This window comes from Cupressus sempervirens, chromosome 4 (genome assembly GCF_028749045.1).
Source record: "Cupressus sempervirens isolate cs-2001-9-10 chromosome 4, ASM2874904v1, whole genome shotgun sequence".
In the NCBI taxonomy this organism is placed as follows: domain Eukaryota; kingdom Viridiplantae; phylum Streptophyta; class Pinopsida; order Cupressales; family Cupressaceae; genus Cupressus; species Cupressus sempervirens.
This window is the reverse complement of record NC_143121.1, coordinates 669,915,452-669,987,540: the sequence shown is the minus strand read 5'-3', so window position 1 is coordinate 669,987,540 and position 72,089 is coordinate 669,915,452.

Here is a 72,089-nt window from a genome sequence, read left to right as displayed (position 1 = left end):
CCTTCTACTCCTGCAAACATTAGTAGTATGCCCCTTTTTATTAAAATAATGACAAGTGGTTTTAGGATCCTTACCTTTGTCACTCCTTTTCTCAATACTCTTCAATGATTTACCAACTTCAGTGCTGGTGTATCCAAGTCTTGATGTATCATGGGCTGATCTTGGGGATTTTAGCAACTGTTCAAAGTACTTGATAGCTTCACTTGACTTGTTGAGATTCTTTGTTGTTTCTTTTTCTTTCTTCAATTCATTATGGAGTTGTACATTCTGCATCCTTAAAGTAGAGATATCAATATCTTTCATATTGAGTCCATGATGAAGATTCATTAGTTGGACAACTGTATACATCTACATGTTTGAGATCCTTGTTAATTCAGTACATTTTTCTTCAAGTCTATTTGCAAGATCTCTTTTTTCATCATCCGTCATGACTCTATCCTCAACTAATCTTTTCTTTTGCTTAGTGATTTCACATAGTGTCATGGCCTGTGATTCATGCTTCATCTTAAGATTTCTTATCTCTTCTGCTTGAAGTCTATTTTTCTCCATCCGTTTTGCTATTGCTGCATCAAATTCTTTGGAATCTCCTTTGGCAAATACTTGTGTGGTGTCAATCTCCTTGTAGTGAATATAATTTTTGGCTATAGCTATTTCCTTCCTTCTTTTTAAGAATTTTCTTAATTCCTCTCTAGCTTCCTCTACCTTGTGTAGAGCAAGATGCACCTCTATCACCTAGTTCTCAATGATCTTCCTAAGTTTGAAGACTTCCATCTTTTGATCTTTTCCTCTGAGCTGTTAAGATTCTTCTTAAGAAAATTTGGCTCTGATACCAATTGTTGGAATGTCTTAATGGGAAGAGTGCTTCTGAGAGGGGGGGTGAATTAGAAGTACTGGCCTTAATTGTTTTAAATCCTTAATAAAATATAACTGAAATTAACATGCATGAATATAAACATTAAACAATCATGAGAAGAAAACATCCATCACCACATAACACTTGAGATTTTGGTGACCTAGAAACCCTCTAGGAATAAGAAGGTAAAATTGGGGTGGGGATGATACCCAAAAAATTACTATTGCAATTGATTTCAACCACTTTTGATGGTTTGCCCTATTAAAGGCTTGCCCTGTTAAAGCCTACAACACACTATAAAAAATGACCCTGTTAAAAGATTTCTACACCCTATTAGGAGTGTGCCCTATTAGAAGACTTAAGAACATTCAACCTAGAACGCCACCATGTTAAAGGATTTACATAGAGCTGTTAAACCCACCTAACTCAATAGGATTTCCAAATTCCTAATACAATTGTGAGAGAGTATTAGAATAATACACCTAATCTAATGCAATCTTTGATCTACTGATCTCAAGTACTTGATCTGCTCTCCTATCACTGATCTCTCCTAGATCTAATCTGGTAATTGTGTTCCTTGTTCTATTCTAATCAACTAGATGTGTAAATTTTGTCCTTTCCACTAAATCTTTGACACCAATGTTCTACAATGACCTTAATAATATGCTCTACTTTTCCTTCTTCTTTCCTCCACTTCTCTCTCTTGTTCAATGGTGTCAAGACTCCCTTATAAAGATTAGTGTTTCATTATGCATCCTTGATTTAAGTGTTCTCGCTTAAATCCTTGAAATTCACCCATTGGCTGCATGTAGTCTCTAATTTTTTGATTGGCTGCATGAGGATCGCATAGGTGGTTGGGAGGATTTGATCTTATCCTTTACCCTTTCATGAGTCATGCATAACAATTTTACATCTTGGCTTGTGATTACACAAAATCTTATGCTAATCCTGTGTTGCTTAGCACATGAAGTAATACTGATGCTTGACACCGTCTATTCTGGATTTCTCGGCATCCACTATGTTTCCTAGTTACTTGGCTCCTATAGAATTGTTGTGTTACTTGGTACCTATAGAATTATCGTGTCACTCGACACCTGTTGGATCTTGAGTTACTCGACACCTGTTAGTTTTTTGCATTGCTCAGCTTCTACTGATTCTTGAATCACTTAGCACTATCTGTGACTTGGCATGTGTTAGAGTTCTTGCTCGGCTTCCATTGTATACTCGACATGTATAGTGAAGATGGTTAAGTGTGTTGACACTCATTTGTCAATCTTACTTATTTGATCAACATTTTTAAAAGTGATATGTCCACTCCAAATCACTAAAATCTAAATACAAATCTGGAAAGTATAGTTAAAATCATGCACTTTGAAAAAAATTGTACATGAAATTGTTAACAGATGTGACCAAACAAATCCCTGGAAGTTGCAAAATTTGGGATTTGCATTTTTTTGAAAAATTTGGAGATAGAGATTTGAAATTGCCTACACCACTGTGTAGATTGTGAAATTCTAACCCAAAACAAAAAAAATTGCTCAAAAAAAGGAGTTTGTGTGAGGGAGATATTTCTATTCAAAAGTCATCTCTAAATTATTATTTTTTAAATCGCCACCACTACACCTTTAAAAATCAAATGGCTCTAGATTTTGCCTCAGACTTCCAATTTGGATGAAACAAAATTTGATTTAGGGGTTTTTGGACATCCTCTATATGATGCCAAACTCATATTTTCACCAACAAGCTCTAATTTTCACTCATAATAGAAGGTCACAAAACATGAATCCTAAAATCTCATCCAAATTATGATGTCCAAATTGCCAAATACTACACCAACAATGAGTCAAGCCAAGATTACACTTCTTGAGAAGAGGTCTTCACACCACAAGAGCTCTAATACCATGTTAGAGTTTTAGGTGACTCTACAACACCCCTAAGATTAAATGAAAGACCAAGATAACTTCCACAAGAGATTGGTAAGACAATTCCATGAAGATACAAGAATGATATTACTGATAATGGACTTGATTAACATCTAATGGATTTACTTAAAATGTACATAATAAGCCTCCTTATATACGAGAGGTGATAAGAAACAATGCTAAGGAGAAGATAACCTATCACCCCACAAGGTGGAATCACATATCCACCAATCTTAGATCATCCTCCATTATGCAATGATGAGGATGACAATGTGATAAGTGCACTAAAGGTGGAATGAGAAAACAACTATGACCACCTAGAGTGGAATTCTCCTACACCATTCTTTAATTGAGGTGCAAACTCCTAAGTGTCTCAATCGAAAACTACTATGCAATGCATTATCCTAAGTAATCTTAAGTAAGTGTAATTAGTGAATATTAAATTACACCAGCAAGAAGATTACCTCCAAAAATTAAAATTTTTCCTTTCTAGCCTAAAAGGTTCTTTTGGAACTTTCCAATCACACTATTCCAATACAGATGACCAGGTTTCTTAGAAGAGAAAGGGAGGCTAGAATACATGTCTAAGATACATTAGATGTGGAATTCTAGATTAGTATAAATATAAAGTTAATGTCATGTGTAGTATTCAAAAAGAAAAGTTTTCTTTTTGCAAAGTTGATATATCATGTAGATAACTTAGCATAGTTAGGTTAAAGAGATTTCCAAGTCTTAGCCTTAGATAAAATAGCTTCACCAAAAGGCATGGTATGGTCCATAAATTTCTAGTGGGTAGAAAAGGGGATGTCAGAGGTAGCTTTGATACCCTGAATAAAATTAGAGAGATTAAGTTTGTTTAGGTTCCTACTTAGAACTTCAACCATAATTATAAAAATCTAAGTAGAAAGAGGGTCTCCTTTGATGAGCCCAATTCCCATGTTAAAATAACCTTAAGGGGATCCATTAACCAAAACTTCATAACTCATGGTAGTGAAGCAATTCATAATCATCTTGTAGAACTTTCTAGGGAAACCAAATTTGTTTAGCACATTATCAAGGAAAGACCACTCCACCCTATCATAGACTTTGGAAATGTCAAGCTTAAAGACCATTACTAATTTATCATTGGAATTCATAGAATTTAATATCTCATAAGTAGTGATGACCACATCTATAATGTTCCTCCCTCCAAAAAGATATTTTTTTTTATTTTTAGAAATCAATTTATCCAGTGCCAATTTCATTTGATCCACTAAAACCTTTTATATATTTTTGAAATACTATTATAGAGGCTTATAGGATGGAAGTGTTCCATATAAAGGGGAGAAAAATCATTAGGAATAAGAAAATAATAGGTTTTATTAGTCTTATTTTCCACTATTTCCATTATGAAGAAGTGGCACACAAATTTAAACACATCTTCACCCACAATATCCTAATACTTATGAAAGAATACCGAGGGACATGAATCCTTGGAAGGAGAAGGAAACACATTTAGCTTCTTCCTTGTCAACCTTTCTAGACATAGAAGAATTTTCCTTAAGAGAAACAAGGATAGGAATGGAACCTAACAAATCAAAAGGATTATCCACTCCACTATTAACAAATCCTCTTAGTTAAAAACAATTTATCACTTCAATGTTGATGTCATTTTCCTCAATAACCACTACCTCATCAGAACATTTAAGAGATCTAATTCTATTTTTGCTCTTATGTTTCAATGTAGTTTGATGGAAAAATCTAGTATTTCTATCAACTTCATTGAGCTATTTAGCCCTCAATTTTTGCTTCCAAAAAGTCTCTTCCTAAGCATAGATGGAGAGTCATTTCTCTCTATAGGTAGTCTTCATAACTTGAGAAGCCTTCTCGTTCAAATTAGCTTCCAAGTTTTCTAGGAAGTAATAAGTTTATCTTCCAGCTCCTTCTTCCTATAATTTTTTTCTACAAAAAGACACTTTGTTGCATTATTAACCCTGTCTTTGACAAGTCCAAATTTAAAGTTTAAATTAATTATAGGAGATTACTTAGCAAGGGTTATCCACCATTTGTTTTTTCCATTTCCCTCTAGAATTTAAAGCAAAGATATTCACCACATTCTAGTACCATCCAATAATAATATCACAACAAGCTAAAATGATAGAGATCTTATTAGAATTTAAAAGGGTACCTATTATTTTATTGGCATTCCACACAATAGCCAACCCTCCAAAAGCTGCATGGGACTCCTACAAAAACCAAGAGGAACTTGACCAAATGTAGGTCATAGCCTTTTCCAAATTTTCTTTACCTATTTTGGTTTCTTGAATGAGTACCATGTTAACTTTAGATTCCAGTAAAGAAAAAAATTAGCATATTTTATTTGAGGAGACTATTAAGGCATGTAACATTCCAATAAATAATTCCAACCATAATTTAAGGAATGGAAACTCCTCTAGTTTTAGTTAGCAACATTGCTCTTAACTAGGATAACTTGACTACTCCACTAGTGATTCAATTGGTTGGCACATTTTAGAATCTTCTCAAGGACCCCTTTCCTTCCAAATCCTATTTTATTCTTCTTATTTTTCTTATCTGCCACCATCCGTTCAACCTCTTTTAACAATTCACAATTAGAATCCCACGCCAGTCTTAAAAAAAGATGAGGGGAAGTTGACCTACTAGTAGATAGTTTCAAGCGAGTAGGTCCCTTAGTGGGCCCATTAAGAGAAGAAGGTGGCCTATGAATAAACAAAGAAATATATGAATTTTCTCCAAGTACCTAATCTAGGAATGAAGGGATAATAACCCCTACACATCTAGAATAGGAAGCATAGGAAGCACCAACAGACTTATCAAGAATCATTTGTGGAGAAGGGGTCAACAAAGATCCACTACCCCCACCTTGGCAAAACTCCAAACATATTAGAAAACCTCTAATTTTGAGTAACCTTGGGGTATGTGCAGGATCATGGTGTACCAAACAATGGCCTTAAGTGGCAGTGAAAAATCAGCAAATCAGGGTTATGTCAACTTGACACATAATTTTAAAGTGGTTCTGGACTTTATATCAAAAAGTTGTAAGAAAATAATTTGTAGGAAATTGAATCTATTTTCTAAACTACAAGGTGTTATCTAGAGAAAAAAATATTTGATTGGTCAAAAGTTTGAATTTTAATGCAGTACTACAAAAATTTCAGGGCGAAAATAAGAACTAGGTGTATGTCTGACCACCTTAATCATAATCAAATGATAATATTTTTAAATATAATTTTAGATATAAAAGGTAGACTCATGCTTGGATGTGATGCATATTTTTGGGAATTTTTATTCCAAATAAATAATTAATTATGAATTTTCTACTATGTTGTTTTCAGAATTAAAAACCTCCCGTGTCTGACCACATTAACTAGTTCAAAAAAAATCAAAATTAAGTTTTTTTTTTTTTTTCTTATACTAGTTGAAGCATAGAATGTGATACATCTTTTTGATTTCACAAATCTTATACGGTTTGAAAGTTATAGCTATTTTTCAACCAGTATGTCAATCAACACTTTGTAGCTAACTCCATTAGAAAATAAGTAATAATTACTTACTGAACTCATTATTTGACAAACCTTACATTTAAGAAAATCTAAGAACATTCTTAAGAAACCCTTTTCATTACATCAAATTTTGGTTTTAAAAAAGTCGTCATCTACATGCTTGAAGTAAAAAACACATAAGGACATGCCAAAAACACATTTTCGGGATGTTTTAAAGATGACCATATAAGGTTGGTATCAAAAGATATAGTAGGAATTATAAAGGTATTAATTTTTTTCATTTAGTATCAGGATGGGTAGAAAAAAAGTTGGAATAGATTTTGAAATTCTTTGAGGCATTTTAGAACTAGATATTTTTCAGATCGCCACTTTTTGGCACACCATGATCCTGCACATACCCCTTGGACATGATACTTGAATCACCAGATGACTTTATGGGTGGAAGGAAAATCACTTGACCTTTGGAATTTGGATCCTAAAAATTTTCAATCCTATCCCCACCAAAGGACCATCACAAGGGTTTTTTCTTTCTTTGAAGAAATTAGATATTAATTCCCTTCCACAGTCCCTATAGTTTAAGGGAGACACTTTCGTAACTGAAAGGATAGGACAAGGCAACTCCACATGCTTAAACTTTTTGCATCTCCTCTAGAATAAGTTTTCTTTTTCATAGTACCTAGGTTGAACATAGGACCCCCAGTTTGGAATCAATAGTAAACTTTATCAAGAGAATTTTATTCACTATCACACTGACACAAATCCTAGCAAACAAGAGGTGGGATTTTATTTGGATGAACTTATCAATAGATAGTAGAAAGAGAAAAGATTCACCAATACCCATTAATAACTCATTATTCCACAACTCCAAAGGCAACCTAGGCAACCTAATTGACATAGTAGCTTGAGAACCCAAGTCAACTATTAGATCTAACTTAGGTTTCAACTTATGAATGTTAAGGATATTTCTTAAATTTGGTCTAAGTGTCTAAGGCCCATTAGTAAGAACATTAGATAAATCCTCATGGTAGAAAAAGGAGAAAAAAACAAGCCCTTAACTAGGGCATTAATTATAATGTTGCCTTTTAAAGATAAGGTAGTTTCTTCCTAAATCCCTATCTTTTCAACAAAAGGTTAGAACAGGGGGAATATTCCCACAAGCATGAGCCCTAGATCATTAACCATTTCACCAATAATCTCATAGTTGAATGTGGGAATATTCCCATTTATTTGATCTTGAAGTTGAATGTATTGTTCTTTAGTCAAAGTGATGTCTTTGGCTTTCGATAACATTAAATCTGATCTTGTCCCTCAAAGGACTGCCAATTATCACAATGATCTATGGAACAATGATGTCCTCTAGTCTCTATGCAACACATCATATCATCATGTGAGATCATTGATTTAGTCCTCTTTATAATTCAAAGTATCCAAGTCTTGCTAGACTGATCTTTTTCTATTTGTGTCTGTGTTGCAGGCTTCATATAAAATAATGTTTAGTGCTATCAAAGATGGAGAAATTAGTCCCTCAGCTTATGACACTACCTAAGTTGCATTTGTTCCCACACAGAATGGAGATATTTTAGTTGTACTAGTTATTTTTATAGTAGTTATTAAACTGCTATATGACTACCTTATTTATGTAATGAGTTTTGATTATTTTAGATCAAATCAAATTTCTAGGCCTAACAGTGGTATCAGAGCAAGGAATATTGATATAATAGAGAGAGGGGACAAAATATGATTAAAAATGGCTCTCTGACTGTACAACCAAAATCATCCAAGTAAAGGATCTGAGGATGGTATTTTGGTTTGGTTTTATTTATGTATTTGAAAATTAGAAAAGTAAGAAATGAAGATTTGTTTCCATGCTGTTGTGCTTGTGGCCCTAAGTTTTTGTTATTGAATGAAGATATCTGTTACACTTTGGTTTGGATGTCAGTGAGTTGAATTTAATCATATATGGTATCAAAGCACAGGGATTTGGAAGCCAATCATATTTCCAATTTAACATTAACTTCATGGGTTTTGATTCCTGAGGAACTGACATTGGTTGCTACTCATCAAACTAATGAGTAATGTAGCAGTCTAAGATTGAAGACATGAAATGTGTGTGTGTGTGTGTGAGACAGAGAGATATCTTCTCCCTTCTCTGTTGAGTTCAATCATGTGTAATTGCATTTCAATTTTTGTATGGATTAAAGAGTTGATCTTGCTATGTGATGTGCTGAAGATGGGCCTTATGTGCAATGGTTGAGATTGTTGACAATGGTAGGATTCAAGGCATTGGCATTTTGCAATAAGATTTTTCAGTTGACGCAGCTACTACATGAACTAATTTCCCAGAGAGGAGGTTTCATAGGATTCGATAAAGATTTTTTGTACACAATTTGATAAACCCATGTAAATGGAAAACCAAACTAATGCATCATATGCCAACTAATAGGTGTCCTTCTCTAATATTTAAGTTTTCAAACTTGCTGAGATTCAATGAGCAGTGGGGTATGTGCAAGATCATGGTGTACCAAACTATGGCCTTAAGTGGCAGTGAAAACTCAGCAAATCAGGTTTATGTCAACTTGACACATAATTTTGAAGTGGTTATGGACTTTATATCAAAAAGTTGTAAGAAAATAATTTGTAGAAAATTGAATGTAGTTTCTAAACTACTAGGCCTTATCAGGAGAAAAAAATAATTGATTTGTCAAAAGTTTGAATTTTAATGCAGTACTAAGAAAATTTCAGGGCGAAAATAAAAAGTAGGTGTATATCTGACCACCTTAATCAAAATCAAATCATAATTTTTTTTAATATAATTATAGATATGAAAACTAGACTCATGCCTGGATGTGACGCATATTTTTTGATATTTTTATTCCAAATAAATAATTAAATATGAATTTTCTACAAAAACTTTTTCGGATTAAAAAAAGTCCCGTGTCTGACCACCCTAACTAATAGAAAATTTGATCAAATTTTTCTTTTTTTGTTTTTTTCTTATACTAGGCAAAGTATAGAATGTGACGCAACTTTTAGGTTTAAAAATTGTTATACCGTTTGAAAGTTATAGCTATTTTTTATTCAGTTTGTCAATCAGCACTTTCCAATAATCTTCATTGATAATTAACTAATAAATACTTATCGAACTCAGAATTTGACAGAAAATATATTGATGGAATCTAGAGAGCGATATTAAAAAACCCATTTCGTTTCATTCAATTTTGATCAAAATAACATTGTCAGACGGCTACCTGAAGTCTGAGTATCACTAAAACTCTCTATAAACACGTCTTTGGGGTTGACCGAGCAGGCTTGGTAAATACCAAGCCTGATCGGATATCCGATTTGACATCAGATATCCGATATGGCTCGGTAGTCAAATTCCAAAAATCTTCAAATTTTGGAGAGAAATTCAATTTAAACGTTCTAGTTTTTTATTTTTTATTTTTTTCACTTATATTAATATGTAAAGGCATATTTTAATATTATATATATATATATATAATAACGTAATGTAAACATACAAGATATAATCTAGTAATATATAATAATATCTTATGTTAATCTTATTACAATCTATAAATATAATATATATTATTATTATTTTTACTAAATATAATAACGTAATTTATATATATATAAAATAAGTATTATATATTATTATATTAATATGTATGTTATTAATATATTTATATAATAACGTAATATTTTCATTAAATATAATAATGTAATATGTATATGTATATATATATATATATATTATTATTATATTGATATGTATATTATTAATATATAGAAGAGTCAAAGGGGGTCATAGGGTGACCTATAACCCTCTTTGACCCATTAAACGATGATATATGTCCCTAGCAGTCCTAGGACCCCTAAGGACATATGTCGTCCTTTAATGGGTCAATGGGGGTCCCTTTGACCCATTAAATGACAAAATATGCCCCTAGGACCCCCAGAGACATAGCCGAATCGTTCATATCGGTCAAAGGGGGTCATAGGGTGACCTATGACCCCCTTTGACCCATTAAACGACGACATATGTCTCTAGGGGTCCTATGACCCCTAGGGACATATTCGAATGGGTATTATGGGTCAAAGGGGGTCATAGGGTGACCTATGAACCCCTTTGACCCATTAAATGATGCCATATGTCCCTAGGGGTCCTAGGACCCCCAGGGACATAGTCGAATCATTCATATGGGTCAAAGGGGGTCATAGGGTTAAACGACGACATATGTCCCTAGGGGTCCTAGGACCTCTAGGGAAATATTCAAATGGGTAATATGGGTCAAAGGTCTTTGACCCATTAAACGACGACATATGTCCCTAGGGGTCCTAAGACCCCTAGGGACATATTCCAATCGTTCATATGGGTCAAAGGGGATCATAGGGTGACCTATGACCCTCTTTGACCCATTAAACGACGATATATGTCTCTAGGGATCCTAGGGCCCCTAGGGACATATTCGAATGGGTAATATGGGTCAAAGGGGGTCATAAGGTGACCTATGACCCTCTCTTTGACCCATTAAACGATGACATATGTCCCTAGGGGTCCTAGGACCCCTAGGGACATATTCGAACGGGTAATATGGGTCAAATGGGGTCATAGGGTAACCTATGACCCTCTTTGACCCATTAAACGATGACATATGTCCCTAGGGGTCCTCAGACCCCTAGGGACATATTCAAATCGTTCATCAAGGTCAAAGAGTGTCATAGGATGACCTATGACCCTCTTTGACCCATTAAATGATGACATATGTCCTTATGGGTCCTCGGATCCCAGGGACATATTCGAATCGTTCATATGGGTCAAAGGGGGTCATAGGGTGACCTATGACCCTCTTTGACCCATTAAATGATGACATATGTCCCTAGGGGTCCTAGGACCGCTAGGGACATATTTGAATTGTACATATGGGTCAAAGGGCGTCATAGGGCGACCTATGACCCTCTTCACCCATTAAACGACGATATATGTCTCTAGGGGTCCTAGGACCCTTAGGGACATATTCGAATGGGTAATATGGGTCAAAGGAGGTCATAGGGTGACTTATGACCCTCTTTGACCCATTAAACAATGACATATGTCCATAGGGGTGCTTGCACCCCAAGAGACATATTCGAATGGGTAATATGGGACAAAGGGGGTCATAGGGTGACCTATGACCCTCTTTGACCCATTAAACGACGACATATGTCCCTAAGGGTCCTAGGACCCTAGGGACATAGTTGAATTGTTCATATGGGTCAAAGGGGGTCATAGGGTGACCTATGACCCCCTTTGACCGATTAAACCATGACATATGTCCCTAAGGGTCCTAAGACCCCTAAGGACATATTCGAATGGGTAATATGAGTCAAATGGGGTCATAGGATAACCTATGACCCTCTTTGACCCATTCAACGATGACATATGTCTCTAGAGGTCCTAGGACCCCTAGGGACATATTCGAATCGTTCATATGGGTCAAAGGGGGTCATAGGGTGACTTATGACCCTCTTGACACATTAAACGATGATATATGTCTCTAGGGGTCCTAGGACCCCTAGGGACATATTCGAATGGGTAATATAGAGCAAAGGGGGTCATAGGTCTCTTTGAGCCATTACACGACAACATATGTCTCTAGGGGTCCTCAGACCCCAAGGAACATATTCGAATCAGTAATATGGATGAAAGGGGGTCATAGGGTGACCTATGACCCTCTTTGACCCATTAAATGATGACATATGTCCCTAGGGGTCCTAGGACCCTACGGACATATTCGAATCGTTCATATGGGTCAAAGGGGGTCATAGGGTGAGCTACGACGCCCTTTGACTCACTAAACAATGACATATGTCCCTAGGGGTCCTAGGACCCCTAGGAACATATTTGAATCGTTCATATGAGTCAAAGGTTGTCGTAGGGTGACCTATGACCCCCTTTGACCCATGAAACGATGGCATATGTCCCTAGGACCCCTAGGGACATATTCGAATGGGTAATATGGGTCAAATGGGGTCATACGGTAACCCATGACCCTGTTTGACCCATTAAATGACGACATATGTCTCTAGGGGTCCTAAGATCCCTAAGGACATATTTGAATCGTTCATATGGGTCAAAGGGGTTCATAGGGTGACCTATGACCCTCTTGACCCTTTAAATGACGAAATAAGTCTCTAGGGGTCCTAGGACCCCTAGGGACATATTCGAATGGGTAATATGGGTCAAAGGGGGTCATAAGGTGACCTATGACCCTCTTTGACCCATTCAAAGATGACATATGTCCCTAGCGGTCCTAGTACCCATAGGGACATATTCGAACAGGTAATATGGGTCAAAGGGGGTCATAATGTGACCTATGACCCTCTTTGAACCATTAAACGAAGACATATGTCCCTATGGGTCCTAGGACCTTAAGGACATATTCGAATGGTTCATATGGGTCAAAGGGGATCATAGGGTGACCTATGACCCATTTTGACCCATTAAATGACGACACATGTCCCTAGGGGTCCTAAGACCCCTAGGGACATATTTGAATCATTCATATGAGTCAAAGGGGGTCATAGGGTGACCTATGACCCCCTTTGACCCATTAAACGACAACATATGTCCCCAGGGGTCCTAGGACTCTTAGGGACATATTCGAATGGATAAAATGGGTAAAATGGGGTCATAGGGTAACCTATGACCCTCTTTGACCCATTAAATGATGATATATGTCTACAGGGGTCGTAGGACCCCTAGGCACATATTCAAATCGTTCATATGGGTCAAAGGGGATCATAGGGTGACCTATGACCCTCTTGACCCATTAAACGATGATATATGTCTCTAGGGGTCCTCGGACCCCTAAGGACATATTCGAATGGGTAATATGGGTCAAATGGAGTCATATGATGACCTATGACCCTCTTTGACCCATTAAACAATGACATATGTCCCTAAGGGTCCCAGGACCCCTAGGGACATATTTGAATGGGTAATATTGGTCAAATGAGGTCATAGGGTAACCTATGACCCTCTTTGACCCATTAAACGATGACATATGTCTCTAGGGGTCCTAGGACCCCCAGGGACATATTTGAATCGTTCATATGAGTCAAAGGAGGTCATAGGGTGACCTATGACTCCATTTAACCCATTAAACGACAACATGTCCCTAGGGGTCCTAGGACCCCTAGCGACATATTCGAATGGGTAATATGGGTCAAATGGGGTTATAGGGTAACCTATGACCCTCTTTGACCCATTAAATGATGACATATGTCTCTTGGGGTCCTAGGACCCCTAGGGACATATTTGAATCGTTCATATGGATCAAAGGGCGTCATAGGGTGACCTATGACCCTTTTGACCCATTAATCGATGATATATGTCTCTAAGGGTCCTCGGACTGCTAGGGACATATTCGAATGGGTAATATGGGTCAAAGGGGGTCATAGGGTGACCTATGACCCTCTTTGACCCATTAAATGACGACATATGTCCGTAAGGGTCCTAGGACCCCTAGGGAGATATTCGAATGGGTAATATAGGTCAAATGGGGTCCTAGGACCCTTAAGGAGATATTCAAATGGGTAATAGGGGTCAAAGGGGGTCATAGGCTGACTTATGACCCTCTTTGACCCATTAAATGACAACATATGTCCCTAAGGGTCCCCGGACCGCAAGGGACATATTCGAATATGTAATATGGGTCAAAGGGGGTCATAGGGTAACCTATGACCCTCTTTGACCCATTAAATGACGACATATGTCTCTAGGGGTCCTAGGACCCCTAGGGACATATTCGAATCATTCATTTGAGTCAAAGGGGGTCATAGGGTCACCTATGACCCTCTTGACCCATTAAACGACGATATATGTCTCAATGGGTCCTATGACCCCTAGGGACATATTCGAATGGGTAATATGGGTCAAAGGAGGTCATAGGGTGACCTATGACCCTCTCTGACCCATTAAATGACGAGATATGTCGCTAGGGATCCTAGGACCCCTAGGGACATATTCGAATGGGTAATATGGGTCAAAGGGGGTCATAGGGTGACCTATGACCCTCTTTGACCCATTAAATGACGACATATGTCTCTAGGGGTCCTAGGACCCTTACGGACATATTCGAATGGGTATTATGGGTCAAACGGGGTCATAGGGTGACCTATGACCCTCTTTGACCCATTAAACGATGACATATGTCCCTAGGGGTCCTCGGACCCCAAGGGACATATTCGAATGGGTAATATGGGTCAAATGGGGTCATAGGATGACCTCTGACCCTCTTTGACCCATTAAACGATGACATATGTCCTTAGGGGTCCTAGGACCCTAGGGACATATTCCAATCGTTCATATGGGTCAAAGGGGGTCATAGGGTGACCTATGACCCCCTTTGACCCATTAAACGACAACATATGTCCTTAGGGGTCCTAGGATCCCTAGGGACATATTTGAATCGTTCATATGAGTAAAAGGGGGTCATAGGTCATAGGGTTACCTATAACCCCCTTTGATGCATTAAACGATGACATATGTTCCTAGGGGTCCTAGGACCCCTAGGGACATATTCGAATGGGTAATATGGGTCAAATGGGGTCATAGGGTAACCTATGACCCTCTTTAACCCTTTGAATGACGACATATGTCTCTAGGGGTCCTAGGACCCCTGGGGACATATTCAAATTGTACATATGGGACAAAGGGGGTCATAGGGTGACCTATGACCATCTTGACCCATTAACCGACGATATATGTCTCTAGGGGTCCTAGGACCACTAAGGACATATTCGAACGAGTAATATGGGTCAAAGGGGGTCAAAGGGGGTCATAGGGTAACCTATGACCCTCTTTGACTCATTAAATGACGACATATATCTCTAGGGGTCCCAGGACCGCTTGGAACATATTCGAATCGTTTATATGGGTCAAAAGGGTTCATAAGTCACCCTATGACCCTCTTGACCCATTAAACGATGATATATGTCTCTAGAGGTCCTAGGCCACCTAGGGACATATTCGAATGGGTAATATGGGTCAAAGGGGGTCATAGGGTGACCTATGACCCCCTTTGACCCATTAAACGAAGACATATGTCCCTAAGGGTCCTAGGACCCTAGGGACATATTCGAATGGTTCATATGGGTCAAAGAGGGTCATATGGTGACCTATAACCCCCTTTGACCCATTAAACGACGACATATGTCCCTAGGGGTCCTAGGACCCCTAGGGACATATTTGAATCGTTCATATGAGTCAAAGGGGGTCATAGGGTGACCTATGAGCCCCTTTGACCCATTAAACGACAACATATGTCCCTAAGGGTCCTAGGACCCCTAGGTACATATTCGAATGGGTAATATGGGTCAAATGGGGTCATAGGGTAACCTATGACCTTTTTTGACCCATTAAACGATGACATATGTCTCTAGGGGTCCTAGGACCCCTAGGGACATATTCGAATCGTTCATATGGGTCAAAGTGGGTCATAGGGTGACCTATGACCCTGTTGACCCATTAAACAATGATATATGTCTCTAGGGGTCCTATGACCCATAGGGACATATTCAAATGGGCAATGTGGGTCAAAGGTTGTCATAAGCTGATCTATGACCCTCTTTGACCCATTAAACGACGACATATGTCCCTAGGGGTCCTCGAACCCCAAGGGACATATTCGAATGTGTAATATGAGTCAAAGGGGGTCATAGGGTAACCTATGACCCTCTTTGACCCATTAAATGACGACATATGTCTCTAGGGGTCCTAGGACCCCTAGGGACATATTCGAATCATTCATATGAGTGAAAGGGGGTCATAGGATCACCTATGACCCTCTTGACCCATTAAACGACGATATAAGTCTCTAAGGGTGCTAGAACCCCTAGGGACATATTCGAATGGGTAATATGGGTCAAAGGGGGTCATAGGGTGACCTATGACCCTTTTTGACACATTAAACAAAGATATATGTCCCTAGGGGTCCTAGGACCCTAGGGACATATTCGAATGGTTCATATGGGTCAAAGGGGTCATAGGGTGACCTATGACCCCCTTTGACCCATTAAATGACGACATATGTCCCTAGGGGTCCTAGGACCCCTAGAGACATATTTGAATCATTCATATGAGTCAAAGGGGGTCATAGGGTGACCTATGACCCCTTTGACTTATTAAACGACAACATATGTCCTTAGGGGTCGTAGGATCCCTAGGGACATATTCGAATGGGTAATATGGGTCAAATGCGATCATAGGTTAACCTATGACCCTCTTTGACCCATTAAATGACGACATATGTCTCTAGGTGTCCTAAGACCCCTAGGGACATAATTGAATCGTACATATGGGTATAAAGGGGTCATAGGGTGACCTATGACCTTGTTTGACCCATTAAACGATGATATATGTCTCTAGGGGTCCGAGGACCCCAAGGGACATATTCGAATGGGTAATATGGGTCAAATGGGGTTATAGGGTGACCTCTGACCCTATTTGACCCATTAAATGATGACATATGTCCCTAGGTGTCCTAAGACCCTAGGAACATATTCCAATCGTTCATATGGGTCAAAGGGGGTCATAGGGTGACCTATGACCCCCTTTGACCCATTAAACGACAACATATGTCCCTAGGGGTCCTAGGACCCCTAGGGTCATATTTGAATCGTTCATATTAGTCAAAGGTGGTCATAGGTCATAGGGTTACCTATGACCCCCTTTGATGCATTAAACGACGACATATGTTCCTAGGGGACCTAAGACCCCTAGGGACATATTCGAATGGGTAATATGTGTCAAATGTGGTCATAGGGTAACCTATGACCCTCTTTGACCCTTTAAATCACGACATATGTCTCTAGGGGTCCTAGGACCCCTTGGGACATATTCGAATCGTACATATGGGTCAAAGGGGGTCATAGGGTGACCTATGACCGTCTTGAGCCATTAATCAACGATATATGTCTCTAGGGGTCCTAAGACCCCTAAGGACATATTCGAATGAGTAATATGGGTGAAAGGGGGTCTTAGGGTAACCTATGACCCTCTTTGACCCATTAAATGATGACATATGTCTCTAGGGGTCCGAGGACCCCTAGGGACATATTCGAATTGTTCATATGGGTCAAAGGGGGTCATAGGTCACCCTATGACCCTCTTGACCCATTAAACGATGATATATGTCTCTAGGGGTCCTTGGACCCCTAGGAACATATTTGAATGGGTAATATGAGTCAAAGGGGGTCATAGGGTGACCTATGACCCTCTTTAACCCATCAAACGAAGACATATGTCCCTAAGGGTCCTAGGACCCTAGGGACATATTCAAATGGTTCATATGGGTCAAAGGGGGTCATAGGGTGACCTATGACCCGCTTTGACCCATTAAACGACGACATATGTCCCTAGGGGTCCTAGGAACCCTAGGGACATATTTGAATCGTTCATATGAGTCAAAGGGGGTCATAGGGTGACCTATGACCCCCTTTGATCAATTAAACGACAACATATGTCCCTAAGGGTCCTAAGACCCTTAGGGACATATTTAAATGGGTAATATGGGTCAAATGGGGTCATAGGGTAACCTATGACACTCTTTGACCCATTAAATGATGACATATGTCTCTAGGGGTCCTAGGGCCCCTAGAGACATATATCATCGTTTAATGGGTCAAGAGGGTCATAGGTCACCCCCTTTGACCCATATGAACGATTCGAATATGTCCCTAGGGGTCCTAGGACCCCTAGGGACATATTCGAATGGGTAATATCGGTCAAAGAGGTTTATAGGGTGACCTATGACCCTCTTTGACCCATCAAACGAAGACATATGTCCCTAGGGGTCCTAGGACCCTAGGGACATATTCGAATGCTTCATATGGGTCAAAGGGGGTCATAGGGTGACCTATGACCCCCTTTGACCCATTAAATGATGACATATGTCCCTAGGGGTCCTAGGACCCCTAGGGACATATTTGAATCGTTCATATGAATCAAAAGCTGGTCATAGGGTGACCTATGACCCCCTTTGACCCATTAAATGACAACATATGTCCCTAAGGGTCCTAAGACCCCTAGGGACATATTCGAATGGGTAATATGGGTCAAATGGGGTCATAGGGTAACGTATGACCCTCTTTGACCCATTAAACAATGACATATGTCTCTAGGGGTCTTAGGACCCCTAGGGACATATTTGAATCGTTCATATAGGTCAAAGCGGGTCATCGGATGACCTATGACCCTCTTGACCCATTAAACGATGATATATGTCTCTAGGGGTGCTAGGACCCCTAGGGACATATTCGAATGGGTAATATGGGTCAAAGGGGGTCGTAGGGTGACCTATGACCCTCTTTGACCCATTAAACGATGACATATGTCCCTAGGGGTCCTCGGACCCCAAGGGACATATTCGAATGGGTAATATGGGTCATAGGGTCACCTATGACCCTTTTTGACCTATTAAACGACGACATATGTCCCTAGGGGTCCTAGGACCCTAGGGACATATTCCAATCATTCATATGGGTCAAAGGGGGTCATGGGGTGACCTATGACCCCCTTTGACCCATTAAATTACAACATATGTCCCTAAGGGTCCTAAGACCACTAGGGACATATTTGAATCATTCATATGAGTCAAAGGGGGTCATAGGGTGACCTATGACCCCCTTTGATGCATTAAACGACGACATATGTCCTTAGGGGTCTTAGGACCCGTAGGGACATATTCGAATGGGTAATATGGGTCAAATGGGGTCATAGGGTAACCTATGACCCTCTTTGACCCTTTAAATGATGACATATGTCACTAGGGGTCATAGGACCCATAGGGACATATTCGAATCCTACATATGGGTCAAAGGGAGTCATAGGGTGACTTACGACCCTCTTTGACCCATTAAATGATGATATATGTCTCTAGGGGTCCTAGGACCTCTAGAGACATATTCGAATGGGTAATATGGGTCAAAGGGGGTCATAGGGTGACCTATGACCCTCTCTGACCAATTAAACGACGAGATATGTCGCTAGGGGTCCTAGGACCCCTAGGGACATATTCGAATGGGTAATATGGGTCAAAGGGGTTCACAGGGTGACCTATGACCCCCTTTGACCCGTTAAATGACGACATATGTCTCTAGGAGTCCTAGGACCCCTAGGGACATATTCGAAAGGGTATTATGGGTCAAAGGGGGTCATAGGGTGACCTATGACCGTCTTTGACCCATTAAACAATGACATATGTCCCTAGGAGTCCTAGGACCCTATGGACATATTCCAATCATTCATATGGGTCAAAGGGGGTCATAGGGTGACCTATGACCCCCTTTGACCCATTAAACGACAACATATGTCCCTAGGGGTCCTAGGACCCCTAGGGACATATTTGAATCGTTCATATGTGTCAAAGGGGGTCATAGGGTGACCTATGACCCCCTTTGATGCATTAAGCGACGACATATGTTTCTAGGGGTCCTAGGACCCCTAGGGACATCTTCGAATGTGTAATATGGGTCAAATGGGGTCATAGGGTAGCCTATGACCCTCTTTGACCCTTTAAATGACGACATATGTCTCTAGGGGTCCTAGGACCCCTAGGGACATATTCGAATCATACATATGGGTCAAACGGGGTCATAGGGTGACCTATGACCCTCTTGGCCCATTAAACGATGATATATGTCTCTAGGGGTCCTAGGACCCCTAGGGACATATTCGAATGGGTAATATGGGTCAAAGGGGGTCATAGGGTGACCTATGTCCCTCTTTGACCCATTAAACGACGATATATGTCTCTAGGGGTCCTAGGACCCCTAAGGACATATTTGAATGGGTAATATGGGTCAAAGGGGGTCATAGGGTAGTGATTTTGTGTTTAATCCATGCACAGGTATCGGATATCTGATATTATATCGGATATCCGATATTATAATATATATAATATAACATATATATTACGTTTTATATATTTTTATATTATATTTTATATTTATTATATTAATTTACTATATATTATAATATAAAATATTATTATTATACTATATTATTATAATTTATAATATATTATTCTTTTTTATTATATATTATATTATAAGATATTTCTTTTTTTTTAGTATATTATATTATATATATATATTATATTACATTACTATATATTATAATATATGAAATATTATTTTATATTATTATAATATAATATGTTATTATAATATTATTATTATAGTATAATATTATACGATTATAATATAATAATAATATTATTATTATATTATAGTATAATAATAATTATAATAATATTATTATATTATAGTATAATAATTATTATAATAATAATATTAAATAATATATCATACTATTATATGATTTTAATTATTAGTCGAATATTGGATTTAATATCAGATATCTGATATCAAATCGGATATCCGATAAGGCTCGGCTTTGTTAGATTGTGGTGACTGATCGGGAAAGTACTATACATACTTCATAAATAGTGAGGAAATTTTTTTTTGGGAAGTGGCCGACATATGGCCGACATGTTATAACCCTAAAGCGGTTTAATACTTGTATAAAAGGGCTTAGGGTTGGGTATTTTTCATAATGTTGTGATATGAAATTGGTTCTTACGGTGGTATTGAGCTGTAAGGTATTACGGATTGTAATCAGGTTGTAATCACTGGATTGTAATAAGATCAGACTTACTATTTGGTGGACGTAGCCCAGGGATTGGGTGAACCACGTTAAATCTTGGTGCCTTGTGTTCATTTCTGTGTGTTCTATTATTTTCTGTTATTGGTTATATTTGCATGTAGATTTTATTTCTGTCCATGGTTTATCCTAACAAGTGGTATTAGAGCCAGGTTGTCTTTCAGTTATCCTCTACAGGAAAGTCTCACGGTTAAGTGGGAGTCTCACAGTTGAGTGGGAGCGATGGCAGATGAGGGTAAGTTGAGGGTTGATAGGTTTAATGGGCAGAACTTCTAGTTATGGAAGATGCAAATGGAAGACTATTTATATCAGAAGGATTTATGAAAGCCGTTGGAAGGAAAAGCCAAGAACCAGGGAACTATGTCAGAGGCTGAATGGGATCTTTTGGATAGAAAGGCACTCGGAAGTATTCAGTTATGCTTGGCACCATCGGTGGCATTTAGTATTACAAAAGCAAAGACGACAGAAGATTTGATGAAAACCCTAGCGACACTGTATGAAAAGCCCTCCGCTTCAAATAAGGTATTTCTCATGAAGTGTTTATTTAATATGAAAATGGTAGAAGGTGGATCTATTGCAGATCATTTAAATGAGTTTAATACTATTACTAGTCAATTATCTTCTGTGGGTATCAATTTTGATGAAGAAATTAGGGCTCTCTTGATTTTGTGTTCTTTGCCTGAAAGCTGGAATGACTTGGTAATGGCTGTGAGTAATTTTTTTCCTAGATCTAGTACCCTAAAATATGATGATGTGATCGGTGTTATTTTAAGTGAGGAAACTCGTAGAAAATTCTCAAGTGGATCTACATCAGGAAGTGCTTTAAATGCACAAAGCAGGGGCAGAACGAATGAAAGAGGAAGTAACTCTGGAAATCGTGGGAAATCAAGAGGAAAGTCAAAGGGGAGGAGGTCTCAATCGAGAGGACCAAATGATTGCTTGTACTATGGGAAACCAGGGCACAAAAAGAAAGATTGCTGGAATCGAAAGAAAAATGAAGGAGATAAATCAAATGGAGACAAGGAGGCAAATGTGGTAAGTAACAAATCCGAAGAGGATGCTTTGCTTCTGTCTTTAGAGAGTGTTGATGATTCGTGGGTTTTAGATTCTTGTGCTTCATTTCATGCTACACCTCATAGAGGTTATTTCATTGATTATGTCCAAGGAGATTTTGGGCTTGTTTATTTGGGGGATAATGAACCCTGTCAGATTGTTGAAAAGGAAAAAATTAAGATTAAGTTGCAGAATGGGAATCATTGGCTACTACATGAGGTAAGACATGTTCCAAAACTAAGTAGAAATTTAATTTCAGTAGGGCAACTCGGTGATGAGGGTTGTGTAGTTACTTTTAATGATAAAAATTGGAAGGTTTCAAAAGGTTCCCTTGTAGTAGCAAAAGGTGTGAAAGTAGGCACCTTATATCTTTGTACAGGTCATATTGTTCCTTCTACTTTGATTGTTTCAGAGAAAAATGAATGTTCAGGAACAATTACTGCAGTTGAGCGGGGAGAACAAATAGTTTCTGTAGATTCTGATACAGTGCTGTGGCACAATAGACTTGGGCACATGAGTGAGAAAGGTATGAAAGTACTTCATTCAAGGAAAGTTTTACCAGGTCTAAAATGTGTGAATATGGATTTCTGTGAAAGTTGTGTGTATGGAAAACAAAAGAGAGTGACTTTTGTAAAGACAGGGAAGGAAAAAAAAAAGGAGAAATTAGAGCTTGTGCATACAGATGTATGGGGATCAGCCCAGGTATCTTCCCTTGGTGGCTCTCATTATTATATTACATTTATTGATGACGCAACTAGAAAAGTATGGGTTTATTTCCTTAGAAAGAAATCTGATGTATTTCAAACTTTTAAGAAATGGAAATGGTTGGTTGAAAATGAGACTGGTAAGAAATTAAAATGTCTCAGATCTGATAATGGTGGTGAGTATTGCAGTCATGAATTTGAAGATTATTGCTCCACTAATGGTATTCGTAGACAAAAAACTATTCCAAGGACTCCATAGGAAAATGGAGTGGCTGAACGCATGAACAGGACTATAATGGAGTGCGCAAGGAGCATGAGGTTGCATGCTGGGTTGCCCTTACACATGTGGGCGGAGGCTGTCAATACTGCAGTATATTTGGTTAATAGAGGTCCCTCTACTCCTTTGGGCTGTGGTATTCCAGAGGAAGCATGGACTGGTAAGAAGGTGAGTTATTCTTTTCTCAAGACCTTCAGTTGTGAAGCTTTTGCTCATATAGACTCTGAAAATAGAACCAAGCTAGAAGCTAAATCAAAGAAATGTGTCTTTGTTGGATATGGCATTAATGAATTTGGTTATAGGCTTTGGGATTTCGAAAATCTTAAAATTATTAGAAGTTTGAATGTCATATTCAATGAAAAAGTGTTGTACAAAGATCTGTTGCAGCAACATGAGAAGAAAGAAGATGATTATGTAGTGCTAGATGATACTCCAAAAGCTGATGTTCCAGCCATTCCTCATGATGTGCAACAACCGCAACAAAAAATACCACACACATCAGTGAATGTTAGACGGTCAACAAGGAAAATTAGACCTCCACAAAGGTTTTCTCCCTCTTTGTATTCTATTTTACTTACTGATGCTGGTGAACCTGAAAGTTATGATGAAGCTGTGCAGGTGGATACTAAGATTTAGTGGGAGTTTGCAATGAAAGATGAAATTGACTCTTTACTGAAAAATAAGACATGGGATTTGTGCAAGTTGCCTGCAGGTAAAAAGGCTTTATAGAATAAATGGGTTTACAGGTTGAAAGAAGAGGAAGGAGGTAAGAAAATATTTAAGGCCAGGTTAGTTGTAAAAGGATTTGCACAGAAAAAGGGAATTGATTTTGATGAGATATTTTCTCTTGTTGTTAAAATGACTTCTATTCGTACTGTTTTAAGTCTTGTGGCTACTGAAGATTTGCATTTAGAGCAGATGGATGTTAAAATAACCTTTTTTCATGGTGATTTGGATGAAGAAATATATATGGCTCAGCCACAGGGTTTTGAGGTCAAAGGTAAAGAGAACTTCATGTGCAAATTAAAGAAAAGTTTATATGGCTTCAAGCAAGCACCTTGGCAATGGTATCTAAAATTTGACAGTTTTATGCATAAGCATGGATATAATAGGTGTCATTTAGATTACTGTGTTTATTTTAAGAGGTTGGATGATGATAGCTACATTATTTTATGTTTATATGTTGATGATATGCTTGTAGCTGGGTCTAACATGGATCATATTAAGGGGCTGAAATGCCAATTAGCACATGCATTTGCTATGAAGGATTTGGGGGCAGAAAAACAAATCCTTGGTATGAAGATTTGCAGAGATAGGAAGAACACAACATTGACGCTATCTCAAGCTGATTATGTTGAAAAGGTGTTGCAACGTTTCTCTATGGAGAATGCTAATGCTGTCAGCACACCTTTACCTGGTCATTTGAAATTGACTAAGGAGATGTGTCCCAAGACACAGGAAGAGGAGGATAAGATGTCCAAGGTACCCTATGCTTCAGCTATAGGAAGTTTGATGTATGCTATGGTATGCACTAGGCTAGATATTGCACATGCAGTGGGAGTCGTTAGCAGGTATATGAGTCATCCAGGATTTGAGCATTGGAATGCTGTTAAGTGGATTCTCAGATATTTGAGAGGAACATCCAATAAGTGTTTACACCTTGGGGGATCTACTACTAATTTATAGGGCTATGTTGACTCAGATTTGGCTGGGGATATTGATACCAGGCGGAGTACTATAGGTTATGTCTTTACTGTTGGTGGGGCAGCCGTGAGCTGGGTTTCTAGGTTATAGAAGATTAATGCTCTCTTCACTACAGAGGCAGAGTATGTTGCTGCTACAGAGGCAGCCAAAGAGATGATATGGCTTCAGTTCTTCTTGGAAGAATTGGGACATCCTCAGAAGGATAATTATTTGTTCACAGATAGTTAGAGTGCCATTCATCTTGCTAAGAATTCAGCTCTGCATTCTAAGACCAAACACATACAGTTGCGGTACCATTTCATTCGGTCAGTTTTGGAGGATGGATAGTTAAAGCTGGAGAAGATACATACCAATGAAAATCCAACAGATATGTTGACAAAGGTTGTAACAAGGGAGAAGCTGAACCCCTCTTCAGCTTCGATTGGTCTTTTAGACTGAACATGAATAAAAGAACAGTAGAGTCCAGGATGGTTTGATCTAGTGGGAGCCCCATGTGGTAGTGGTATTGCTACAGGATCAGTCTCCAAGTGGGAGATTGTTGTTTAGATTGTTGTTTAGTGTGGAGCCTGATCAGTCCCCAAGTGGGAGATTGTTAGATTATGGTGACTGATCAAGAAAGTACTGTACATACTTCATAAATAGTGGGGAAATTTTTTTTTGGGAAGTGGCCGACATATGGCCAACATGTTACAAACCTAAAGCAGTTTAATACTTGTATAAAAGGGCTTAGGGTTGGGTATTTTTCATAATGTTGTGATATGAAATTGGTTCTTGCGGCGATATTGAGTTGTAAGGGATTACAGATTGTAATCAGGTTGTAATCATTGGATTGTAATAAGATCGAACTTGCTGTTTGGTGGACGTAGCCCAAGGATTGGGTGAACCACGTTAAATCTTGGTGCCTTGTGTTCATTTCTGTGTGTTCTATTATTTTCTGTTATTGGTTATATTTGCATGTAGTTTTAATTTCTGTTCGTGGTTTATCCTAACAGGCTTAACCTTCCAGGTTTGGTTCCTGGATAGGTAAAAAAAAGTCAGAGTGGATTTTGAAGCGCTTTTAGGCGTCTTCAAACTCTTTTTTTTTCACATCGCCACTTTTTGGCACACCATGATCCTGCACATACCTAGTGGTGATCTAAGATGCCTAAAAGTGACTGATATATGGAGACAAAATAAAAGAGCATGTATATGGGGATTTTTTTTTTTGTGAAGATTTTATTGATCTATGCAATGTCTTTAAAGCCATCTGCTTTACAAATTCAAGTGGAGTTGTATTTGTAGATAGTTAAAGGTTTGTTATTCAATGGTGAATTTAGTAGATAATTATTCAAGTTTTAATTTTCATACATGGAGAGTTAAAATGAAAATGCAATTGATGAATAAAACCTTATGGGGAATAGTGAGAAAGACACTTACAGATGCAAATAAATTATTGGAGTGGAAAACTAGAGATGATAAAGGCAAAGCCAAGGCTATTAATGGTCTTGCTATTGTAGATTTTGAACAAGTCACTTGGGGAATGTTGGCATATTATTATTACATTGCTTAGAATGACCTTCCTGAAAACTATCATTCAATGTAACTACCTTCAAGGTATAAATTTCCATGATCTCTTATTAGTATTTAAAAAAAATATATATATATATTCAAACAAAATTTTAGAATAAGGTGAATGTTGATGACAATAATCAAGGTCATATAGTTTCATGGATGAAAATAATTTCGCCAAGGGGATGATAGTTTTCCAAGGGAAAGATATTATGTATATGTCAGATTTAAGTTCAAGTGAATGCAATTTCTTATGACATGAATTTATTTACTCTCATCTATCAAGGGAAGGATATTCTTATATGTTAGATTCAAGTTCAAGTGACTGACAATCTTAGAAGTATGTCAGATTCAATCTTAAGTGAGTGACAATCTCATATCAAGTTCAAGTAAGTGGCAATTTCAATTAATTTTGGATTCTAACTCAATGTAATCATTTTCAAACAAATGGATAAACCAAGTTTATTGCATAGGTAATGTGTGCTATTATCAAAATTTCCTATGGACAAAAAAATTCATAATAGACAATATGTGTTATTCCAAAGCACCCAATGTGTGATGTTATCGAATTGTAATATAGACAAACAAGTATGTAACAACCAATGTGTGTTATTCTATTGCACCCAATGAGTGTAACAATGCAAGTTCATTACACCCAATGTGTGCTATTTTCAATAATTATGCACCCAAAGTGTGCTAATTCAAAAGGGACAATATATGTCTCAAACTGAGACCTATCAAACCAATAGGCTCATTATATAAATTTAAAGTTCATCAATGGACAACATGCTGAAATATAAAAGTTTGAACCCTGCAGTTTAGATCATATCACAGGTACAAGCTTTCAAAAGATGATTCCGATCAACCAACAAATGTTTCTAGTTGAGTTCAAAGTTTGAAGATTTTAGAATACTCCTAATTCTATGTAACCCTTTCTAATTAATGGGGGGATGTTAACATATTAATCATTAGGATTTAAAAGTTAGGTTAGATATTTTAGTTGTAAGAGTTATTTTATAGCAATTATTAAACTGCTATATGAATACCTTATTTATGTAATGAATCTTGATGAGAAAAATACAATAAAGTTTTGACTATTTTAGATCATATCATATTTGTAGACCTAACATCTTCTTATAATTAACTAGTCATTCTTAAATATGAAAAAGCAATGTTCATAAAAGTAGGAAAACTTCAATTGCAGTATTTCAATGGAGGAATGTTTTCCACAGAACATGCTAAATGCACTAGAGGGCCTTGAGGAAATAATTGATTGGAAAAAGATATTGACACTCCAGAACAAAGATCTTGCATAGCTCTTGACTATGTTTACATGTAGGTATTTGCTCTCTCATGTATGTTTACACTCATTAATTAATATGAACAAGGTGATTATTTTATGTGGTAGATATTGGAGTGAAAAGGGAATTGGATGGGGTAGGGAGGGCCTCTTTGTAGATCTCAATACTACAACACTGGGATTTCGAACCCTTAGGATCCATCGATACAATGTCTCCCTAGGTAGAACATTTCTTTCTATATCAGATATTGGTGGAGATTATTACTCTTTAAATAAGCTAGTTTTATAATGCTGACATGTTAAATACCTAAGAGGTGCTGAATAATTTTAAATATAAAAATGGACACTTCTTCTCTTGTGTTGACCAAAGACACATAGAGCATAGAAGCATAGTCAATCTATTAAGAGCTTCTATTCTTGCATTCCCTAGAGAAATGATAATGGAAGAAGCAAGGTTGTTTGCTTCTATATATTTTATTGTGACCAAGAGTCACCATCACCCATGCTTGGTACCCTCCTATTTTCAAACTAAGTCTCCATCCATAGATTCCCTTGTTTGGCAGAGTGCAAGTCAACCATCCACAAGGAAAGTCCAAAATGCCTAACTATTTTAAAACTGCACTTTCCACACTTCATGGAGGGGGATTTTACAATGGTGGGGGAATATTGTGTAAAGGATAGAATCCTTCGTTTAGCAGAAACCCCGCTCCTTGCAAATTACTGAGTGCACATTTGGCTTGTTTGTGGAATTTCTATCGTAGGTAATTAATCCATGACCACATTAAAATTGAGATGCACACATTTCATTCAGTGCACTTTTCACATAATGGAGGATTTTTATTTATTTTAACATGGATAAAATCCATTAGTTTCAAAAATCTTGCTCTTTGCTTGGTTGGAAGAAAGTTTTTGATTTTTACAACGTGGAATCCTTAATGAACTCAAATCCCAAAAGGAGAGAAAACTATCGAAGAAATCATTAAAATTTGGAAAACTTGAAATAATTTTAAAATTTATAAAATAATTTAAAGAATCACCCAAGTTTTCAAAAATTTGGAAAATTGAAAAATGTGAAAAGATCATGTGAAAACCCAAGATGTCCCAAAAAATTCCAAAGGAAAGGGAAAAGGAAGTTTGGAATCCAAAATCTCATGAAATTTCAAAATTCTTGAGGATGAAAATCCAAAATCTTGTGAAAAATTCCAAAAGCATAAAAAATCATGAAAATGTGAAATATTGGAAAATTTGAGAAAAATCTTGAATTTGAAGATGAAATCAATAAAAAAAAATAGAAAAAGAATGGAAAATTCTTCATGAATGGAAAAGCTGGATTTAGGAAAAAAATTTTAAAAATGATTTTCTTTCAAGGAGACTTTTTTGGATTTACATGGAAAATTAAATATTAGTTTTATTGATAATAATCCAAAAAATAAATATTGGAGAAAAGTTGGAAAAACAAATTATTTTTTCATTAAAACATGGAAATTAATTAAATATTGATTTTAATAGATAATAAATTAATAATTCAAAAAAAAAAAAATCAAATTGGGATAAAGGAATACTTAGTTTCATCTGGAAGCTAAAAGCATCAATAATGGAAACTCTTCGAAACAAACAGTAAAAAGTGACAAGTGGCACAAAAAATGGAAACCTTGATGGCTAAGTAAAGAAAGTACCTAATTTTAGCCTATAGCTTTAAAGAAATATTTTTTGATGGATGATTTATATAAGAAACCCTCTCATTCAGTCCTTCTCACACAGGAATTTGAAGAGCAAATTGAGAATAGGAATGAAATTCAAAGAGTTTGAAAAGAAGATTTTTGGTGAAATTTTTGAAATCATCGAGGAGTTTTCTAGAAATTTGCAACAAAAGATTTTGAAGCTTATAAAAAAGGAACCCTTTTTCAGTGAGTTGTGGAAATTGCATGTTTCTCATAGAAATATTGAAAAGTGAATCTCGAGAGGAGTATGGAAATTTTGGTAAAAGTCCAAAATATTTGTCTTATGGACAAGTGGTATCTAATTTTTTTATACTTTATTTGCATAGTCTTATGTATGGATATTTTCTATTTTGTAGGAAAAGAGAATGGTAGAACCTAGGGGAATAGGAGAAACATGCGGACAATTAAAAAAAAATGAAAGGAGAAGATTCTATCTTGAATCAAAAATTGTGTCAAAGTAGGCACAAAATGGAGATACAAGCGTCAGTGGCATCGATTTGAGAGATTTTAACTAGAGAATGCTTGGATACAATGATCATAACCCACCACACCTAGACACAAGAATTGTGAGAAGTGGAATTGTTGTTGTATCTAGTTTCCCTCCTTTTCAACATACAGAGTTAATTGTGGAATGTACCACACACTACAGTCTAAGGGACAGAACCATCAAGGTTTTTGAATGAAATATTCTGGCAGATTTTTCTGCAGCATTCATTTCTAAAATGTTTGGAATTCCTTCTCACCCAAGGATGGTCACAAAAACATAGGAGTAAGCATTGAGAATATACACCTCCAGAGTCCATTTCTTTGATGAAATAATCAACAAAAGATGGTTGAAAAAGAATAGATGAAATCATTTTATCATTCCTAATGAAACAATATGGTTCAACTTGCAGAGAGAATATAGTGACATGATCATGATGTTGAGTTGCATATTTGGCATGCCTTATTCTTATAGATTTTAATCTTGGATGTGGTATTTTTTTGAGCAGGTGATGGAGGAAGGCGACAAAATAGATTGGGCTGGGCTTATTATTTATAATTTGAATGAATAGTTAATGAATCTAGAGAATACAAGGAAATTTTACACGAGCTCTTATGTCATCTACATGCTAGCACAAAGAATGAATTATGATGGACTATGATGCAAATAATTGATAGGAAATGGAACCCAACACCTCAAAGTTCATGAAGGCTACCCACAGTTGCATTTATATTAAAAGAATGATTACATGAGGGTTAATGATATATTTTCCTTGTGAGTAGTAAGAACACTACAAAAGAGGGTACATATGAGATTGTCAGTGGGTGTGATGAAGTTGGTCAAAGAATATGGTGCTTGGTTCATTCAGTTTCCCACGTTTTCATACATTCAAGTTTAGGGATTCTCCATGGAGCCATACAAACTTCCCAGGATCCCAATGGACAAGATGGTCTTGTTAGAGCTTACTCAACAACTTACAGCCTATGACAAGATTCAAAAAGGGAAGAAGAAGTTGGGATTATAGTTCCCAATTTCCATAGGAGAATGAAAAATTCAAGTATGCCCATGTCTAAAGGCTATAGAGAGATCATTAGATGAGCTCCACTTCTTCCATCTTTCACTTTACCCAAAAAGGAATGATTTTGATCCTTACAACAAGATCTCCTTAGTGGGAGGATCAAAGTACCAACACAAGGTTCACCTTGAAGAATTTTGGGAAAATGCGGCAAATGAGAATGAAATTAGAAAGAAAATGCATTCAAGATTACCATTGAACATTATTAGAACATGCAACATATCTAGGGTTCCTGATCAAATGGAGGAGGACCCAAATGTGATGTGGAATGAATTCAATATGGAAATGACAGCTCAACCATATGATTGGAAGAGGAAAGAAGTTACAGATCTAGAAGCTCTTTGAAAGCTAGTCTTAGATTTTACAAAGTGGTGGATTAAGCATAAGCTTGAAAAATTAGTTGCACCAGCTAATGGATTCACATATAAGTTGCTTGGTGATAGACCACTTGGGGATGAAAGATCAAGATAACTATCTAAGAGGACTATTGAGGAAAGAGGAACTCCATCTGAGGATGCACGAAGCAAGAAAGGGAAGGAGGTATCTCTAGAAAAGATCCTAGGATTGGGGAAGTCATCCAAGAACCTCAAAAAAAGAAGCAGAAACATGGGAATGCTCCAACTTCTCTGAGTCACACTCCAAGTGTTGAATAGCTAGAAAGATTTGAAAGGTAGGATAAAGGGACAAGTATAAGGAGATTTGAGAAGGAAGAAAATCTGGGTAAGCCAATTCATGATAGACTAAGTATAAATGCTTATGAAAAGTCCATGCAAGAAAGAGGGAGACATCAAGATATCACTGCAGATGAAAGTCTTGCTACAATCTTAGAGCGGGAAATGATTAATAATGAAGATGGTGCACTAGAGGAAGAAATTCTAGAAGAAGTAATACATCCTCCAAATGTTGAAGCCATAGTTCTTGAGGTTACAGTGGATAGTCCAGGAGGAGAAGAGGAGATTGACATTCGAGTAGTCCAAAGGAAAGAGCAATTGATGATTCTAGGAGACCAAAGTATAGCCATTTTGGATTGATTGAGGAAACAAATTCAATTGCATCAACAAAAGGAGATTGATCTAGCAATTGAATTATAGAAAATTTTGGACTGATCAAACTGATCAAAAGAGCAAGTAAGAATATATACTAAATTCATTAGAGGAGAATCGAGATCTAGAATCTTGCAGATTGTGACTCCCACCGTTGACAAAGGAAAAAATTATATTTCTTGAGATGAATATCATGTTATGGAAATAAATCTTGGTCAGGCCTCCTAAGAGAAAATATTAGAAAAATTTGATGACTCTACATAGGCTTCAAAGGATAGGCTAAAGAAAGTAGATGAAGGGTATGAAAAATAGAAAAGAGAAATTAGGGATTTATGTCAATACATCAATAACTTGCCTCATCCAGTAAGAGAGGAAGGTCCATCATTTTTCCCTCCAATAGGTGTTTCCATTGGAGTGGTAAGTGATATTGATAGAATCAAGTGGACTACTCAAGGTGCAAAAGTTTGGGTTGAAGGAATTTAGGAGGTAGCCTTCAAACATGTAGAAGAATTAGTGCAAGTGCACAATAGGGCATTAGCCATACTCTCTAGGATCCAGTGCATGGAGGAATCATGGGTGGATGAACATATTTACCAAGAATAGGTGATTTTTGACATTCAAAATCTAATAGGGACCCCAAAGCAAGAATTAGTCGATGGTTGAGTTATCAACAAGTGGGATGTCTATGAATTTATTCAATGGTATAGTGTAGTGATCATAGCTAAGGAAATATTTGAGAGCTTTACCAAGGCATCCACCCGATGGAAGAAGATTTTTTATAACATCAAGCAAGGAATATCAAACATAGTTGCGTTGTTGTTATCACAGAGATTGGTAGAAGAAGAAATGACAACTGATAATCTGAAAGTCAAGTTCGAGGAATTCTTTCAACTAAATGTCTATGAAAGAGATGATTTTGAGAACTTCTCCATCTTCTCAAATACAATGCACACTACTAAGGACCTACTACCAGATTAGGATGAAAGCTTGGGAAAAGTAGAAAGAGTAATTACAGTTATAGAATTCAAGCAAGAATCTACACCAAGCATCAATAAAGAGGAATTGGAAATAGTGTTAGATTGATTTCGCTCCTTTGGGCAGGGGAATCAAGGATAGATGTATTTAATGCATAGAGGGTGTTCTTAGGGCTCATCTATTATGCCCCACTCCTTCCTAAATGAGCATGCATAGTGGGCATTTATTACCCACTATAGTAGTGGATTGGTTGTTGCGTGAATGTAGATTCCTTTCCTTTGCCCTAACCCTAATTAGGGTTGACGTGGCATGATCTTGGCCATTAGTTATTGTGATCATCCAGACCACCTATTGTAATCGAGGAGCTATATAAAGGCCTCATTTCTTATTTGTAGAGAGAGATTTTATTAGATTATTGATATGAGCTACTAAGATAATAAAGTTTTCATTGGAGCTTGGTGAATACTTGATGTTTCTTAGTGCTTGCTTCTTCTCTTAAATTTCTTCAATTAGGTTAAGTTTAGCCTAGTTAGTCTGTGGTGATTAAAAAGAAGAATATGATGGTGTATTTCTGTATTTCTAAGTTCATACTTTTGATATTTTAGTGATTCTAACTCATCATGCAAAGTTAGCCTAAACCCCTTTCATGCATATTCTTAACTTCTATCATTTGTATACATTGTTCTTTATTATGGCATATGTGGTGATATGAAAATATTTGGCATAACTCTTGAAGATTGCACCAATTCATGTGTAGTTGTTGTATAACTTGGTGAAGTGAAATTCAGTAAATTGAGGAATTTGTCTACTAGAGTACTATTTGTTGTTATCACTACCCTTAGGATTAGAATAGAATTCCTAAACCCTATCTTATTGAATTTCTACATATTTTGTGAAAATTCTAAAAAAGTACTTCATTGAAAAACCTTAAGATAGCTCCCACATCCAATATTGCTTGAAATGAATCTGAATAAACATGTAATGCCCCTTGTGATCATTAGAAAATCACATCAACCACCGATCTTATCCATAGTTAAGACCTAACATTAAAGGAACCTTGAAGTCATTGTATGATCTTCTAGCAATCTTAGCATACACGAGACTTTATTCAAGAGAGAATAAGATATTTTTGTATTTTGTTCTACTATTTGGTGGGTCATAAAACACACATAAATAGAAACTGGGGCTAGAAGGAGAGCCTTAACTAAAATATTTTATAGTAGTTTCACATACTAGAGAACATTAATTCATCCTCACCCAAGGTACACCGAAGATCCTTGAGATTCACCTCGGGAGTGCATGAACTACAAGAGTTGGATTTTGATCCAAACCCTAGGTGAGGAAATAAAGAAGCATCTACAAGTCAAAATTCACCAAGTGTAGCTGATCTTGCAAGGATATTCCAAGCTCCACCACCTCAACATCAAGCACAACAATCAAGCCAAGGAGGAGTTCCACCAGGAGCTACACAAATTCAATAGTTATGTGTGCAAATACCTATACAAGTTGTTTCACTTGTAACTATCCAACAACAAGTTCTAGTAAGGCCCAACAATGGTGTCCACAAAATGCATCACGCCTTGCAATGTTTTCTACATACAATAATATGCCAAAGAATCCTGAAAACTTTTGTTCTAAATTCTTTGTGAATGATCTAAACCACACTAGTGATGAGCACATTAAGATTTTTTAGGATACCCTCTAGAATAGGAATGTACAAGATGAGGATGTTGCATGCATACTATTCCCTTATTCATTAGGTGAGGAATCATTTTACTGGTATATCAACCTACCTTCAAATTCAATATAGACTTGGCAAAAATTGAAGGATGCAGCTTGGGAAGTATAGATTTCCTATAACCACTGCAGAATTGTATAAGTAGTTTATCGAGATAAGGAGACAAGAATGTGAACCAGTTGGTGCTTTCAATAACTAATTTCAAAAGACTTATTTAAGATTATGTGATCCATATCGCATAGAAGATGATGTAGCACAACTTGTCTACTATGTAGCCCTAGACTGTTTCACTTCTATGTTTGTTTAAAAAACTCATTTGTCTCCTACAAGTTTGATTCAAGCATATGCTGAGGTGGAGAAAGTTAGTTTACAATCACTTGCAACTACAAATGGAGCACCCAACTATTTTGGAAATGAAAATACATTAAACAAAGGAGCTTTGAATTATGCTCTAACTATCAATCCAGTTCCAGCCCCTCTGAACCAGTTGGTGTTGCATCTTGGAGCACCTATGTCATAGTGTAGGCATACTTTTAGTACCCCTATTTCAAAACTTCGATTATTTGGTTGTCCTGGTCAATTTTCTCATAAGTTGCCTAAACTTTCTTTAAACATGATGTTGTAAAAGATGAAGATCATAATCTTGAGATGCAGATGTAAAATTTTTATGCCTCAGATTCAAAAGGTCAAATGTCCGAGTTCAAATCCAGATCTATATCTATAGATTCAAGCATGCAAAAACAAGATTTGGGATTGCAAAATTAGAATTGAAACCCAGAACTGTGGAAAATTAGAAATCTGGTATCATTTCTCCCTCTGAAATTTGAAGTTGTTAATGATAAAGCCTGTTATTGGTATGATGTTATTTCACTTCCAAAAGCTTTTCAATTTTTTGATTATGTTCATTCTGATTTGAAAGATGATATCCTTGCTGAGAGTGGTAATGGAGTAAATGGATGTGAGTGTTTTCAAGAAGTGCTTTTAGAATCACTTGAATATTCTACCAGTCTAGATTTGAAAATTGATATCCTTGTTATAAGTGACAAGGTTGAGGAGAATATATGCAAGTATGATTCAGTGATGTTTGCAGAGTCCAGTGAGTTTCCTTCTTCACCAAACAGGATAGAGAATGTGAAAGACAGTATGCAGATAAATACGGAGCAATCAAAAGTATATGATGAGGCATGGCTATTTGGCAAAGTTCTATGGGTTACTATGTTACAAATAGCTTTTGGACTCAAATTCAGTAGTCAAGGATTGGCTAGAAGATATCAATGTTGTTGCAAGCTAGTGAAGCATTCTCCTCTATGCTGAAAGGGTTCATACTTCTCTCTTCTTGTAAATGGTCATGTATGAATCTTTCTTTGCTTTTGGTCTTGTTGGTGAGGTCTCCTCACCTTTTGTAAATAAGTTTTCTTCCCATTTTTGGTGTGTCTAGTGTAGTCCTTCCTTGCTTTTTTGTTTTGGTTGTTTTTCTCTTGCTTTGTTTCAGTCTGCCCTGCTCCCCTCTGCCCTTCCTATATGCACTTTCTCATTGATCTTTGGTCTAGACTCAATAAACAATTTCTTAAGGCACTTGCTTAACCAGAGATGCTGGATTCTCTATGCACCTTTCAGTACATATTCCCCAGTCGGAGCCAGCTATAGGCATACTTTTAGTACACCTATTTCAAAACTTCAATTATTTGGTTGTCTTGGTTGATTTTCTCATAAGTTGCCTAAAATTTCTTTCAACATGATGTTGTAAAAGATGAAGATCATAATCTTGAGATGTAGATGTAAAATTTTTATGCCTCAGATTCAAAAGGTCAAATGTCAAAGTTCAAATCCAGATCTATATCTATAGATTCAAGCATGCAAAAACAAGATTTGGGATTGCAAAATTAGAATTGAAACCCAGAACTGTGGAAAATTAGAAATCTAGTATGCATTTCTCCCTCTAAAGGCAAAACTCTGCCATGGAAAGATAAGAGGTAAAAATGTTTGCTAATTGCTTCTCCAGTCTCATTTGAAGTATGGAAAAAGATCATTTGTCTTGAGGGGAGAAAATCATTGAAAATCTGACAAAGTTTTACAGAAATGAAAAACTCATGATCCACTACACATTTCGAACACCCTATGAAACTTTTCGCTATGGATAAGCTATTTTCATATTTTTTGCCAAAGAGAAGGATATAGTTAAAACTTCACTAATGGATTCATTTTAGATGTAGTGAAGAAAGTTATAGCTGCCATGACTATTGGTTAGGAATCAGGAAGGAGTCAGATGCTTTCATGGCTACCCGTGAATATCTTGTTATTGCCATCCAAATGTTGGAATCTATAGATGTGGTCAATGATGTTCTTGATGGTATTGACTGCATTATGCTTAGTGGTGAGAGTGCAACTAAGTTTTGTGTGCCTGCACTTCCTATCATCATGGTAGCAATTATTGGCATACTCTATATTGGTTGTGGAGTGATTGTTGCAACTTTCATTGTTTGCTATGCCCTTACATCATTTATCTTAGATCATGTAAGTGGAAACCTTTAATTGCAGAATGATGGGAAGCACTGTGTGAAATCAATGGTCCTTACTGTATCTTTTTTTTTTTTTTTTTCTTGTGCTTTGGAATTGGTTTTGCATTGAACATTGTAGCTATATTTAAAGGGTCATTCGTTACTATGCCTTTTGGTACCATGGAGGTGATTTTTGTAATATGGGCTAAGATGAGAGGACTATATTCACATACTTTTGGATTTCTTAGAGGAATACACTATGTTATTCTAGTCGCGCATGTTTGCCAGATGTTTCAACAAAGCTCTGTCATCAGATATTGATCGACATCATTAAAAATTATTGTACCAGTGCACCCCTATGCCTATTGCAGTTACAATGTAACAAGAAGCATATTTTCCAAGCTCAAGTAAAAATTTTTGTGTGGCTGCATATCATAAAAAGTTGGCAGTCTATAGTGGAGAACATGAAACAGTGAAATGCTCGTGTAAATAGAGGATAATGTTCATTCAAAGTCAATGATGAAGGCTCGATATGTAAACTATAAAGTTCAAAAGAAACCATTTACACTAAGATAGCTCAAACATTATAGGAAAAGTCAAACTTTAGAAAAATTGAGGCCTCAAAAGATTGAGAAATAGAGAATTAGACAATTGGGCCTAGTATATTTGTTTGTGTCTTGCCAATAGATACTGAATCACTCCCTGAAATAGAAGAAGTTTCTGAAGCTTCATATCTGGCCAATGAAATCACATCCAGAGCTATGAGACAGTGATGCATATTTTTTGTAGGTAAAATGAGAAATCGTCCAAAGAGTAAGACTTTGACTTGCTGGTGCATAAAGTTTTACAAGCAGATATCAATACAAAAATTATGTTCAATTGTCAAATGGGATGCGGGTAGACAACTACTAGGATTGTTATTGGCACATTGGCTTACCTCCACCATAGTGGAGAATCAAGAATTCCAAGGATGTATTCAATGGGAAGAGGTGTTGATAGACACATGGATAGGCATTTTGATTGGATGTGATAGTTTGTCAAGTGCTAAATCTTCTTTCTATGGCTTCTTCACTCGCTCCATTCATTGCACCACTATTGGTGATGGAACCACCTGAAATAACCTCATTTCCCACCTAGGTCAGAAACCTCTTGTATGAGTTGATAAAAAAAAAAAATCTTGAAGAAGGCCTTGCTACTTCTATCATGAGGGAGGAATATGTAAATGTCAAAGATATGGTAGATGTAACTAGTGAATACAATGTTGTAATATGCCATCATTGTCACCATTATCATTCTCCACCATTGTTTGGTCGATGTTATATTGTAGTTCAAGATTGATATCATGGAAATAGTTACAACAATGATCATTGAACTCGGGTAGTAGATATGAGCAGAGGAAATGATGCGACTCCAGAAGCCCAATGGATTCAGCTCAAATGTTGGTTAGAAATGAATAGTTTCAGAATTGAGAAGTCATTATTCTTGTATTCCTTCATCTGTGGTGACTGTTTGAGTTCTCAGATTTGAAAAGTCTTTTTCTTTTTATTTTGTCTCTTTGTATTCAAAGAAGAGGAAAGGTCATTGGCTCTTATGAGCTTGTTATTGTAAAGATCTATAAATTCTGTAAAGTTTTCAGTAAAAAGGGTCGGCCTCTTCTAGATATAGTTAGAGAGCTGGAGTAGGAAAAGGGGGGGCATTTTTAGTTTAGATATTTCATTTCATTGCATGTAGAGGGTTCAGCCTTTTCTACATACAGTCATAGCGCTGGAGTAGAGGGGGTAAATTGTTGATCTAACAAGACTTGATATTGTAGAGTCAATAAAGGGTGTTTTATGTCAATAATTTATGTTCCAGTTAGTCAATTAGATGGTTCCTTCTCTTAATCTGAGTTACAATAGGAAGGAAAGGATTTCATTCTTTTGTTGCAAAGATGTGAATGAACCTCAGTAAGATGTGCTATGGGATTTTCAAAGAGGAACTAGTTAGAAGCTCTTTATGTTTCATTTACATTTCTGTAGGAAGTTGTTGAGTATATGGATTCATAAGAAGTGTGAGTTCTATTGCTTGGTTTATAGATTAGAAAGTTTTTCTTGGCTAGATTAAGTCCTGTTTAGGCTTAATTTAGTTTGCCTCTTCTTCTATCGGGTTAAGATCATACCCCGCATTAGTTTTAGGATCAAAACATAATTCATTGAATATTCTTCACATAGGGAGCTGTACCTTAATTCAGAGGGAAACTAGTTATTCTCAAAAATAGCTTCCCAACTATTGTGTAAAGTTGTTCTTTATTACAAATTGGGCAAATTGAAAAGAGAGTCAGAAGAAGAACAATTTGTTTACCAACACATAGGAAATGCCGACTTAGCCAATTTATCTCTAGAACAAATTCTACAAGGACCCAAGGGGAAAAACATGAGATGAGAGATTTTATTGAATAAGTGAAAAATTTGTCCACTGAGGTCACTTAGCTTAGAAATTAGAATAATCACTTGCAAAATGCACAAAGGAATTATTAGTCATATAAAGGTAGCAACTGTGGTTATCAAGGGAATCCCCCTCCACATCACGATAGTAATTAAAGACACAATCAAGGATTCAATGAAGGTAATCAAGGATATCGTAATAATAACCAAGGTCATCAAAGAAGATCATGGAATTCTAATCAAAATAATGGGGGGATACATCGACCATTGGACAACCCTCCATCTGAGAGTTGCCCAGCTGATACTATTTTCTTAGTAGAAGCTACACTATTTGGTTGGTGTAGATTACATGAGACTAGTCAACATTCCAAACAATGTCACAAATTTCAAAGAGCAGTAGATATTTTTAAGGGAGAAGTGAGGAACACTGCCACATCTAGGAATCCTCCTCCTGCAGGATATGAGATAGTGCCTGCACCAAGATATGACCAAACATTGGTTTTTGATGATTTTAAGTTTCTTCCTCCTAATGCTCAAGATTACATGCCAATACAAGCTAATAAGAAATTCCCACTAGCTTTAGCAAATGGTCTCATAGAGATGCCACATTATCAAGTTCTACCAGAAAGTCAACCTCCACCAGTATCCCCAAATGAATTACTACATAATGATGGATTTTTGTTCCCTCATCTATATAATAGTGTCTCAGTGGAAAGGACAAGTAAAGTGCAAGCTTCTCAAAAAACATCTGGGAATACTCTAATAGAGACATATTAAAGGAATTATAGTAACCATGATCCATTAATATTGTTAGTTCCTCTAAATAACTTTTCAACTCCTCTACATCCCAATGTGAACAATAATCCTAAGCCTCTCAGAGACTCACCTGAATAGTGACAACTCAAGAGCTCTCAAGGAGATAGAGGCCTATCTTTCATGATGAATTCTTCACAAAGTGATAAGGGAAAGAATAATCTTCAATCCTCTACTCAACAAGGAGAACATAGGCGATATGAAAATCTAGGACAAAAATAGACAAGAAGTCCTCCTGGAGAGGAATTGAAGAGATTGAGTTCTTATGTATTAGAGGAATTCAAGAAAATTAAAGTTAGTCTTCCATTATATGAATTGATGAAAATTTTACAAATTAGAGATACATTGTTGGGAAGTTTCAATGACACCCCCACGCAAATTGTTTCTCAAAATGTATCACATCTTCCAAGAGGGGTATCCAATGTCCAACAATACAATTTTGAACAAAAAACCAATGTTGCAAATGATGTATAACCATATGCATCTAAGCTTTCTCAAAATCCTTCAAGTTTCATTTGAATGGTACAAAGCTTTCAGGATGATCAAAAGGTTACATTGAAAAGAAAAATATATCGAAAAAATTGACAACCAGAAATGATGAGAGATAATTCTCCTATAGTGGAAAGTTCTTTGACAACACAAAATGGGAGAAATTTTGTGCATAACAATTAGACATTTGATTCAAAAGGGTAGAAGCTAGTGGTTTTTTACCAAGGAAAGGATGAACCCGCACCTTTCCTTGTATCTATTAGAATTTTTGGGAAAATGTTACACAATTGTATAATTGACTTTGGTGTAGCAAGCAATGTAATGCCTTTGGAAATATGTAGAGAGTTGGGATTGATTCAACTTCAGACTAACAAGAAGGTTACACAATTGGATGAAACAAAAGTCCCAGTCATGGGAGAGTTGAATAATATTTGCATGCAATTAGCCTCTAATCCACATGTTCAAAGTTGTATTGACATATCTGTTGTGGATATTCTTGAGGGATATGGCATATTTCTGAGTAGAGATTAGGCAAGGAAATTGAATGGTTATATTGCAATAGACTTTTCATGCATGTGGCTTCCATAGAAGGGAATTCCAAATCAGATAAGTATAGAGAGCACTTCAAGGCTCCGATTGTTGATCACTGAGTATGGAATACATAATGAGATCTTATTCATGGAAACCACTTTGGGATCATCTGTTCCCAAAACTAAAGAAGTTCTAATGTTGCAATGTTACAATCAAGTGGGTTGTCTTGATGTGACTCCATCTTTCACTAAGGTACTTATTATGGATGATTTAGAACCATCACTAAATGAAGGAATGTTTGAGAATTTTAGGAATTTTGTCCTAAAAAGTATCAAGTAGGAAGTTGAATTAGGAAAAGATGTATCCATTCAAAATTTTTTGTTACCCAACTGGTGTAGAATACATAATGCTTTTCATTTTGAGATATCATGTACCATGTGCAAAGATGAAATTGCACAAGAATCCAAAATGGTTCCACAAGCATGGATAGAAAAAAATGTGGCCAAAGTGAACTTGTCTTGTATGAAAATTTTAGAGCCACAATAGGAAAGAATTCGAGAAGGTGAAATAGGACAAGAAGAACATCATAAAGAATTCAAAGATTCAAAGGTAAAACTAGTCATATAATATGAAAATGATCAAGTATGGACCCTATCCTTTGATAGATCCAAATCAAAGAAAGGTAGTGGAGCTAGTGTTGAACTCATCAGCCCAATTGGAGAAACTTATTTGGCAACACATAGGTTGCAATTCCCATGTACTAACAATCTGAATCATTGGTCATTGGATTGATCCTTGCTATCCAAAAGGGTGCCAAAATCCTACATATATGTGGAGATTTAGACATAGTCATTGGATAGGTACACAAAAAATATACATGCCATGAAAAATTATTGGGTTGTTATCACAATAGAGTTTGGGACCTTATCAAAAGCTTTGATGCTTTCAATATTAAAATAACAAGTCGAACAAGAAATCTAGTAGCAAACACTTTGGCTCAATTTGCAAGTTAATTGGAATCATTACCCATGTATTGTGTGAAGAAATTCATGGTTGATCTTACTTTAGTGCCATAAATTCTTGACAACATCACAAATTTTCAAGTATTTGAAGATGATAAGCATATCCTCAATTTTCTAACAAGCTCGAGGGTTTTTGAAGAATAAGCCATAGGCGAAGGAGAACAACAACAAGCTCAATTTGAAATCAATAAAATTATGAATTTAAGGACAAATACCATTCCAAAAGTAATTATTGAACTAGAGAGAATTGTTTATGTAGACAAACTAAGTTCCCTCAAGTACCAAAGTACTAAAGGAGGGGAATGTGAAAAGGTAAACGTAGGAATGAGAGAAAACGTCAAGAATGTGTTTATTGGGAAAGTTTGTACTCCCACAGAAAAGGAAGAAATATTGAAGCTTATGAAGGAATTCCTTGATGTGATCAATTAGGGATATGAAGATTTGAAGACATATGATATGTCTCTCATTACACACACTATTCCATTAAAGCCAAATAGTAAGCCATTTAGACAAAGGTAAAGACCAATAAATCCATTGTTAGAACCACTAATACACCAAGAAGTGAAGAAGTTATTGTTAACAATAATTATATTCTCAATTTGACACTCAGCATTGGTCACCAACCTTGTCCCATTAAGGAAGAAGAATGGAGAGATAAGGTTGTGCGTGGATTTTAGAAATCTCAACAGAGCTTCAAAGAAGGATAATTATCTAGTGCCATCATTAGATGAAGTGATACAAGTTGTTAATGTAGACACCTAAAAACCTTTAGAAAATAAAGTATTTTTATTTTCTGAAAAAGTCCTGATGACATCATCATTTATTAATTAATTAATTTTTATGCCATTAAATCCCTTTATCTTAATTAAAAATATTTAATTAAGGAATCCCTCCCAAAAATGTTTAAATCTTATTTAAACATTATTTCCTTATTTATTAATTATTTAATTAATAAATTGACCAAAAAATCCCAAAATAAATAATTTATTTATTTTTTTCCCAAAAGTTGGCCAATTTCCTTAAGACCAATAACCTCTTCCAAAATCTTCTAATCCTTCTTTAATTTCAATTAAAGACTAATCTCATCATTTCCTACCCCTAATCCCAACTCAAAATATTTAATCAAGATTAAATATTAATCCTCATGTTTATTAAAAATATTTTAATAAATATCTTCTCAACACAAACCCTTGAAATAAATAAAACTTTATTTATTTCATAAAATCCTCATCCTAAGAAGTTCTAGACTCTTCTAGAAAGTCTTCATCCTCATCCTAGGAAATTCTGGACTATTCTAGAAAGTCTTTATCCTCATCCAAAGTCTAGACTCTTCTAGAAGATGTCTTTAAACCTAATCCTAATCCCCTCCTAACCTTGTCACATTCCCTAAACATGGGTTAAGAATTGCTAACCCAAGTCAAAGTTAAAAAATATCTCCTCCTTCACCCACCCTCATTAAATGCCATCCACTTGCCTATCCCTAAGCTAATCCTAAACCATCCTAATCCATCCTCTAATCATTTGCACAACCCTAAGCAAGCTTAAAACCTTCCTAATCAAGCTCAAGTCGAAATTTCTCTCATCACCCTCAAAATATCTCAACCATAAAACTTTATGAAGCCCACTAGGCCATAAATGACTCTTCCAAGCCCTTTTATTGCTCTGACAAGCCATTATGAGGGTCTTTATGAAGATTTTATCCCTTGAGCCTCCTTTGTTGACTCATCCTTCTCCTTTCCTCCAACCTCTTACCATGTGACATGTGTCACTCTTTGATTGGCTGTAAGGAAGCACAATCCATGTGCTCTCCTCTCATGCAATCTGAGCCCTCCATGAGCTTTTTCCCATCCTTGCATCTTAGCCCTCAATCCCTCAAGCCTCTTGCCTATAAATTGGATCCTTCCCCTTTGCAAAATAACACAATCCATGAAGTAAAGTCATAATGCCATTTTGAGAAGTCATTTTACATCAAAACCATACACTCACACCCAAATTCCAACTCCATTTGAAGCCCTTTTTGAAGCATAAGCTTGAGCATACATCCTATCTATTTAGACAAAGCTACTCAACAAGAGAGCTTCTCATTGAGAGAGCCCATTAATGGCTCATATTCTCAATTGAGAGCTCATCTTAGTCTATCTTGAAGTTTATGAATTTTTTATAGTTTGTAGAAGCTTTATTTAAATTTGGTTTCTATTAGCATACTAACATTGCTCATATACATTTTGGAACGCCCGGTGGAACCCCGCATGGGTCATCTTCATTAGCTTTTTTAGTCAAGTTTTGTATGCCATTTTCTGATTTTGGCTAATTTTTCTTATTTTTGTGATTGGTAGGATTGTATAAATTGGTTTTGTAGGTCCACATGAGCATGAACAAGACAAAGGAACTCATAGTATATCTCATAGTGTTTGTAGATTTTTCAAGCTTATAGGTGGACAAAGAACTTGGAATTCTTCTTCCTCTTCTTGTCTATATTCTTCTTATTCCATCTACTTCTTCTTCTTCTTCTTGTGGGAGATCTTGGCCATTTTTTTTAAGGAAGAAAAATGATACACACTTCTTTTTAGTGCTTAAAATGAACCCCCAAATCATACTTAAATCCATTAAAAACTAAAAATTTGCCAAAAAAAAAATCTTTTAACAAGAGAAACTAAACCAATCCAATCATTTGCATCCTTGCAACATCAAGGTTTTAGATGCTTTCATGCAAAGTTAGGAACACTTCATTTTTGGGAATTTAAAAAGAACTTCAAGTTTCCATTTCAAAAGGTTCAAAATCAACACTAAGTGCACACTAAAATCTAAATCAAACTCAAAGCATCAATCAAGGATAAAATGAACCCCATTTGCAAATATTTTAAAGTTCTTTTAAAAATCTCATGAAAACTAAGAGTTCTAAATGGTTGCCAAAAATTGTCCTAAAATCTTTGTTATTTGTTCCAAACAAATGTCTTGTTGCAAAATCTTGAATGTTTCTTAGGTTTTTCATGCATCAAAACAATCTAGGAATATCATTTTTGGGCTTAAAATATGCAAACTAGAACACAAAATCTTGAATGAAAACCAAAGTCGAAGGAGTCATTTTCACTTTTGAGTCCAAAAAAATCTTGAATGATCTAAGGTTAAAACAAAGCACTTAAAAGTTCTTAAAGTTACAACACACAAAATCTCAATCTTGAATGCTCAAAGGAAAAAACTTGAATGTTTAATCACTTGTCTTTGAATGCATGTTGCTAAAATCACTCTTGAGTGCCATGGATTAAAATCAAGTTTGTTCTTTTTATGAATGCATGATTAAAACAACAAATCCAATCTTGAATGCCATAGATCAAATAATCATCTTTTGGGGCATAAAAAGAATACACATTTTTAAAATCTTCTAAGTTATAAAAACTAATAAAGACGCTTTGAGTAAGTTTATAGTTGGACTCACCCTCTTTAATCACCCATCAATTTAACCATTGGTTGCAATCTCAATGCCATCTATGGGGATGGGTCTACCTAAGAGGGTGTTAAGTGCTCCACAAAGATGAAACTCCACTCACTTGGGTCTTTAGTCATTTTTCTAGGTTAGAAAATTCTTTGAATGCACATTAATCTCGCTCACACTTCATTTGGGCATAAAAATTGGACAAATCTTGACGTGGAGGGCCTCCGGGCGCGCACTTGAAATTGAATCTCACACACCTTTTTTTTGGGCTTAAAATAAACTCACACTCAATCTTGAATGCCTTAAAGAAAAATCAAACGATACTTGATGTGGAGGGCCTCTGGGCATGCGGGTTTACTTTCTTGTTGACCCTAACTCTTCTTCTTGTTCGCATTCTTCGATCGATTTTATTTTTGTCGACGCTTCAAAGTTGGAATAAACATTGTATCTTAAACATGAGTGCTTGCAAAGTCTAGATCAAAAAATTTAAGCGTCAATTGGAAAAGAATTTTGTCTTTTAACCCAAGATCATCCAAGTCTTCTCTCCCCTTGTCATCTTTCGAGGCCATCTTGGGTGCATAAGATTAGGATCCAAAATCTTGTCTTAGCTTTTTAGGAGGCCTGCTTAGGGATTTAATCACCCCTTGGGACGTCCTCAACTCCAATGTTCTGGTGGAGTATAAAGATCGGGAGGTGAATCCAAAGACATCTCTCTTGGGATCAAAATTTTGTCACTCGGGCTAAGCCTCAAGGAACTTTATACCCTTGAGAAGTGAAAGAGGAGAAGTGGGTTACCGCTCCTCTCGGTTGTGTGACATCTTTTTGGTTTCATCTATAGATTTGGGCCTCACATACCTTGTGTATATCGAGGACTCCCTAGCAAAACCAAATTTCATCCTTGTAGAAAGCTTCCTAAGATGTTGGTGTGTTTGACGTGCTTGCTCAAAACTTTTGTTTGCTTGTTTGTTCATAGCTTTTGAATGAATGTTTGCCAATTTTGGTCGAAATCCCAGAAAAGCAGAAATCTCCCAACTCAAGGCATACTTAGCGTAGTCACTGCCTTATTAGAAAATAATCCAAGCTCCCCCGATGCAACCGAATCTATCTAGTTCTTTGCCTTAGAAAAATCCCAAATCCAAAGTCCATCCAAATCATCCCCCCAGCCAGCTAGCAACCCAATCCAAAATCACCCAAGCCTTTAAAGAGTTGTTGTCACTTTGCTAGATTTTGCTACCCAATCAATCCTACCAATCAACCAATCTCACCAAGGTTATCCCTTTGACAGAGCATTGTCTAGGGTAATCCAACTTTGTCACTTGTATCCCTCATCACCTTGAGCTAAAGGTTGGGATCCACAAGTGGTCAATCTCGTGTCATGCCCATAGGATCATTAGTCTATCCTTAAGTTGACACAATCTCCACCAATCCTGCACATAGGAAAGCAAAACTCTCACTTTTTGACAGCATGCCCTTGAAGTCTTCCATCCACAGGAAAGCCAAAAATCTCCAGCCAATCCTCCTTAGGTTTGTCATACAACTTTGACTCTCCCTAGGAAATCCTTCATCAGCCAATCCAAAATCTGAGCTTAATCCAAATCCGACCATGAGCTTTCGTGTTCATCCATATGCAAGGCCCCATCCCCATCCAAATCATCATCAAAACATGAAATCCCAAACCTATCATGATGTGTTTGGTCAGATTGTCCTTGCTCTTGCCACCTCCTATTCCAATGATGATGAAAACCTTGTTGACTATGACGGGTATATTGAAAGCCTTAAACATTCCCCCAAGCATCCCCAAAAATCCAAGAGTTATTCCAAACTATCTAGTCATGCCATTTGATATCCCAGCTTCTCCTCCATCACCCAATCAACCAAGCTTCCAATCTTCCACCCTCATCACACCAGCTATTCCTATCAATCCACCACCTCCACCTTCGACACATGAATCTCCAAGGAATCTCCTAGAGGAAATACAAGAAAAGTTGCCTCCAACAGTCGATAAGCCATGTCATCTAATCCAACCATGTGAAGTAGTCAGTGATGAAGCTTCCCCATCTATAATATCACCTCCATCTCTCATAGCTACCATCCCAATACCATCCATCAAATTTCTTAAAATCCTTCCACTTCCCACAAGCGTCAAAATCCCACCACCCATCAAATTGCTCCAAATCCCATCCACATCTCCTCCTCCAAGCATTATCCAACTCCCATATAATGAACCTCATGCATCCACTCCCATCCATTCCTGTCAAGATCTTTTCCAAAAGCATGGTGAAATATCCTCCGATAGAATAGCAGATCCCGCCATCCCACTTATTCTCCTACATGATCCACTTTTACCATCCCCTCCATATCTAAATCCTACCATCTTACTTACTCCATCTCAAGATCCTTTTCCCTCATCCCACCCAACTCAAGATCCTATCCTCCCATCTCCTCTACTTCATGATCATACATCTCCCATAATCCATGATGATAGATCCATCGAAGAACTAATTATCATATCCGAAGCTCCAAATCCTTCAGCTAGTAATGCACTCACATCTTGTGTTCCAAATAATGAACATCATATTGAAAAAATAAATGAAAATGTATTTCTAGATATTGGTATCCCCGCTATTCCTACATGGTCCCAAGTCCTTCCATCTCCACCCCAAAGTTCCCATCCATCTTATTCTGCATCTATTTTGGGCCCTCATCCTACTTCTTATCTCCAACCCTCCATTTTGGGTCCATATATCCCTTATCTAAATCCCACACCCTTTCCATCCATTTTGGGTCCTTACATACCTAATATGAATCCTTTATCCCCTCCATCTATTTTGGGACCTACACCTTCCCTGTTTCCATCTATTCTGGGCCCATATCCTTCCTTCCCTCCATCCATTTTGGGAAATTATATCCATCCATATCCTATGTTCCAATCTATCCTTCCATCCCCTCAAATCCACCAGCTAGATCATCAAAGGCACTCACCCTTGAATCCCTTCCAACCTTTAAACCCTATCACTCCATCTCCTCCATGCTCTTGTTCCCATCCCATGGCTAATAGAAGCATATTGGATGCCAAAATACAAAAGCATAAATCCAAAAATCCACAAAAATCCAAGTCTCAACATGTCCCTTCTAAAATACATATTCAAAACAAGAAACATTTAATCCCAATCAAAGAAAAAGTCAAGAGGCCACAAAAGCCCAAGCTAAAAAAGTCAAAAATCATGTGGATACCCAAGATGCTCATAAAAGAAATGAATCTCAAAGAAAAATCTCAATTGGCATCCATTCATGCTACTCAAAAAGCCTCATATAAGCATCCTTCATCCAAATCCCCATATAAGCATCCTTCATCCCCCCCAATCCACTTTTAGTCCATATGCTTCTTATCCTAAATTTCCCATCCTCCATCTTCCAACTCTACTTTTATTCATTATCTTTCTCTTCCTCCATTTTCTCCTCAACCTCGCTCAAAACCATCTTTCCCACTACTTTATCACCTCTCAAGGTGTGTGCCAATGATGATCTTTCCATTTACCCACAAGCCTTATGTCTTCACATCCATTATCTGTCAAACTCCCACCCACCATTCCACTTGTTCAATCCAATCTTTTTCATCCATCCTACCAACATCTCTGAGCCAAAAATAGTTGAAGAAAGCCAAAATCATTCCAGCTAAGTCCAAAGTCAAAAAGTCAAGAAAAAAGTCAAGAAAAATAAAGCGTCCACTGGTGAAAACTTGGCAATTCAAGCGCCTTGGACAAGTACCATGATGAAAACTTGGCAAACAAGCGTCATGCGTAATCCAGCCATCCCCAACTTAGCCTATCATCCTCATGCTTTTGGTCACATCTTGCCATCTAGCTCCATCTTCCAATCTATCCACCTATCCTCCACCCTCCATCTTCCATCTCACACCATCCACTTATCTCCTGCAGCTTCAGCCAACCATTCCAGCTATCATCCATCTCCCTAGCCCCTTCAGCTTTTTTCATCCTAGCTTCAATCCTATCACATCCATCATAAGACCTTCTTCTGCATGTTATCTTCTGATTGGGGGCACTATATTCCTTGGAGATCTTATCTTGTCCATCCTCCCTTGTCATTGGTATCTAGCTCTAGGCTATCCTCATGCAAACCCAATGTCATCTCTTTATATCCATCATAATCCTAGCTATCTACCATCCTATCCAGCCATGTCATCCTACTCATCTAGCTCTCCTTGATCACAAAATCTCTCATCATCATTGGATGCATCCTGCCAAATTCATATCTTTCGCTATCACCCCACCCTTAGCTTTCGCATCTTGCACAACATCGAACCATCTCGCTATCCTATCATCTTGAGCTTTTGCCTGCTTGTAACTATCTTGGTTAGCTTCAGCTTGTAAATATCTTGGTCTGTCAGCTTGTACATCCTCTTTAGCTTAGTACCATTGTATCTATCCAGTGTTCGTGTCAGTTCATCCTTGATCAGCATCTTGCACCCATCACACATCTTGGTTAGCTATTACAATGCATCCTTTAGCTAGATTTCCTATCACCAAAGTGTTATCTTTCTTAGTTTAGCTTGCCAGACGCATCACTCATCCAAATCCACCAGCTTAGGTGCTCTCCGATAGGTCCTTGCAGGATATGGCTTTCCTCATGTCTGATCTTGGTCCGTTAGTACGTCGTCCTACCCATCTCGTTGGCAAATGGTTTTCTTTTGGATTTTCGCTTTCTTTTGATTTGGGATCTTCCCTTTTGGGTCTTGAAGTATCTTTTCCAAGAAATCTCCTTGTTCCCTCCTCAAGGTTGCCACGATCTTCCATATCATGGTATCCTGCGAATGGGGCAATTAGAGCGTAAGGTCTTGATCAGGTCTTTCGTTTGTTTTTCTTTTTTGTTTGTGGGTTCTCCAATGTCGTTTCAACACTGCTTCCTCTAGGATTCATGTGTGATGTTGGGGCAATCCTTGCGTGTTTGTTTTGAGTTAGTTTATCAGTCCTTTGGACGGTTGGTGAAAAGGCCTTGATGTTCTTGGTAACCTTGGCAATTAACCAATAGTCCTATAGCAAATATAGTGCTCAACTACATGGTGGTACTTCTCTTTAAAGTATCCCCCCGCTCAAAAAGCTTCAATGGTTTTCCTTCATCTCCATTATCCCCCATCCATATCCAGCATCCGTCTCTCCTACCTTAGCTTATGCATCAGTATCTCTTTGAATCACTCATCACGCTTAGCTTTAGGGATCCACAATCCTAGTCTTAGGGATCCACCAATCCAAATCAATCCACCAAGCCTCATCTTTCGAGATCCACAATCCTAGTCCTAGGGATCTTCGAAACCCATCTTCCACCAATCTGACTCTTTGAAATCCTATTGCATCAGCTTTATAATCCCCTCATCCATCTCCCTATCCTGGATTCCTTTTTATAGCACTTCGCTCCTTCATCCTCCACCTTCCCTAAAGTCTTAAACTTGCTTCCTCTTGTGCATCTGATTCTCCTTTATCATTCTCCCATAGTGAGAGTTTGAGCTAATTCAGCCCCTTCTCTTTTCCAATCTGAGTTTCCTTGCTCATCCGAGATTCTTGTACTTTTCAAGAAGCCATCGAGCCTCGCTTTCTCTCCCCGCCGCCTTCTTTAGGGGGCATCTCACAGTCCATTCTCTCCTCTTGTGCTCTAGCCTTGGGCATCTTATTTTCTTATCTTTGATGCCATGCCACTTGCGGCATCACATCAAAGAGGGGCAAAATGTAGACACCTAAAAACCTTTAGAAAATAAAGTATTTTTACTTTCTGAAAAAGTACGGATCACATCATCATTTATTAATTAATTAATTAATTTTTATGCCATTAAATCCCTTTATCTTAATTAAAAATATTTAATTAAGGAATCCCTCCCAAAAATGTTTAAATCTTATTTAAACATTATTTCCTTATTTATTAATTATTTAATTAATAAATTGACCAAAAAATCCCAAAATAAATAATTTATTTATTTTTTTCCCAAAAGTTGGCCAATTTCCTTAAGACCAATAACCTCTTCCAAAATCTTCTAATCCTTCTTTAATTTCGATTAAAGGCTAATCTCATTATTTCCTACCCCTAATCCGAACTCAAAATATTTAATCAAGATTAAATATTAATCCTCATGTTTATTAAAAATATTTTAATAAATATCTCCTCAACCCAAACCCTTGAAATAAATAAAACTTTATTTATTTCATAAAATCCTCATCCTAAGAAGTTCTAGACTCTTCTAGAAAGTCTTCATCCTCATCCTAGGAAATTCTAGACTATTCTAGAAAGTCTTTATCCTCATCCAAAGTCTAGACTCTTCTAGAAGATGTCTTTAAACCTAATCCTAATCCCCTCCTAACCTTGTCACATTCCCTAAACATGGGTTAAGAATTACTAACCCAAGCCAAAGTTAACAAATATCTCCTCCTTCACCCACCCTCATTAAATGCCATCCACTTGCCTATCCCTAAGCTAATCCTAAACCATCCTAATCCATCCTCTAATCATTTGCACAATCCTAAGCAAGCTTAAAACCTTCCTAATCAAGCCCAAGTCAAAATTGCTCTCATCACCCTCAAAATATCTCAACCATAAAACTTTATGAAGCCCACTAGGCCATAAATGATTCTTCCAAGCCCTTGTATTGCTCTTACAAGCCATTATGAGGGTCTTTATGAAGATTTTATCCCTTGATCCTCCTTTGTTGACTCATCCTTCCCCTTTCGTCCATGTGCTCTCCTCTCATGCAATCTGAGCCCTCCATGAGCTTTTTCCCATCCTTGCATCTTAGCCCTCAATCCCTCAAGCCATGAAGTAAAGTTATAATTCCATTTTGAGAAGCCATTTTACATCAAAACCATGCACTCACACCCAAATTCCAACTCCATTTGAAGCCCTTTTTGAAGCATAAGCTTGAGCATACATCCTATCTATTTAGACAAAGCTACTCAACAAGATAGCTTCTCATTGAGAGAGGCCATTAATTGCTCATATTCTCAATTGAGAGCTCATCTTAGTCTATCTTGAAGTTTATGAATTTTTTTTTGTTTGTAGAAGCTTTATTTAAATTTGGTTTCTATTAGCATACTAACATTGCTCATATACAGGTAATGATTCTCAAATGATGTCATTTTTAGATGGTTATTATGGATATAATCAAGTGATGGTAGAAGAAGAAGAGAGACTAAAGACCACATTCACAACTAAATGGGGTACATTTTCTTATAGAAGAATGCCCTTTTCGTTTGATGAATGCAAGAGCCACTTTTCAAAGGGCCATGGATTATGCTTTTAGAGACTTGGTAAAGAAGTGCATCATCATATACATGGATGATCTCATAGTGTTATCTCAACATAGGGAAGATCACATCAGTTATTTGAAGAGAATCTTCCAAACATGTAGAAGATATGGGTTTTCCTTTAATCCAAAGAAATGCATGTTTGTTGTCATTAAGGGGAAATTTTTAGGACATGTAATATCAGAACATGGAATCTCAATTGATATTGAGAGCATCAAGGAAATAAAAAGATCAGATTGCCAGCTAGTCAAAATGAATTAAAGTCATTCTTTGGGAAAATTAACTTCGTAAGAAAGTTCATAACTAGATTTGCCAAGATAGTAAGGCCATTAAATGACATGTTAAAGAAAGAAGCAAGGATAGATTGGACACCTATAGCAAGAAATACATTCAAAGAAAAAAAGAAAGCAATTGTGGATGCTCTTGTTTTGTTGAGTCCAAACTACACCAAGCCTTTTTATATATATTCCTTTGCCTCAAAAGATGCTTGTGCAGCTATCCTCACCCAGAAGGTAGATGATTAGAATGAACATCCTATTGCATTCATGAGTTTTCCCTTGAAAGAAATAGAATTGAGATGTACTCGAATGTTGAATAACAATCTTATGCTTTGGTAAAACGAATAAATAAATTTTGACATTACATCCTAAGAAGCAAGGTTTATGCAATAGTTCTTGATGTAGTAGTGAAGACTCTGCTAATGCAGAATGAGTTGGGAGAAAGAAGAGGAAAGTGGATGGTAATTATTCAAGAATATGACATGGAGATACAACCAATGAAGTTAGTACGAGGACAAGCTCTACCTCAAACCCTGTCTATAGTTAGTTCTAGGTTAGTGCAACAAGTATATGTGTTAGAAGAAGTATCCCTAGATGAATGGTACGATGATAATGTTCATTACTTGCTAAACCATAAGCATTCATCACACTTGACTTCTGTTCAAAAGTGTTCATTGAGAATGAAGAGTCAAAATTTTATGCTTCAAGGATCTGTGCTAAATAGAAAGAACCATGATGGGGTTTATTTAAGATGTGTTGAAAAAGAAGAGGTTGGACACATCATTGAGCATTTTAATAGTAAATATGGAACTAGTCATGGAAGTGGTTTGGCTATGGCTCATGAAATATCAAGAGCAAGTTATTATTGGCCAACATTGGTTAAAGATACTTATGAACATGAGAAGACTTGTCACACATGTCAAATAGATATGACATGTGAAAGAAATCCCGCTATGCCATTACAACCTATTATTGAAGTAAAGCCATTCACAAAATGGGGATTGAATTTCATCGATCCCATCAATCCACCATCTTCAGGACACCACTAGTATATCTTGACTGCTACAGACTATTGCACTAGATGGACTGAGGCTCAATCACCAAAAAAATTGCAAAACAGAGGTCATTGTCAAATTTATTGAAGAAAACATCATTACCAGGTTTGGATGTCCCCATGCATTTTTATGTGATAATGGGCTAGCATTAAGATCCTTGAAGTTCTCAAACTAGGCATTTGACTATGGGATCATACTGAAGTTTTCATCAAACTGCTATCTGTAAGGGAATGGATTGGCAGAATCAAAAAATAAAAATCTATTGAGTGCAATAAAGAAGTTATTAGACAATAATACATAGATGAGATTTGTACTTTGGGCAGATAGGATTAGAATAAAGAGTTCTTTAGGGACATCTCCATATCATTTGGTATATGGACAAGATCTAGATTTTCCTATCCAATTAAGGATTCCAACATTATGATTCATGGGATATTTTATGGAAGGAGAAGAAAGAGTGAAAAAATGTTTGACTCAATTGTTGCACTTGGAGGAAAAGAGAGACGAGCCATTGGAAAAGTTTGCTAAACATCAAGGAATTTTCAAGAGATGGTTCGAAAAAATGGCGTAGGTTAAAGAATTTCAAATTTCAAATCTGGTACTTTGCTAGGATAAGGCACATGAAAAGAAAGGTGGACATGACAAGTTTGACAATTTGTGGAAAGGTCCTTATCAAATTTTTGAAATTTTGGGAGACAATGAATTGAAGCTTAAAACTCTAATAGGAAAGGAAGTCTGATTTCCTGTCAATGGGAAATTCTTGAATCATTATTTTTTTCCTTAGGTTTTCTTTGTGAAGCCTAACTTGTACATAGTTAGTTTAGATTTTCCTTCATGGTGTGTTTTTTCTTTCCTTTTAGTTAGGTGGGGATTTTGGTTTGTCTCCCCTCTCCTGTTCAGGAGTTTTTGCTTCGCGTAGTTTAGGTTTTTTTCCCTTATTTTTTGGGATTTCATTTTCCCTAAGTTGTCTTCCTCAGGTAGTTTGTTTTTCATTTTGCTTTTCTTTTGGTTTTGGCTTCAGTTTTTGCTTTTGCTAGGTAGCTCATAGCTATGAGAATCTCTTTTAGCGATTGGAGTGGTGTAGTGATTTGGTTACTTCATCTGAAGATTTCACTGAGTTTTTTTAATTTCATTTCTTGGATAACTATTATGAAGAGCATTAGAATCTTGGCCATCCTTCATATATTTACATTGGGTTGGAAAACATACTTGACTTGGAAGGTTAATCATACATTGTGTCTTGACACCTAAACTTCGAGGTTTCCATATATTTCACACATTTAACTATTGCTCTAAGTCCATTTATGTTTCTTGGGAAAGGTCATGACTTGTGAAAATTTTAAAATCTTGCTTCAACACCACTATAACTCCTAAACCCATGGTAAGCTTCATTGCTTACAAGCCAAGAGAAAAGAAAGAAATGAAATACCAATTCCAAAGGAACATAAAAGAGAGAGAAAAAAAGAAAGATGAAATAATAAGATTGGCTTTGGTGGTATCCGTAAATCTCCATAGGTATTTGAAAGAATAATTCACCGAAAGTGGACCAATCTCTGTTGGTTCTATAGAAACAACTTTTTTAGGGCTATGAATGCCTAATTGGCAGTGGGGCAATGTCTAGGATGCTTTTGGAGTCTAGAGGAACCAATAACTTGTCATGATCAATCTTAAGGTTTTTGAGTAGTCTTGTTGAGTTGGAATTAATACATTTGCACATACTTAGGTTTTCACAGAGTAAATGTGTTTTGATCCAATATATGATTATTCTCTCCTTTTGAGCTTCTTTTCTCTCTTATTGATGACATAAGATTGAGAAACTAGAGATTCTAAGTTCAAGTTATGTTTTATCCTTGAAATGTTTGTAACATTTCACCCATCGAGTCACCAAATGTTGTGACCAAGAGTCACCATCGCCCATTCCCCCTATTTTCAAACTAAGCCTCCATCCATAGATTCCCTTGTTTGGCAGAGTGCAAGTCAACCATCTACAATGAATGGTCAAAATGCCTGACTATTTTAAAACTGTGCTTTCCACACTTCATGGGGTGGGATTTTACGATGGCAGGGGAATATTGTGTAAAGGATAAAATCCTTCGTTCAACAAAAAAACCTCGCTTCTCATAAATTATTGAGTGCATGTTTGGCTTGTCTGTGGAATGTCTCTCATGGATAATTAATCCATGACCACATTAAAATTGGAATGCACATCTTTCATTTAGTGCACTTTTGACATAATGGAGGATTTTTATTTATTTTAACATGGATAAAACCCATGAGTTTGAAAAATCTTGCTCTCCACTCGGTTTGAAGAAAAAAATTGATTGTTTGGGAGTGGAATCCTTGACAAACTCAAATCACAAAGGGCAAGAGAAGTGTCAAAGAAATCATTAAAATTTGGAAAACTTGAAATAATTCTAAAATTCATAAAATAATAAAAAAAACCCCAAGTTTCAAAAAATTCAAAAAATTGTAAAAAATGTGAAAAAATCGTATAAAAATCCAAGATGTCCCAAAAAATTCCAAAGACAAGGGAAAAGGAAGTTTGGAATCCAAAATCTCACAAAATTTCAAAATTCTTGAGAATGAAAATCCAAAATCTTGTGAAAAATCCCAAAAGCATAAAAAATCATGAAAACTTGAAATATTGGAAAATTTGAGAAAAATCTTGAATTTGAGGAGGAAATCGATTGGAAAGGAAAAAAGAGAGAGCAAAAGAATGGAAAAGTTGGATTCGGGAAAAAGCAAAAATAAAACAATTTTCTTTCAAGGAGACTTTTTTGGATTTACATGGAAAATTAAATATTAGTTTTACTGATAATAATCCAAAAAATAAATATTGGAGAAAAGTTGGGAAGAAATTTTATTTTTTCATTAAAACATGGAAATTAATTAAATATTGATTTTAATTCATATTTAATTAATAAAAAATTTAAAAATAATCAAAATGGGATAAAGGAATACTTAGTTTCAGCTTGAAGCTAAAAGCATCAATAATGGCATCTTTTGGAAACAAATAGTAAAAAGTGACAAGTAGCACAAGAGATGGAAACCTTGATGGCTAAGCAAAGCAACTACCTAATTTTAGCCTATATGTTTAAATACATCTTTTTAGAGAGATGATTTATATAAGCAACACTCTCACTCATTCCTTCTCACAAAGGAATTTGAAGAGAAAATTGAGAATAGAAATGCGATTCAAAGAGTTTGAAATGAACATTTTTGGGGAAATTTCTAAAATCCTTGATGAGTTTTCTAGAAATTTGTTAGAGAGGATTTTGAATCCTATCATAAAGGAACCTTTTTTCAATGAGTTGTGGAAATTGCATGTTTCTCATGGAAATATTGAAAAGTGAATCTTGAGAGGAGTATGGAAAGCTTGGCAAAAATCTAAAATCTTTAATACTTTCTTTGCATAGTCTTATGCATGGACATGTTCTATTTTGTAGGAAAGGAGAATGGAAAAATCAAGGGGAACATGAGAAACACAGGGAAAATTGATAAAGAATGAAAGGAGAGGATTCTATCCTAAATCTAAAATTGTGTCAAACTGGGCAAAAACCTGAGATACAAGCCTCGGGGGCCTCGATTTGAAAGATTTTAACTAGAGAATGCTTGGATACAATGATCATTACCCAACACACCTAGCCACAAGAATTGTGAGAAGTGGCATTGTTGTTGCAGTTGGTTTCCCTCCTTTTTAGCATCCAGAGTTAATTGTGGAATGTACCAAATACTACAATCCTACTGATAGAACCATCAAGGATTCTGAATGAAATATTATGGCAAATTTTTCTCTGGCATCCATTTCTAAAATGTTTGGAATTTCTTCTCACCCAAGGATGGTGACAAAAACATAGGAGCAAGCATTGATAATCTACACCTCTAGAGTCCATTTCTGTGATGAAATAATCAACAAAAGATGGTTGAAAAAGAATAGATCACACTACTCCAAGATTCTTAAGGAAATAGTATGGTTCAACTTGCAGAAGGAATATACTGACATGATCATGATGTTGAGTCACATATTTGGCATGCCTCATTCTTATAGATTTGAATCTTGGATGTTGTATTTTATTGAGCAGGTGATGGAGAAAGACAATAGAATAGATTGGGTTGGGCTCATAAGTGATAACTTGAATGAACAGTCGATGAATCTAGACCATACAAGGAAATTTTACATGAGCTCGTATGTCATCTACATGCTAGCATAAAGAATGAACTATGACTGACTATGATGCAAAGGACCAATTGGAATCAAAACCCAACACCTCAAAGTCCACAAATGCTACCTACAGTTGCATTTATATACAAAGGATGAGTACATGATGGTTAATGATATATTTTTCATGCTCATAGTAAGAACACTAGAAAAGAGGCTACATATGAAATTGTCAGTGGGTGCGATAAAGTTGGTCAAAGAATATGGTGCTTGGTTCATTCAGTTTCCCACCTTTTCATACATTCAAGTTCAAGGATTCTCCATGCAGCCATACAAACTTCCTAGGTACCCAATGAGCAAGATGGTCTTGTTAGATCTTACTCAACAACTTATAGCCTATGAAAAGATTCAAAAAGGGAAGAAGAAGCTACCATTATAGTTCCCAATTTCCATAGGACAAGTGAAAATCAAGTTATGCCCATGTCTAAAGGATATAGAGAGATCATTAGATGAGCTCCACTTATTCTGTCTTCTACTTTATTTGAGGAGGATTGATTTTGATCCTTACAACAAGATCTCATCAGTAGGAGGATCAAAGTGAGAACACAAGGTTCACCTTGAAGACTTTTGGGAGAATGCAGTAGATGAGAATGAGATTAGAAAGAAAATACATTCAAGATTACCATTGAACATTATCAGAACATGCAACATATTTAGGGAACCTGATCAAATGGAGGAGGACCCAAACATGATGCAAAATGGATTTAATCTAGAAATGATAACTCAACCATATGATTGGAAGAGGAAAGAAGTTATAGATCTAGAAATTCTTTCAAAGCTAGTCCTAGATTTTACAAAGTGGTGGATTGAGCGTAAGTTTGAAAAATTAGTTGCATTGGCTAATGGATTCACATATAGGTTGCTTGGTCATAGACCACTTGGGGATGAAAGATCAGGACAAGTATCTAAGGTGAATATTGAGGAAAGAGGAACTCCATCTGAGGATGTAGGAACCAAGAAAGGGAAGGAGGTAGCTCTAGAAAAGCATCCTAGAATTAAGGAAGTCATCAATGAACGTCAAGATAAGAAGCAAAAACATGAAAATGCTCCCTCTTGTCTGAGCCACACTCGAAGTGTTCAAGAGATAGAAACATTTGAAAGGTAGGATATAGGGACAAGTATAAGGAGATTTGAGAAAGAAGAAAATTTGGATAGGACAATTCATGATAGACTAAGTATAACTACTTATGAAAAGTCCATGCAAGAAAGTGGGAGAGATCAAGATATCACTACAGAGGAAAGTCTTGCTACAATCTTAGAGTGGGAAATGATTAATGATGAAGATGGTCCACTAGAGGAAGAAACTCTAGCAAAAGCAATACATCTTCCAAATGTTGAAGCCATAGTTCCTGAGGTTATAGTGGATAGTCTAGGAGGTGAAGAGGAGATTGACATTCGAGCAATCCAAAAGAAAGAGAAATTGGTGATTTTGGGAGACCAAAGTATACCCAATCCGGATTGGTTGAGGCAACAAATTCAATTGCATCAACAAAAGGAGGTTGATCCGGCAATTGAATTATGAGAAATTTTGGACTAATCAAACCGATCGGAAGAACAAGGGAAAGAAAGAAGATATACTAAATTCATTAAAGGAGAATCTGGATCTAGAATCTTGCAGATTGCAACTCCCACAGTTGATAAAGACAAAAATCAGATTGCTCTAAATGAATATCATGTTACAAAAATAAATCTTGGTCAGGCCTCTTGAGAGAAAATATTATAAGAATTTGATTACTTTACATAGGCTTTAAAGGATAGGCTAAATAAAGTAGAAGAAGCATATGAAAAATATAAAAAAGAAATTAGGGCCTTATGTTAGTACATCAATAACTTGCCTCATCTAGTAAGAGAGGAAGGCCCATCATTTGTCCCTCCAACAAGTATTTCCATTGAAGTGGTAGGTGATATTGATAGAATCAAGCAAACTGGTCAAGGTGCAAAGGTTTGGGTTGAAGGAATTCAAGAGGTAGCCTTCAAACATGTAGATGAAATAGCGCAAGTGCACAATAGGACATTAGCTGCACTCTCCAAGATCTAGTGCATGGAGGAATCATGGGTGGATGAACATATTTACCAAGAAGAGGTGATTACCAACATTCAGAATCTGATGGAGAACATAAAACAAGAATTGATCGATGGTTGATTTATCAGTGAGGGGGATGTCTATGATTTTATTCAATGGTATAGTGTAGTGATCATAGCTAAGGAAATTTTTGAGAGCTTTACCAAGGAATCCACTTGATGGAAGAAGCTTTTTGATAACATCAAGCAAGGAATATAAAAACGTAGTTGCATCCTTGTTATCACAGAGATTGGTGGAAGAATAAATGACAACTAATAATCTAAAAATCAAGTTAGAGGAATTCTTTCAGCTAAATGTCTATGAAAGAGATGATTTTGAGAACTTCTCCATCTTCCCAAATACAATGCACACTACTAAGGACCTACTACCAGATTGGGATGAAAGCTTGGGAAAAGTAGAAAGAGCAATTGTAATTCTAGAATTCAAGCAAGAATCTACACCAAGCATCAATAAAGAGGAATTGAAAAGAGTGTTAGATTGATTTCGCTCCTTTAGGCAGGGGAATCAAGGATAGATGCATTGAATGCATAGTGGGTGTTCTTAGGGCTCATTTATTACACCCCATTCCTTCCAAAATTAGCATGCATAGTGAGCATTTATTACCCAGCATAGTAGTGGATTCCTTGTTGCATTAATGTAGATTCCTTTGCTTTTCCCTAACTGTAATTAGGGCTGATGTGGAATGATCTTGGCCATTGGTTATTATGATCATTCAATCCACCTATTGTAATCGAGGACCTATATAAGGGCCTCGTTTCTCATTTGTAGACAGAAATGTTTATGAGATTATTGCTATGAGCTATTGAGATAATAAAGTTTTCATTGGAGCTTGGTGAATACTTTATGTGTCTTAGTGTTTTCTTGTTCTCTTAAATTTCTTCAATTAGATTAAGTTTAGCCTAGTTAATGTGTGGTGATTACAATGAAGAATATGATGGTGTATTTATGAATTTCTTTGGTTCATACTTTTGACATTTTAGTGATTCTAACTCATTATGCAAAGTTAGCCTGAACCTCTTTCATGCATATGCTTAAATTCTATCATTCATATACATTGTTCTTTATGATGGTGTATATGGTGATATGAAAATCTATGGCATAGCCCTTGAAGATTGGACCAATTCACACATAGTTGTACTATAAGTTGGCACAATAGAATTCGATAAATTGAGAAATATTTCCACTAGAGTACTATTTGTTGTTGTCACTACCCTTAGGATTAGAATAGAATTCCTAAACCCTATCTTATTGAATTTTTGCATATTTTGTGAAAACTCCAAAAAAGTACTTCATTGCAAAACCTTAAGATAGCTCCCACATCCAGTGTGGCTTGAAATGGATATGAATAAACATGTAAGGCTCCTTGCGATCATTAGTAAATCAAATCAACCTTCAATCTTATCCATAGTCAAGACCTAACATTAAAGGAACCTTGAAGTCATCATATGATCTTCTAGCAATCTTAGCATACACAAGACTTTATTCAAGAGAGGATAAGATATTTTGGTATTTTGTTGTACTATTTGGTGGTTCATAAAACACACATCAATATATCTCAACAAATCACTATTAACAAATTCTATCTCAAGTAATGATAGAATTGTTGAAGAGGTTAGTGATAGTACTATCTTTCCAAAAAAATCTTCTATGCTGACTTGTAGAAGAGGGTGTTCTAAAAGGGGAAAAAAAGGTTTTCAACTGATTGAACATTTATGTCAAATATCTTTTCAGACTGAATATGCACTAAATTATTCTTGGCATGAAAGTATGTCAAACCTAGAAGCAAGGGGCTATATTGATGCTTATGATAATAATCAAGCATGGCTTAGAAAATCCCTATTCAAGTAGGTTTTTAAAAATTTCCTTGTGTTTTTCTAACCACTCATTTGTTCACCATATCCTATATTATTTATTTTTTTATTTTACATCATGCTATATGCTCATAATACTTCTTGTCTTGACTTGGCTACATTAAACTTCAACATTGAATAATCCATGTATCAAATGGAATTGAAAGATATTTCAAGGTGCATAGGATATAATATTACTATTTTAAAAAAAATCTTTTAATAGTCTAACAATAGAAATGGACTTTGGCCGACAAAGGGTGCTAGAATGGTTCATTACAAGAGCCTTATTTGACCCTAAGTATTCATTATATAGAATTTCTACCACCAAAATATTTTTCTTGTTAGGAGTTATTGATGATGATTACGACACATATGCAACAATTGAACAATTGCAAATTTTCACAGAAGCGATTAAGAGGTAAATTCTCAAATTCTAGTTCAATACTTCTCTTGAAACAAAAGTATCTGGTAGTTTTTGCTATGTCTACATGGATACTTCTCTACTAGTTCGGCTTCTAGACTATATGAAAATCATCCTCAAAGTGTGGTATACAATGATGAATGAATTAACAATGGAGGTGACAAAGAAACAAGGATGTGATATGCAACCTTACATTAAAAAACATGTATGTAATTAAATTATTCTTTCATTTTATATGCTTAGATACATAGAAATTACTTTTTAGGAGTGATTCATTATGTTCACACTCTATTTGTACAGTGGGTTGAGTACATCAATGCTGTAATGCTTGAAAGACAATGGGTAGAAGATGGATACATACCAACAATTGAATAGTACTTCAAGAATCTTGTCCTAACACTTGGTGTTGGGCCAAGTTCACTTGCAATATTTTTAATGGGTGAGATTGTTATAGATAATGATTTTCTAGTTGTAGCTAATTCATCAAAAAAAATTCATCTTATGACCTTGCAAGGGTGAATTCTAAATTATTTTTCAACTATGGAGGTAATTATTCTAACAATCATCTATGACAAGCGATAAATCAAAAACATGCTTATCATGTATCTTATTTGATGTAGAGTGAGAAGGATCAAAGCAGACAAGAATGGTCAGTTACAAAATGTTATATGAAGGATAATCTAGGTTGTAGTAAAGAAGATTTTCTAAATCACTTTAGAGAAATTGTTGATCATACTCTGAACGAAATGAACAATGAGTATTTTAAGATGATTTATGCACCCCCAAAATGTGGTGAAATGGTTCTATTTAATTTCAAGATATGTTTTGTTCTCTTCTACAAGAATAGAGATGGATATTATGATTCCATGGAAGAGAGTAAAGAAATTATAAAGACAACTTTGATCGACCCTATTAAACTATGGTAATTAATGTATTAGCCCTCTATCAATGTGTTGGCTCTTTAAAAAATAGTTTAAGAAATCCTTAGGCTATGCCAAATTCCTTCCTCATACTTCTTACTTAGCTTGTGAATAAATGACATTAAAATCAATTTATAGTTAATTTTGAATGAGTGAAAATATAAAATGCTGATTTTATAGATTCAAATTTTCTAGATACATTCAAATACATATAGAATTGATATCAAATTGTATTATACATCGATGTGTAAGCATCTTTATATAGCCTTATTTTTCCTTGTTGTGAAAACTACTTATGAGAATAACTTCCGACAAATATATCTATAACTTATTTATTTATTTAAAATAAACTTTGAAACTAACCTAATTAATATAATAAATTTAATATTCCTCCCTTATTACATTAATAAAATAGACATTCTTCTTTATTAGAAACTAACTTAATTAATGTGATAAGTCCAACATTCCCCTTTATATTATTGCTCTAGAAACTTTGATGAAGTTCCTTCACCAATATTTGAAAGTAGATTCTCTCTACAACTTCAGATTGTAAATCCTAATCTTGAAGTTACCCTCATATCCCAACTTTATACAACAAATCCTAAAGTTGTCCTCATAATAACATAGTTTCCACCTCCCTTACACAATGAGACATAGTTTCTCCAAAATTTCACATATCCATGAAGTGTGCCTGATGCCTCCTCTAATGCTACACATTAGACACCTTTCCTTTGAAAGTCCATATCTCCTCCAAGTGTGTCTAATGCCTCCTCAAGTGCCATATAAACAATCACCACTAATATGTAATGGATGTCTTTCCTTCAAAAGTTGACATCTCGTCTGAGTGTCTCTAATGTCATTCTTCAAATCCTGGCCCCCTCACTCCATAGAAGGACAATCACACATCCAAGCCCCCTTTTTTCTTCATGGACACAAATTTTTCAAGTCTCCTCCTATGTTTAGGGATGAGTTAGGTAAGCATCAACTTTATAGGGACACAAATAGGTGCTTCTCATGTAGTAATCATATATGAGTGAGAAGCTAGCTTGAGATGATATAAATCCTCAAACGTCCATTGCCTATGGCCTCCTATTTTATTCACAAAAAATAGGGTATGTTCTCCCCATTGATCAACCAACTCTAATACCAAATGGAAGAGCTAAAATATAAGATGTAGATTTTATTGATTCAAATTTTCTAGATACATTCAGATACATATAGAATTGATACTGAATTGATATTGAATTGTATTATACATTGATGTCTGAGCATCTTTATATAGCCTTATTTTCCCTTAGAAAAACTACTTACGGGAATAACTTCTTGCAACTATATCCCTAACTTATTTATTTATTCAAACTAAACTTAGAAACTAAGCTAATTAATGTAATAAATCTAACAAATTTCCCCCACACTTCATGTTGTATAGGGTCTAGGTTGTTTTGCATCTACATCTTCAAGTTCATGAATTTTATATAAAAATGTTTGTGATCCTTCTCCTCCTAATCTCTAATTCAAAGTGGCATATATTTGAAATATGATGACTAATATTCTATTTACTTGATTACTCCTACATTCCATTTTTTTTCACTATTTCCCACTTATTTTTTATTAAATCCAAAACAAGTTTTTTATAGGGGACCCTAAAATCCAATTGTCTGATAGAAATAAAAAGTGCATTATGTCTTTAAATGAAAAAATGTACTGAGCAATAGGCACACCCACTACCATTAACATCTACACCTACCTAAAGAAAACAACAAAAACCATAAACAAAAAGGAAATAACTAAGAGCCAACCAAAAGAGATAAAGACCCAAAGATACCATAACAAGGAAAAGAAACTCCTACTTGTAACTCCCACCTATGATTTTCCATGTTTTAGATGGCCCCCACCCTCCCCACCCCCCCCACCCCTAAGATCTAACAAAAGCTTTATGGGTACTGTTTCTAGTCTTATTTGTGAAATCACAAGCCACCCCTACTAAGATAAGCTCACATTTTGTATTGAACCCTTCTAGGCTACCTAGCATTTCTGTTGATCTCACCTTCCCAGGCCACCCTTTAGTAGGAAACCATCTATTGATGTGGGCTCCAAGGAAATTGCAATCCTAAAGTTTGATTGGAAAGGGGTTTTTATGGGTTCCAAAACTCCTTTGGAACATGGGGAATTCCCAAAAGTGGTTTTACGATTGAAAGGACTTGAGATTTCACTACTGGACTTGGTGGTTGACTCAATATCCTCTGGAATCTGTCTAATCCTAGTTGGAAAGTTTTTTTCTTTCAGACCTATTTTGGATATTTTTAGGAAAAAATGCTTAGTTAAATAAAGGTTAGTGGAATCTTGACCATTTCATCAATGTTAGAATCTATCTTTCTTTTTTAGCTTCATAGCCAAAGCTATTGTGAATACCATTATGGCGAGCTTCTAGCACTATGGTGAGGACCTTTTGGCACTAGGAAAATGGAAGCTAGATTTAATTGAAGCTTTGACCTGCATAGGCTTTCTCTAGTATTTTTCCTATTGCCTGGACTTCCCTTGGAATTCTAGGATGAGAAAGTTTTCAAATTGATTGGGGATTCTTTTGGGTGCTTTATTAAATCTAACATAACTATGAGTACCAAAACCATATTGGGTTTTTCTAGATTCTATGTGAATGTAACTTAGTGAATAAACATCTGCCAATCTCAGTGGCTCTGAAATCAAAATGGGGTTCATGGTCTCAAGACATCTTGTATGAGAATGTTGCCCCCTCATATTTACATGAATGCTAATGATACTACTTTGGGGATCATCTTGAGCATTAAAGAGTATTGATATGTTGCATTCATGACTATGTTTTTCATTACGATGTCTCCTCGTGTATAAATTTTACCTGTAGATAAGATATTGATGTAGATTATGTTTATTATAGAATTTTTTAAAGATTATTACTATCTAAATAAGTTGTTTTCTAATACTAGCATGTTTAAAATCTCAAAGGTGCTCAATAATTTTATATATGAAAATGGGAACTTCTTCTCTTGTGTAGGCCAAAGAAACATAGAAGCATAGTCAATCTAGTAAGAGCTTCCACTTTTGCATACCCCAGAGAGTTGAATCCCTATTCAAAAAAAAATGGTAGAAATATGATGCAAGGCTATTTGCTTCTAGATATCTCAGTGAATCACTATTAACATATTCTATCTTAGGTAATGAGAGAATTTCTAAAGAGGTCAGTGACAGTGGCATCTTTCAAAAAACTCTTCTATGATGACTTGTAGAAGAGGATGTTCCAAAAGGGGGCAAAAAGATTTTCAACTAATTGAAAATTATGTCAAATATCTTTTCAAATTGAATATGCACTAAAGTATTCTTGGGATGAAAGTATGTTGAACCTAGAAGCGAGGAGCTACATTGATGCTTATGATGATAATCAAGCATGGTTTAGAAAAACCCTATTCATGTAGGTTTACAAAATTTTCTTGATCTTTTAATCACTCATTTGCTCATTATCTCCTACATTATTTATTTATTTATTTTTTCTATAGGATTTTATACACTCATAATACTTCTTGTGTCGACTTGGTTACATTAAACTTCAACATTGAAAATCCATGCATCAAAAGGAATTGAAATAAATTTCAAGGTGAGTGAGATATAATATTACTATAATTTTTTTTACTTTTTAGAAATCTAACAATTTATGCAAATATTAATTATAGTTTTATGTATGTTGTATGAGATGGTTGGTGGAAAAAGTCACAAATGGCAAAAATGGACTTTGGCTGAGAAAGGGTGCTAGGATGGTTCATTACTAGGACTTTATTTGAACCTAAGCATTCATTATATAGAATTTCCATCCAAAAAAAAATCTTGGTAGGAGTTATCAATGATGTTATGACATATATGCAACAATAGAAGAGCTGTGAATCTTCATAGAAACAATGAAGAGACAATTTATCAAATTCTAGTTCAATACTTCTCTTGAAACCAAAGTATTTGATACTTTTTGCTATGTCTAGATGGGATACTTCTCTTGTAGATCAGCTTCCAGACTATATGAAAATCATCTTCAAATCATGGTATGAAATGATAGGTGAATTAAATATGGACGTGACAAAGAAATAAGGACATGATATGCTCCCTTATATTAAAAAATATGTGTGTAATTAAATTATTCTCTCATTGCATATGCTTAGATACTTGGACATTACTTTTCAAGAGTGATTCGTTATGCACACACTCTATTTGTATAGTGGGTATAACACATCAATATGGTAATTCTTGAAAGACAATGGTCAGAAGATGGTTACATACCAACAATTGAAGAGTGCTTCAAGAATCATGTGTTATCACTTGGTGTTGGGCGAAGTTCACTTGCAATATTTTTAATGTGTGAGATGTTTACGGATAATTATTTTCTAGTTGTAACTATTTCCTCAAAAAAATTTCATCTTATGACATTGCAAGGGTGAATTCTAAATGATTTTTCAACTATGGAGGTAATTAATCTAATAATTAGCTATGAAAAGGAATCAAGTGAAAACATGCTAGTCATGTCTCTTATTTGATGTAGAGTGAGAAGGATCGAGGGGAAAAAGAATGGTCACTTACAAAATATTATATGAAGGATAATCTAAGTTTTACAAAAGAAGATTACCTAAATCACTTTAGAGAAATTGTCTATCATACTTTAAAAGAATTGAACTATGAGTATTTTAAGGAAATTGATGCATCCCCAAAATGTGGTGAAATTGTTCTCTTTAATTTTAGAATACCTTGTGTGCTCTTCTACAAGTACATAGAGATGAATATTTTAATTCCATGAAAGAGAGTAAATTATGATGACTATTCTTCTATTCAATTGATTACTCTACATTGCATTTATCTCTCTCTCTCTCTCTCTCTCTCTCTCTCTCTCTCTCTCTCTCTCTCTCTCTCTCTCTCTCTCTCTCTCTCTCTCTCTCTCTCTCTCTCTCTCTCTCTCTCTCTCTCTCTCTCTCTCTCTCTTTATATTTATATATATATATATATATATATATATATATATATATATATATATATATATATATATATATATATATATATATATATATATATATATATATATATATATATATATATATATATATATATATATATATATATGTATTCCACTTATTTTTTATCAAAGCTAAAATAAGATTTTAATAGGGGACCCAAAACTCCAATTATCTTACAGAAATAAAAAGAGCATTAAGTCCTTCAATGGAATAGTATACTAACCAGCATGCACACCCACTATCATTACAAACTATACCTAGCTAAAGGTAGCACCAAAAACCATAAGAAAAGGAACAAACTAAGAGGCAACAAAAAGAAACCAAGACATAAAAAGATCATCTATGGATGTGGCCTCCAAGAAAATAATAATCCTAAAGTTAGATGGAAAGGGGTTTCCATGGGATCAAAAACTCCTTTGAAATATGGGGAACTACCAAAAGTGGTTTCGTGATTGAAATGACTTGAAATTTCACTACCAAACTCGTTGGTTGTCTTGATATCCTCTAGGCTCTCTTCGAGCCTAGTTTGAAAGTTTGTGTCTTTCAGACCTAATGTGGATATGGTTAGAAAATAATTCTCAACTAATTGGGATCTCTCTTTCCTTTTTAGCTTCATAGCCAAAGTTGATAGAAACACTATTATGGTGAGCTCCTAGCACTATGGTAGGCACTGTTTGGTGCTAGGAAAATAGAAGCCAAGATTCAATCCAAGCCTAGACTTGCACATTATTTCTCTATTATGGTTATGATTACCAAGACTCCCCGTGGAACTCTAGGATGATAAATTTTTTAGATGGATTCGGGATTCTTTTGGGTAGTTTATTAAAAATGACATCACCACAAACTTACCAAAGCCAGACTAGATTTCTCAAGATTCTATGTAAATATAACTTAGTGAATAAACCTCTACTAATCACAGTGGCTCTAAAATCAAAATGGGGTTCATGGTATCAAGACATATTGTATGAGAATGCTACCCCCTTCTACTAGCATAAATGCTAATGATACTACTTTGGGGAGCATCTTGAACATTGGAGAGTAATGATATGTTGCATTCATGACTATGTTTGTAATTGATGTCAATATAGAATGGAATCTATAAAGACTAGCTGAGTAGAAATAGAGATCTTGATGGTACAAACAATGGTTTGATTGTCTAGTCATGTGTAGTTATGGACATGTTCAACATAATGTCCTTATGAAATGGTCAAGTGCATAGAGTCTAAGTTGAAGATGTATGGAAGCTTTACTTGATTTACAGAGAGAAGTTCAGAGGAAAAGTATTGGGAAAGCAATTCCTGATGATTGTTGGCTATTTTACATCTAGGATGTAATGAAGTGATGTGTAGTTAGTCAACTACAAAGGATAGTTTGTTGATGATATCAGTAGTGCACAAGCCTTAGTATTGCATGTGTGAAGTTTTGTATAGACTGTGAGCTAATAGTGATATTGTAATTGTAATCAATTAATTATCTTATTCTAATTATTTGGGAAAGCCTCAAGGATGACTCAAGGAATTATTATGAAAATATGGTATAAAGGAAAGATGATTTCCTTGATTGTATAGTGTATGATGCGTATTGAGACCATTGTTGAATTGTGAAGTGCAAGAAAGAGCAGAATGCTTACGGAATGTAGGTAAGAGATCAAATGAGTTATTGGATGCCAGATTTATGATCTGGTTACAAGATTAGAAGGAGAAAAGGTACAATTGATAGGAAAGAGAAAGAGGAAGGAATAATAGAATACCATTCTATTATTCTTCAAGGAATAATACTAAGATCATTTGGATAGTGGGATCATTGGTCTTTCCTTTGAAGTTTTTTTGGTAGTGGGTCCAGCTATCTTCCACATTTCCTAACAGGGTTGGAATCTCCTAACAGGGATTCAAATTCTCCTAATAGGGACTCATATGTATTGGATATTGTAACAAACTCCTAATAGGGTCTATCCTCTAACAATGAATATTTATATTAGTACATCATCTTGTGGGTACAATCCCCACTAGGGTTTTCCCTTTGATCAAGTGTTTCCCTAGTTAACATAACTAGTGTTATTGTGTACGAGTATCTTGTTGTGGTTTTAGTTTATATTACTCATATGGTTAAGATTGTTTAAGGTTTTTAATTGTGATAGTATTTTGATAATTTATTCAACCCCCACCCTAGTTATATTAGTGGACTATATATTCTAACAATCAGTATCAAAGGATTAGGTCCTTGAAGAATAAGCTTAACAACTTTGGGAAGTCAACGGTAAATATGTCCAGGAATGATAGTCCAAGATTCAATGGGGCTAACTATGATAGTTGGAACAAGAAGATGAAGACTCATTTGTTGTGCATGAGTATGGGATATTGGATCTTGACAAAAAGTTAGAAGATAATCATTGAAGAAGAAAATCTTGAAGGATGTACTGAAGAAGAGAGAGATCTATTCATCTATAACACGAGAGTAAGAGAAGCTCTATTGACAACTCTTTTAGAGAATGAATACAAGTAGGTAAAGTCACTTGTAACATATTATGAAATTCTAAAAGTATTAGAATCTACCTTTGAAGGTAATGATCATGCAAAAAGAATGAGATTATAGAATTAGATATGTGCATTTCAAGATGCTAGAATGATGAAAGATGAATCTGTAAGAAGTTATATTGGTAGAATATCAAAAATGGTTAAGGGAATTTGATCTCATGTTAGAACTAAGGAAGATGATGAAGTCATATGGAAGATCTTGAAAATTTTCATACCGCCATTCAAGCTAATCACACAAATGATTCATCTAGTAATGCCCTTTACTAAGGATTTCAAAAAGGAAATTTTACATGGAAGATTAGAATCAGTAGAAGTAGATCTGAGATATTCCAAAGAACTTGCAAGAGTCAAAACAACTTTTAGTGCCCTAAAAATTTGACCAAATCTAACAAGGATTGCAAGCACTCGTGGAGATTTTTTTGGCAACAACATAGCTAATGGAGACAAGAAGATTGAGGATGGAATAGACCTCCTAGTAAGAAGAAAAAAATATGGTAAGAAAATCTTTAAATGTTGGACTTGTAATGAATTAGGTCATTATGCATCTAAATGTCCTAAAAG